General features: G+C 40.8%; 3 protein-coding genes across 4 annotated transcripts; all 3 read right to left on the bottom strand.

Annotated features, from left to right (window-relative positions):
- Positions 1 to 16,423: 16,423 nt before the first annotated feature.
- On the bottom strand, positions 16,424 to 19,503 carry LOC307268676 (cyclin-dependent kinase inhibitor 1B-like). Its single transcript, XM_080051409.1, has 3 exons — positions 18,806 to 19,503; positions 18,158 to 18,316; positions 16,424 to 17,823 (listed from the first exon to the last, which is right to left on the bottom strand). The coding sequence occupies exons 1-2, from the start codon at positions 19,236 to 19,238 to the stop codon at positions 18,171 to 18,173; spliced, it is 579 nt and encodes a 192-aa protein (XP_079907535.1). The 5' UTR covers positions 19,239 to 19,503; the 3' UTR covers positions 16,424 to 17,823; positions 18,158 to 18,170.
- Positions 19,504 to 21,114: 1,611 nt separating this feature from the next.
- Positions 21,115 to 23,249, bottom strand: cdpf1 (cysteine rich DPF motif domain containing 1). Its single transcript, XM_080051446.1, has 3 exons — positions 23,112 to 23,249; positions 22,790 to 22,901; positions 21,115 to 22,283 (listed from the first exon to the last, which is right to left on the bottom strand). Exons 1-3 carry the CDS (start codon positions 23,225 to 23,227, stop codon positions 22,155 to 22,157), a joined length of 357 nt encoding a protein of 118 aa, XP_079907572.1. The 5' UTR covers positions 23,228 to 23,249; the 3' UTR covers positions 21,115 to 22,154.
- Positions 23,250 to 23,852: 603 nt separating this feature from the next.
- Positions 23,853 to 42,332, bottom strand: pparaa (peroxisome proliferator-activated receptor alpha a). Of its 2 annotated transcripts, none has more exons than XM_080050904.1 (8): positions 42,071 to 42,332; positions 37,638 to 37,869; positions 36,293 to 36,447; positions 32,182 to 32,320; positions 28,981 to 29,180; positions 27,130 to 27,396; positions 26,327 to 26,570; positions 23,853 to 25,549 (listed from the first exon to the last, which is right to left on the bottom strand). In XM_080050904.1, the coding sequence occupies exons 2-8, from the start codon at positions 37,819 to 37,821 to the stop codon at positions 25,305 to 25,307; spliced, it is 1,434 nt and encodes a 477-aa protein (XP_079907030.1). In that variant the 5' UTR covers positions 37,822 to 37,869; positions 42,071 to 42,332; the 3' UTR covers positions 23,853 to 25,304. The 2 variants fall into 2 exon arrangements, with proteins under 2 accessions (XP_079907030.1, XP_079907029.1); XM_080050903.1 differs by having other exon boundaries at positions 27,130 to 27,399.
- Between the last annotated feature and the right edge of the window lie 29,757 nt (positions 42,333 to 72,089).

Here is a 72,089-nt window from a genome sequence, read left to right on the forward strand (position 1 = left end):
ACTGGGGGGGGCGGGGGGGGGTTAGGACACAGGTGCGGACCCAGGGGTGTCTTAAAGTTATCCCCGGAGGGATAACCACTGAATCGCTATAGCGAAGAAGGGGAAGGGGAGAAAACAGAAACACAGAGAGCTTTAAAGGGCCACACAGGCTACCTTTAAGATGAACCACTAAACCACAAACTAAACCATCACTGCCAAGCAGTTGAACGCATACACAAGTAACTACACAGTTATCTTGGGAACTCTAAACACAGAGAGCACTAAGAGAGAACCTCTCACTATCCCAGAGGGCGAGACAGTGAGCAGCACAGAGCACTGGGGTCTCAGGGCATATATAACCTCTTCACACCTGGGCTCAATTAGCCAATCAGTGCCACACACACCTGATTGTAGTGAGTGAATCAGTCGCCATTCTCACGGAGGAGAAAGATTCCGTGCCCTAACAGGGCTGAAATCCTCCGTGTCCTCACACTTTAAACCAAAGTAGACAACTGTTACCTCTCAAAGCCGGTTTGGGGTCATTTGTAGACACTTTCTGTCACATGGTTTGTTAACAGCTGACACCATGATGACTTGGCATGTTTTAGAAGATAAAGATTTTTCATTTTGAATCTAATAGAAAAGGGTCAAGAAGACGGTTAGAGCGACAGAGAAAATGGCTGAACATTGAACATATTGCATATGTCTGACTTGTATGCGAGTGCCAGCACGTCTCCATTATTAATCAGCCATATGTGGCTGCTCAGTATGGAAAATATTATGCTGTTTTTTTACGTTTTTTTTGGCAGGGAAGCACAACCAATCGCATGTCTCCCATGTGTAAAATCCACTGTATACCCCCTATCCAAAGATTGTCATGAAACTTAAAACCTTTTGTTTTCTTAAAACCATTTCATTATAACCTACAGTTTAAGTGTAGAATAGCAACTTATCTTTCACTTGTTGCCCTGAATGACTCTGAAAGTCTTTGTCACGTCACCCTAGATGACTTTTGTGTTGCACCTTTGGGAGGACCTGAAAATATGGCATGTTTCAGACAGCTTCCGGAGATCTATAAAAAAATAAAATTGTCCTCAGAGAAGCGAGCCTCAGAGCTACTGGGCGCCTGAGCAGCTGTCAAACAGCAAAGAAGAGAGGTGAGAAAAAGAAAGATCCTTGCTTCACCTTAACTTGAAGCTGGGTATTTTCCAAACCACAGTCCTGACGGAAAAAATAGCTCTGTCTCCACACATGAGGCTCCACTTGATCTATTTAAACAGGCCCAAATTAGATTAGTGGACTTTATAAGTTATTTAAAAAAAAAACGGGGGGAAGGTAGAGGGACAAATTTAAAGAGAAAATCTTAAACAATCAACCACGTCGTCACTCTTTGATTAAAATGGTCTTGCCTGGACTCCTCGTCCCCTCCAAATGGCCTTCATCACCCAACATTCTCACACACACACACACACACACACACACACACACACACACACACACACTTTTGCCCTCAGGGTTGAGTGCTGTGAGACCCTGAGCACGCGAAAAACCAGCGCCTGTCTTTCATTTTGCCTTTCCAAAAGCAAACGAGAGAGGTGGAGGCCAAGAGAGACACACGGAGAGAGAGAGAGCGAGAGAGAGAAATTACGAGAAGCGCTCCCGACATTCCTTCCAATTTAATGGCCGCTGTAGTATGTCCTGTTTTGACAAGGAATGAATTTGGGCCCCAATACTCTACGCCATTTCCTACCCGCAGATGAGTTATGGCACGGCGGTTGGAGCAATATGAGGGGTTCACCTCTTAAAATGTCAGGGTGGATGTCGGTTTGGGGGGTTGAAACATTACCTGAAGCTCATCAGTCATCTCTAGATACAGCCTTCAGTGCTCACTTTGTGGAGCAATCAACATTGGGTAAATTAGTTTCAATGACTGTGTTACCTGTTTTTATAAAAGATGATGATTAACATGGTGATGTTGAAGTGAATGTACTCACAGGGTTGGATAAACAGTCCAGTTCCTGCTTGGTTTGAATTTTAAGCTCCAAATATAGGTGACCATGAAAATCCATGTATATTCACTGTTTGTTAATGTAGTGCATGGCAGGTTCCATCTGTTGTTTTTCATTTTTCCTTGTTTGACCCGAGGATGAATATCATTGTCAGCTCAGGATGGATGCCTTGTTTGTGTTCTCATCTGCGTTTTTTGAATTTAGCTTGGCTCAAATGAGTCAAAGGGATGTTGTATAATATAAAAGTGCTGAATAAAATCTATACTTGTTACAGGGCAAACACATTAGAGGACACACAAGTTAGTGGTATAAGGTCAAGGTTACATTTATGGATTACACGGCTGGTAAACCTAAGCAGCTATAATAAACATTATTTTAATAATTACAATCAATTTGAATAATGTAAAAGTTGTTGCTTTGAGTGACGAACGGAAAGGCTGAAATTATTCCTGCAGTTCACCTTTGCTTTATAGAGATTTCTAGTGTATTTTGTTTATTCTGTTAGGGCTCAGAATCTTACTGTTTTGATTCACTTACTTACCACTCTAAATTTTTATTTTTTGTCCAAAGGGGGCAGCTGCTTATGTCGAAAAGCTCCCAAAACCCACTCAAGAACTAACTGCTCAGTAGCAAACTGCAGAAGTACAAAGTTAGCTCATAGACACAACCTATGGATCAGTGCAATAATGTGAAACCATTAGAATATGTATCTTGTCACAATGGAGGCCCACTCGTAGCTCTTTCTAGCTGGGTCAAAAACTCCACAATGAAGTTTTAATACTGTACCAGACGTCTCTCTCTCACACACACGCACACACACACACACAAACTCCTTATTTAATAGCCATGTTATCATAGCTTTCACATGGGTTACTTTTCAGTTTTGCCATACTGTCTGTGCATGGTTACTACATACACAGCCCTGTTAAGATCTCCACCATGTCTCCCTCCATCTACCTCCTCCATGGGCCACTGACTGCACTCCGGTTGGGAGGAAGATAAACAGTTTGACCGCTGACCTTGCGCTAGTCCAATACCTTTGAAGTGGACTGGCAATCCGCCCGGAGATTGACAGGCTTTTTAACAACACTGGACATTAGTGGGAGCAGTGATAAACCCACTCCCTCCTTTTATCGTTTGACCTAGATGAGAAAATGGCCTCCCTCGGGGCTAATTACATGATGAAAAGGTGGTGGAATGAGAAACGTCGCTAATGAATGACCAAACGGTTACCTTAAAGGCATTTGCGCTCCAGAATCCGGCATCATGGAATGTCCATGTTTTTGTGAACTATATTCCAAATACACCTTAGTACCCCATGGTGTTTTCTTGTGTACAAACACAGTTATTGTGTGTATCCTGGATGTCTAACAAATGCATTGAATGCATTTTTCTTTCCAACACATCTAAAACTGCTTTCTTAAAGAGGACCTATGATGCTTTTTGACTTTTATGACCGGCGGAGATGGCCGATGCACAGGCGGAGGGAGCGGAGATTGCCGAAGCAGACACACTCAAGTGTTGACAGGACGTGCTGGATCGCCAAAATAAGAGAAAGAGCTTCCCGAAAATCTACATAGCTTTTTGTGATGTGATTCGTGTCAGGTTGCTCTATAGCAGTGTAAAACAAGAAATTAAGACCAGAAAAGTAGTATAATAGGTCCTCTTTAACCTTCCAAGTTTGATTGCTTGCGGTCAATTTCTTCCCCTCCTTACATCGGCATATTAAGAAATTTCTAAGCACATCGCTGCCACCAACTGTCTTTCAGGAACGTGTTGTAAAAGGTCATAAAGTCCCTATTTTCATTTAATAGACATGCCAGTCTCTGGGCTAGTTAATTATTTACCATTACATAGGGCAGTTGACGCATAGACCTTATTGAGTAAATGTTTCCAGTTCGCAAAGATGACATCATCTTAGCTGTTCTTTGTTTTTTATGGTTTGTGTGCTGTACTTCCATTACCTGCCTCTACAGTTAGTATGAGTTAATGTGTATTGTGTCAACCAAATGCATGCATCTGTGCACATATAGGTAGAGGAAAACATACGGACAAAGCGGAGACTTGCTCACCAAAACATACCTCTGCATAACTTTAATTGAATCTTTGTATGATTGACATATGCTGTTATCTCTTACATTTTTGCTAACAGTTACCTTCTGACATCCAGCAACATTGTTTTTAGCTTTTACCTCCGTTTAGGTCTCCACCAAATCCTGATGGAAATATTTGTCTCTTTAGGCGTTTACTGTGTCATGGATATGTGTTATTAGCCAATAATCATTGCAATGCTGAGACTCAAGGCAGAAAAACATAGGGTAAAGATAGATAGTTATACATGCACACTTCAAGGCAGACAAGTTATGATTTGTTGTGACCAGTGTTTTTGGTACAAGTACAAATGCAGTGTGCGCTTTGGTGTAAGCTTGCTGTAAGTTATTGTAAGTAGGGGCATGGCCCCTGTGTAAATCTGTGTGTGTGCGGTATGGTGGAAATGATAATGGCGGCCTTATGATTTTATCAGATTCTACAGACGTGTGTAAACCTATGATTACTGCATGAGGCACAGTTATTCCAGTAGCGTAGCACGAGATAGGAGAACTGACACCGATAACGGCAAAATTAAATTCATGGTTTCCTCGAAGTGGTTTCCCCCCTCGCTGGAGCTTGTGTGTTTGATTTAGAGACTGTTACTGCCAAACACACCAGTCCCTCCTCTCTCTCTGTCTCTTTCTCTAGTGATGGCAGAAGTTGTATTTGAAAGCCAAGGAATTCCTGCAGTTGGTCGGTAGGAATTCTCTATTTATTTCACTGCCTTTTCTTTCTGTGTCTTTTTTCTCCATATATCTTCCTTTTTCTGTCAGATCAGTAAAGGTTTCAGCTATCTGCTCCCTCTCTTAGCTTTCCTCCTTTCTTCCACCCCTCCTTCCTTCTATCCATTTGTGGGCCAAAGAGAAAGCTGCCAGCTCCACTGTGTATGTGTGTGTGTGTGTGTGTTTGCATGTGTGTGTGTTTTCCCTGCAGTGTGGAACCCTTGGGATGTGACTCGGTTTGCAATCTAAGACAGCCCCTATCATAATGACTGCTCATTACCTACCATGCTCTCATATAAAGATATATTTATACACCCGAGGACATAACCTCATCGCTCATCTTCTACATAACAATTATGGCTATTTTATAGGCCTCGTCGGAGCCATTGAGAACGCTCAGAATTCACTCAGTTGCAAAAATGGCCTGGGTGACAGACATGTTGGGAAATTAACAACAGCCACCAGTCATAATCTGGGTATTTATTTATTTTTGCTGTGGCCTGTAGGTTTGTCCACCAATGGCATTGGCAGTTTGACAAACAGGTCAATCAGTGGCCCCTATTGTATTATTTCTGGTGAGCTGGTGGTAATAGTGGTAATAGTGGCAGTAAAACGTTGTGGCCTGTAGACAAAACAGTTTGCAAAAGTTCAACTTTCTAACTTTGGCAGAAAAGGTTGTGTTCATGGAATTCATCACTTCTGCCCTATACGGGTTTCTTAGCTAGCCAGCTAGCATGATAACTCAACCGAGGTCAAGAGATGCCATTCCCACAAGTTTGTAACTTTGGATGTGTCTGTGGCTCTGGGTGAAATCTTTTTTCTTCAAGCCTCATTTGTCTAGGGTTATATCATATTTGCAGGCGATGCACACCGTATGTTTACAGACAATAATTGAGATTTATGCAAGAAAACAAGTTAAACAAATCAATGAGGCACACCAGTGCACTAGAAGTCATGTTCCTACATTACCGTGAACATTGGCACTGTTGTTGATGTTCAGTCTCCAGTCACCGTCCTGCTACTGGAAATGCTCACTAACTCATATAAGCCGAAGTTGACAATTGTCCACAACCAGTGCAGTCATTTCTAAAGTTTCTTAAGTTGATCAAAACTACAGTGCCCAGTATGTTTAAGAAATGATTCACACTTTTTTTTAATTATAATTGTGTCACCATGGAAATAAAGATATTTCCAGCCTCACCCTTTAATTAAGGAAAAGTATCTGCACATTTTGTGCCCACAAAACCTTAGGTAAGTGACAGCTGTAACCCATGTGACCAGGTTGCTTATGGTAAACGAGACAGCCTTCCTCTCTGGACAAAAAACAAAGGGCACTCTGTGGACACCAACTTCAGATAAGAGAAATACATTCTTTTGAACAGTGATAGGATAAAATGTCATTCAAAGGACTGTAGAACAACATCAATGTGAAGTGGAAAGTGTTGTTTTGACTCTGACTCAGCAAGGGTATTCTTAATTAATCAATATGACCAGTGTAAGTACAGCTGAGGTTAAAATGAGTTTGCACTCACTTCTTAAGTATCAATCCAAAGCTAGCTATTTTTATGGATAAGAGAGTTTCAAGAATTTGAACTAACTTGGACAGCTGACTATCACTGCTGTTCAACAAAGGATGCAAGCCAACCTACATGGCTGCAACACTTTAAACTAGAAGTTATTTCAAGACCTGGCGTTTCTTGGTTGACAGTAGCAGTTTATAATAATAACACTAGGCTGAATAATTCCTTAAAAAGAAATAAAAGCAGAAGTTTGGAAAACTGACCAAAGACTTAAAAATCATTAAGAATTTCCATTGCTACTGGTAAGTACACACAGGCTTCTGCAGAAGGATGCTGTTTATACTGTGGCAGCTGAGAATAGAAAGAGAAACAGAGGTGTAATAAATTGTTTAAGTCAACATTGCACAGATGTGACACTGTGCTGCAGAATGTGTCAATAGTACAAGGACATTGAGGACATATTAACATGTGGAGAGTTGCACTCAAAACCTAAGCGAGAGATGGTTTTCAAAAGACAATATAACCTTACTTTACATTTTATTTGACTTTGGAGAAATGAAAAGGTGAACATTATTAGTGATAGTTTGCTGCCTTTTATAGCTGAATTTTGAACTTGCCAAAAGAAAAGAAAAGCAGGGAGTTCGATTTGTTGTCCATCGGTTAGTTTACTGTCTGCTAGCTGCCCTTCGTGTCAGTGCACTTGAACCAGCGCCAGTGTACACATTTGCTTTTGTGTGATAGTAGAGCTTAATTACAGTTAATGATCGACCAACGCAGACACATAGCAGCTTATCACGGACTAAATGCATCATCATCAGTCATAAAAAAGGTTGTGTGCCTTTGGATCGGTGCCCAAATGTGCACAGGTGTGCCTTGTTGATTTCACTATGAATTGTGGACAGATGGTTAATGACAGGCGCCTTATGCTGAGCCTGCTTATTTGTTCGCTCTGACTAGTGATATAATGTCATGCCATTCTCACTGAAAACATCACATTCTGAATCTTTCCTTTCTTCATTTAACCAAATCCAAAGTGTCTTTTGTTCACCGGGGTAAAAGCATATATGAAGTAACATAGGCAAATAAAAAAAGGTGGATTAATTATACACTAGTGAAATATATTTGTTTATTTGGGTGAAAAATAACTTGGTTCGGTGGTTTTCCTCTAAAGAGTGATGTACTGGATGTGACATTTGGCTTGTGGTTTCGCAGGAGGCAGACATGTTGTTTTCCGTTTTTGCTTTTTCTTCCTCTCTCACGCACATGTGCGCACACACACACACACACACACACACACACACACACACACACACACACACACACACACACACACACACACACACACACACACACACACACACACACACACACACACACACACACACACACACACACACACACACACACACACACACACACACACACACACAAAAGCGGTTTACCATTGCATAGCATGGGTGCAGGTTGTGCCCTTGCTTGTTTGATCCGATCGGTGCTAGAAGTCATCGGATGCCCCCTTTGCATGTGTTTCCTGGATCATAATGTTAGACTCTTACTGCAAACCAGATAAAAGAGCTGCTGAACAAATGAAAGTGTGTGGGAAGTGGTAGCTTTGGGCCATGTGTGTGTGCGTGGGCCTGGTAGATGTGTGGCCCATCAGTGAAACCACAGAAAGAAAAAAATACAGAGCCTGCAGACAACTGTCTTCTTTTTTTTCTCACACCTCTAATAAACAAACATCTGTCACTCCACCTCTCACAATGCAGCAATGCATCTCCTATTGATAGCACACAAGCAGCTGATACCCTGCATACATTATGTTGCATAATCATCATAATTGAGTCAGACTCATCATAGGTAAATATAAAAACATCAGATAATGTGTTATAAAACTTGTCACCTTGTGCTGTGGTCAATTATACATCAAGAGAAGAGCCTGCAATATCTATATTCAATTTAGCAAACCAGTCACAATGACTAATGCTCGTCTCCTCCCGCAGCAGACTTCTGATACAAATCAACAGCAGCATGGAGCTGAAGCTGCAGATATGAGGTTTTAAACATCTGTAAATCATCTCTCCGGGTAAACTGAGACAGTCAGGATAGATATGGGCAGTGGAGGTGAACGGGATGCGTTTGCCTCTAGCTGAACTGGACTCCAAACTGTGGTTGTGGTTGCACTGGGCAGGTCCCACGCCAAACTGGAAGTTGGAAAAGGTTTCTGGTCGAATTTACTTTAATAAGGGGTTACCATCAGTTTACCCTCCCCCCAAAAAAGATTCATGGTAGAGAGATCTTTCAACTGCCTGACACAATGCTGAACATCAGGCGATGGCTTATCTTTAGACATCATGGTGCACCAAAAAAAATCATCATTTCTCTTTGGATGAATTTGTCTCGGCTTTTGCGATCATCTAACTTCTCATTAGATCAAACCCTCAATTTGCAAAATGTCCACATACTTGCACAACTAATTGCTATCAGTACTTCAGTACTGTGTTTTGTGCGAATTAGAAAATGTCACCTCCACTAAACCACAGTACAGCCTCATAGAATTTGTTGACTATTAGTCTTGTTTAAAAGATCAAACTTATTTAAGGTAGTATTTGATTTGAAAATAATATAACAAAGGATTTAAGTCCTACACCAAAGACAAAAACTTGCAGTTTACATAGTTTCTAATAGTTCATGACCTTCTCCTACAAGAGCTTCAGTAGATCTGTCGGTCAGCCAGGGTCATGCCTTTTTTAACCACAGTCAAAACATACACACTGGGGTCAACTGCAATGCAAGTTGGTCCTCCTGGGAAAAGGTCAATTCGGTAGAGTAAGCAAAGGACCTAATAGTTCATGTTCAGTACAATACCCACACTGAAACTACAGCCCTACTACACCTATCCTGCCGTTTTGTTAAAACCTCAATGAGTTTGTGTGTGTGGAAAGAGAAAAGTGAGGGTATTACCCTTAAAATACAAAAGAGAAAAAGAAAAGAAACTCAGTATATAGTCCAGGGTTATGTCTCCTCTCAGCCTCTCTCTGCTCATACACGTTTTCTCAGTCACATGAGTCTTGACATTTAGCACAGGCGCTCTCTATATATCTAATATAGCTTCTACTATCACCCTTATACCACCTACGCAGAAGCTGTGATGACAGTCACATGCTGAACATCACTCTATATAATGACGATACACATGTGGCCAAGCAGGAGGGCCTATTTATTGCATCAGAACCTGCCCTCGCTGCAGGTTTCATATCATCAATATTAGCAGCATGTTCCAGGAACATGGTTAGGGTAAAGGTTACACGCAAGGCCGTGGTTGTGGTTATGGTCTGCTAAGCATATCTATTGCATGTCTGTCCGAAGAGGGATTCCTTCTCTTTTTAGGGGGAGTTGTTCCTTATCCGAATCGAGGGTCTAAGGACAGAGCGTGTTGTATGCAGTACACATTGTAAAGCCCCCTGGGGCAAATTGCTATATAAACTAAATGGACTTGACTTGACTTAGCAAAGGAGCCTGAATTCAAATGTAGTGAGGAAGCAATTAACTCAGAAATAAAATGCCTCAATGTCACTGAAAATAACATTGGATAAGATTACAAACCAAGAAGAGTATTCAGTATTTTAAGAGACAATATAGCCTTCATCTGCAAGCAGGAACTATCACCTTACAGGTGTTGTTCAAAATGCTGAAAGATCCTAGACTGGAGAATCTGAGGGTCTTCTGGAGGCAAACTGGGTCAACCAGTTCATCAATTCAGTCCAGACTGAAATATCTTTAACAATTATTTGTTGATTCACTGCTGTGCAATTTAGTATGGACATTTATTGTCCCCTGAGGGGCTGTTGTGTGGTTTTTCAGGGAGATGTCTATTAACGTTTGTGTTCCCCTCGAGATCAATTGAAATAACTTTGCTGATCCCTTAACCATGGGATTTTACTCTGTTAGCTTACTAACACACTTGACCAAAATATTGCAATGGTGTTAATGAGTTAAAAGATGAACGTACATTGTGATGGAAAACCTGTCTCAAATGTTTTAAGTTGCAGTTGTTTGATTCTCATAGTATACTGAAGTGAAACTGCCAGCTAGTAGAAAGATAGAAAAAAGTGAAATCATATGACATGCTTTGGACAATGGGTCAAAAAAGAGAGAGAAAAAAAGGTTTAAAAAGTGTTTTCTGTTTAATGCTGCTCTGGAGGATGGCTGTCATTGAACAAAAATGGCACGACAAAGATATAACCATTTTTGGTTAAGAGACACATGCTAGTCATATCATATATCCTGAAGATATATGACCACATTATTACCTCACCCGCTCCTTCGTGTAGGGATTTGCCCATTAACATTTGCTCCCCCGGAGGGTCGTGACCCAAACTCACCCAATCACAGCACCTATCTCAAACATTAGAGGAGCCTGCTTTGTCCTGGGCCTGACCTGTGTGCTGCTGATACTTCCTGTAGACACACATCTGTCCTCAGGTCAAACATTACTCACTGCCACAACAAAATAATAAGTAAAAAAGAAACAGCTCAAGGGGTCAATTGTTCAGAGATCATCCATGGCCATTTGCCTTTCACTTTTAAGTCGTTTACGCTTTCGCAAGTTGCAAACAATCGGGTTATAATGTTGTTGAGGTGACACATTGCAGTATCCACCCAAACATTGATTTAAATTGCCATGCCTTTAATACCAAGCTGATCAAAAAAATGTCTGAATAAAATATTACAATGAACAGCTGCTGATTCATATCAGTAACCAGCTTTTTCTTTCTAAAGTCAAAAGATAAGCAGCAAGTATTGCGGTCAATGAATCACGCTTTCTGCTTGCTCACACACACTAATCTACATTTGCACACACACCAGAATGCAAACACACGTGCACAATTACATAAATTATGTAGGGATTACGGGAAAATTCACCCTAAGTGCATTCCAAGGGGGGATTTGTGAAAGGCATAGGTGAGTATATTTTTTAAACTCCCATTACTGCCTCAGCACGCACACACAGTCAAGTCAAACACAAACACACTTAGGAGTAACGTTGTGACTGTCTGTCTGGCTGGGGCTCGCGTGCCATCCTGCAGCTGTCTGAACCTTGATGTATACGAGGAAGAGACATGGCCTCCGGGTTATTAGCTCCAGCGCAAGTCACCCCAGTGGTTGATTATTGCCTTATTTCAACCGGGTTATTTTTCCACCCCTCCTCTCAGACACATGTCATCAAACCCTCAAGGCCAGATGAGAGAAATCAAAGACATGTGACCCGCAAAGAGATGGAAGACAGGCTACGATGCTGTGTACATGTGATGTGTGTGTGTGCTTGTGTGTGTGTAGGTCTTAAAAAACTCCAACTCAAGAGAGCACTGAGTCGACCTTGAGGACATAAAACAGGTAGTTTCCATGAAAATATACGGTAGATTTATTCTGTTAAAAAGTCAAATCAACTGAAATTTATCTTTATATCTCTGAAATAATGCATTTAAAGTTATGATCCTAGAGATTTTCATAAAATCAAACCTAATTGTTGGTGCCATTGGGTTTTTACCATTTATTGTTTTTATTATTGATAAAGGTTAAGATTGTTTTGTTGTTTAATCAATTCTTCTTTATCTATAAAATGGTGAAAAATGACCATCATAAATTACAAAAGCCCACGTCATCAACTATCTAGTTCATAAAGGAAAATGTTTCACTTTTTTCTTTAGCGATCCAATTATTGTCCAAATCCAAATGCATCAACTTTCTAAAATTACCTCTTTACATAGTAGTTTCTACTGACATGGCAGTCTGCCATTCCAACATTGTGTTCAAATTGTGAGGTTAAATATGGTCTCCCTACACTGTATCAGAGCTGTATAACATTACTGCTAATGCATACATTCACATTTTCTACTACTGCTGCCGCTTCACATTAAAAACAATCATCCAGCAAAACCCAGGGCGGCTTTTATTGTAAAAACAATGACAAGAAACGCACATCGTCCTGCAAAACAATTCCACATTTCGTCAGTGGATCAGTTTAAAATACAAACGTAACCAAATCCATTTCACTGTGTGCTGCTGTTGTGTGGAAAACTACTACCTTAAAATCTGATTTTTGTTGCAATTATTTTGCCTGCCTTCTTTATTAAAAGAACATGGGTTTGTTTGGCTGCACTGTAAACAGATCCACAAGATTCCCGTCTCTCTCCACTTCCCTCAAAGTAGCTACTCGAGGATTGTTTGCTGTAGTGTTGAAACAGTTTTTGCTGTTACCACCGCTAACCATAAACTGAAAACTTCAAGATGACACATTTAAGTTTAGTTTGTGTGCCACCAAATTAAGTGATATGTAAACTCACTGTACTTTTAGTTTTGAAAAGGCCATTTGTATGCATCAGGAGAGGACATAGTTGGCCTGCACAGTCTTTGTGACCCCTGCTGCAAGGCAAACTAAACTGTAGCAGCGGGCCAGTCGGCATCTGAGGCCACACAGCCCTGCTGTATGAGTCACGCAGTCCACTGCAAAACCAAAATGTGTAAAAACTTCACATTGGCAGATTAGTTTGTTTACATCCTGCACTGGACGTGATTTGGCCAGGCTGCAGCGAGACACAGCCAAAAGGCTAGTCCTCCCTTTAACTCAATCTTTCTCTGCCTCCTTCCTTCTTTTCTTTCATTCCCCCCATCACTATCTCCACTTCACCTCTCCTAGTCTAACCGCTGCCAAGAGCACATGCCCATGAGGCAGAGTGAGGCGGAAAAATAGGAGCCCTACCCTTGTAAAAAAAAATTTAATGAAGAAGAAAAAAACAGAATCAGACAAATTAATAAAAACACAAAACAGATGTGGAAGCTGTATTTCCAGAACAAAACAAGACATTTGTAAAAAAGAAAAGAAAAACACTCCCACCCCCAGCCAAGTTTGCCAAGTTATGAGCTCATGCTTTGCAGGCCTTCTGCTGAATATCTATTCATAGTGTCAGCTCCAAGATGTCAGCATTTTTATGACCCATTTCTCCTCTCGTTATCTGCAGGAACAATTAGAGGCCTGCAATTTCTACACTGAAAATGTGGAAGTGTTTTCTTGATTTGGAAGCACACACATGTGGACCGGTGTGTACAGGGACTTTTTTTATTTATTTTTTTTTAATATATTTTTTTGGCCTTTTTCATGCTTTATTGATAATTTTGAAGAGACAGAGGTGAAATGGGGCGGAGAGGGGAGTGACATGCAGAGAACGGCCGCAGGCGGGAATCGAACCCGGGTCTGCTGCTAGGCCCGGCCCGGGGGGGGGACTCCCTACCAACTGAGCTAAGGGCGCCCCCATAGGGACTGTTTTTAACCCCATTCACACCTGAGGAAATGTAGAGGAGACTGATAGAGTCAAAATGAGCCTGCAGCTTTGTTAGCAACCGTGCACCTTTCTCTTTTTTCAGAGCATGGTCAATCTGGGGTAACACACAGCATCAACCCCACCCTCTTATCGGCCTTGGTTTTGAGGTCATGCCCTCAAAGTGCACTCATATCCTTCGAAATGGTGCTGTCATATTTGCATCATGGCATACTTTGAGAGCTTCTGCCTCTCTTCCCTGCACCACCCTGAGGTTTACCTCTCTCTTGTCGTGTTTAAAAAACCTTCTGTTTGTTCTCTCTGAAAGGTTTCACCACCTCCAAAACAAGAGCTGCATTCTAATGCTTTTGGTGAGACCCTTGTAACCCCTCTCAATGTCTAAGTAGCATGGGAAATACCCCCAGGTGGATGCTTAAGGATTGAACAACAGCCTTAAAACGGGCCATCAGACAAACAAGTGATGTCGCTTTTTTTTTTTAAGCTCGGCCCATCCACACAGGTGATTTGAGTTCTGGTGAATTGGACCTTTGCTCATGTTGAAGTTGAGAGGAACATGATGAAATTGCTTATCACCACTGCTAAACAGGTGAACAAAATAAAAATAATCAGGGAGATATGAATCGTGTCTGCACATACCCACACAGTCCTGAGAAGAGGCCTTATCAGGCGAAAACACCTGTGTGGATAGACACAGAGTGTGTGAACAGATAGTGAGTAGGGATTTTTTACCCACTTGAAATGAACACAGAAGCATATTCTTCTTTTCTTTCTCGATTTTTTCAACACCCAATCAACCTCACTGGGACGGATGACCAGGGAATTTTCCTTTTACGAGGACACCAAGCAGGACCGTCTAATTGTTGCCAGCTGAAAGTTCTGGGCCTCTTCCGGCCCATGCCAGATCATAAACTGAGAAGATGGACCTCAAGGTCACATCATGTTTTTTATCCTGTAGTTCAGGATCTAATACAAACATACACATACTTTTTTTTCTTAAATTGAGTTGGTGAAATCTTTCCTCTGCACTAGTTGCCTATAGTGGAGATCATTCGGAGCACTTGGCTGTTTTGACTTTGTGAAACTGCTTATGCTTCATGTTTTATTATTATGACACTGTAGCTGGAAACCTGAGAAAATGAAGAGGAAATTGGCATTTCAATAGCCAGAACTCACTGGCACTTACAACAAGAAGATTTAAATTTGACTATATATTCAAACCAAAAAAAATTGTACGGAATTGTCTCAAAGCCACTATTTTATGCAGCAAGGGCTACAGAAATGTACAGGGGACTAATCTTTGTTTTTAATCGTTATTACACTCAACAAAGGGTTAAGTTTATTTCTGTTAAATTGATATTTTTGGAAAGCCAAAAGAAAAGGAAATACTTCTTCTGCTCATCATTGATGGGGAATTTTTTTTTTAGAATTTTTCTTTTTAACAGTAAAAACTACAGTATGTTTTGATGGAAATGAGCATGGTCTATATACTAAAAGATGCTTCTTGACCTGACGTTGCCTTGAAAAAAAGATTGAGTGTGTCTACCTTCCGCAGATCTGTTATGATGCAAATGTCAAGTGCTTTTTTAAATCTTGTCTCCAGATCAGAAAAAAGTATGTTTCCACTAAATTGGATTGAAATCTGTTTAGCAGTAAACAAAACAAAGACGCAAGTTTAGACAACCCTAAACAAATGGGATAGTGGAAGTCAAATGATATAGAAATTATAGATTTGTAGAAACACACATTCTTGCTACTTTTCAACACATCATTAGGTCACTGCTGACACATTTCCATGCTGTCATTGGACTTGTCTTGTGTTCAAAAGTGTTACAATCCTCTCTAAAGGTTTACAACGAGGTCATGAGCTCACTCGTAATAACTGCAGCCACAGTCACAGCGAGTATGAGATATTGTAGGAACAGCTCCCTCTCTCTCACTCGCTCTGTATTTGACTCCTACATGCTGGTATCAACAGGAAAGAGGCAGCCAACAAAACTAATGTGTGTTTTATGAAAAGAACAGCCTGTGCTTCCCCGAGCTCCCTCCCACAGCCCTCTGACTGGCTGCCTCCTAAGTGGTCTGCTTTTCTCCTCTCTCCTGTGATTGGAGCCAGGGAAAGCCAATCACTGAAAACTTTTTTTCTCCCCCTCTTTTTTCCTCAGGACCTACCCTTGTTGTTCTCAACTTTAGAGGCAGAGCTGGGCTGAGACGATCCAGCACAGTCACAGCCTGTACTCTGGTGCTCTGACTGCCCTCAAGATGGATACTGTGTACTGGGTTTTAATCCAACCGCACACCAGATATTACTGGTACAGCAGTAACTCCATAGGAATGTATTGATACATTATGGGACTGTTATAGAAATGCTTTTGTAGTCAGATTCCTTCAGCTGAGTTTATAAGGTAATTTAAACCTCATTATAGAGCATGACATACTTTAATTTTCTTTACTCTCAGCAGACCTGATAAGGCAGGCAGAGTAACTGAACTGATCACTTCTGTCATTCCTCAACACATACAACCTTTATAGGGTAACGTGGTTGTCTCTGTGTAAGACTTTGTAAACACTATGATCGGTCAAGTCACTTTACATGGGCGGATCACTTTAAATATAAAGTGTGTTTGTTCATGGTGGAGTGTTTGTGTTCTTTGCAATCAAAATAGTGAGCGCATACATTTATGACGTCAGTGCTGGCTTTTTTTTAATCAATCAGAGTGCAGATTGAAGAGACAAAACAAAAACACAGTATATAAAATCGATTATTAGGCTCAGTTTTGCAACAGTTTATTTATCTTAAGAACAATAATGAAAATATATATATACAAAAATGTCGCTTTGGAAAGCTATACACACAAAAAGCTCGACATAAATAAGTTAGTATAATATTTTTCAGTGTTTTCCAAAAAAAAAAAGCACACAGGTACACTTCAAAGTTTTACACCAAATGAGGCAGTGTCACTTTGTTTTTCTGCCCTCAAATAAGTTGAAAAATTAACGATAGTGCAATTACATGTTCCACATGTATTCCACACCACAAAGAAAAATCTTTGATTCACATATTTGCATAATAAGTAGCCCAGGTTAACAATGTTATCTTTTGATCTGGGCTACACCACTTATTACAAGGGTGTGTGTGTGTGTGACCTCATAGCCACTAAAATATAAACTTACTTAATTTTTAAAATGACAGCTAATTCTTAGGGTTATTAGCAGACAATATTAAAATTTGGTTGGATATTGCTCAGCAGTTTTAGCCCTCTTCCCACCCCACACCCAAAAAACAAAAAGGCACAAACTTTGGCAAAATCCCCTTAAAAAAGAAAAGAAAGAAAGAAAGAAAGAAAAAAAGAAAGAAAGAAAGAAAGAAAGAAAGAAAGAAAGAAAGAAAGAAAGAAAGAAAGAAAGAAAGAAAGAAAGAAAGAAAGAAAGAAACAAAGAAAGAAAGAAAGAAAGAAAGAAAGAAAGAAAGAAAGAAAGAAAGAAAGAAAGAAAGAAAGAAAGAAAATTACAATTGGGAAATAAGGAAATATTATTTTCATGTAAACTTTATCTGTAATGGCTGTCCCCAGTTAGCTCGACCCTCAACTTACAGTGGGTCAATCTGGGCCTTAAAAAAAAGATATATAACACTGGGACAAATAAAGCCATAGAAAAGGAAAGACAAAGAAGACATATTTGTTTCCACATAACCCTGACTTTTTCAAAATCTGCATTTTTAACTTACATCAATTACCTGAATAATAATACAATATGACCACTTTTAACAAAATAATATTTCTCTGCTGGAAATTGCACTGCAACTTCCCGAGTCAAATTCACACACTTATTCAAATACATTTAACAAAAAGGTATGAAAAGCATAATATGCTTTGTTTTATGTGCTACATCTGAAACATAGGTAGTAGATAAAAAATAAAAACAAAACAAAAATGAGCAAAAGTCCATTTGCACACTGCTACATTTTCTGCTGCTTCTGAGGCAATTAAATTGAAATGAGTGCCAAAACTTGATAGTGTACATATTCAGTGCTTGTGCAACCTGTCCTCCTCCCTTCTTTAGGAAAACGGTTGCTGTTTTCTTTTTCTTTTAACAAATATTTTTTTCTCCCATCTGTCAGATGATGAAAAAGGCTACAGTATTCCACCAGCAACAGGTCTCCCCCGCTCTGTGGGACATAAAGAGGAAACGGGGTATTTAAATGGTGCAGTTAAAAAAAAAGCAGTTGCTTGTGCTTTGAACAGGGTGAACAGTGACAGCACGAAGATTAAAAAAGTAACAACAATATGCAAGGTTGAAGGGTTGATGACGTGTAAGGTGGCTGCATGCAGGAAAATAAATGTGTTTACAGCTGTTCTCTATCCGCAACTGATGCCGACGATTAACAAGCACTCAAAGCTCTAGCATCAAATATGAGAATTATAGTCCGTTACACACAACTTATGTCGTTAACAATTCACGACTCTGCATAACAGTCGAATAGTAAAATGATTATTCCTAACCTGGCACTGTTTTTCACTGGAACTCCCCGCTGTTCTCTCTCTCCTCCTCCGCGACTACTACCACTGACTGGCGTGTTGCACCGCCCGTCTGCTCCTCTTCGTCGTCGTCTTCCTCGTCGGTGAGCGACCTTTTACTCGGACACTCGCTGGAGCAGGGACCTGGCACACAGAAAGATCGCAGAAGAAAAGTCAGTCAAAGTTGTCAGGAGAGCTGCACGTCCACTGAAGTAAAAAGTACCTGACATTCTCGGCATTGCTGCTGCTACTGCTGTTACAAACCCTGGATAAATGTATGACTATAGGCTACTAGCGAGAATAGCCCTTAGTTATGAAAATATGTAGGCTAAATTACATTGTAGTAAGCGCGAGTTTGATTCGCCCCCAAGCAAGCAAGTGTGCAAACATTGCCACCCTCGCTAATAACAAGAGATCCAATGACTTTAACATGTGTCAGGAAATACCCAGTTTGCCACCCCCTCGGTGTCGTTCTCCTACGCACTTGTTTGTTTGCAAAGATCGGATGATGCACCGAGCGTAGATCGCCTACGGTTGAACCATAGGTTGAAACAACTATTGCATTAACGCGTGCACAGCGGAATAAAAAATAAATAAATGGGTGACAGCCTAATAACTCATAGGGTTAATCACCTGGAGCTCCAGATCGTCTCTTTCTCGAACCTTCTCTCTCTGGCTGGCGACCCGACAGCCTTCCGCTAGTCTCCTCCTCGGCGGCATCCTGCCTGGTGCTCTCGCCGGGCAGGTCCACCTCTCCCCGGGGCTGCTCCTCTCTCCTGTGAGGCGGTCTGGTGAAAAACTCCGGTGCGTCACTGTCCGCCTGCCACTCGTATCTGCGCGGAGTGAGCGGTCTCTCGCTGACGGGGTCGAAATTGTACGTCTCCCTGAAAGCCTGCACGCCTTCCTGAATGGACGCCGCGAAATACCTCTGCGTCTCCTCGCGATCAGGTGTGCCGAAAAGGGCTCTGCGGACCGGGGGTCGAACGTTGTCTGGATGCCGCGCATCCACCCTCTCCACCGTCGGGCTCGCGTTCGAAAGGCGAACATGTGACATTTTGTTGCACATATGACAAGGGAGGGAGAAAAAAAATAATACGCAAACAACCACCACCGAACACCTTCTTCAAACTTCTATTTCCAACTGTAATCCTTTCAAATGCAAAGTCTCGGGAACGATGCATGCATCATCCGCACGTATCATCCAAAATGCATATGCGCAAAAAAAGAAAAAAAGAAAAGAAAATTGGAAAACGCGTCTCCAAAGGGCGCAGGAGGGGGGTTTAAAAAAAAGCCACTCCTGTCAAGTCCGTAGTAAGGCAGAGGAAAACAACAAGTCAAGTCATAACAGCCAACATGGCGTTAGAGGGAGCTATGAGTGAAGAAGAAAAAGTTGACATCAAGGACTATTTAAACGGGCGAGTCATTGGTCTGCGCACTAGGACCGCCCATTGCGCTCTTAAAGTCGAACAGGGGCAGCAGCAAAAACAACACAGTGCTGGATAGGATTAACACATGAATACGGCCTAATTAAAAATTAAGTGTTTGACGAGTTAAATACAGAAAGAAACGGGCTAAAGGAGTAGGCCTACTTGATCATGCTTTTTAGCTTTCCATTAGCACCTTGGTTTATCACAGCACATATCACTTCAGACATCTAAAGGTCAAACATCATTTCATCTCACTGACTGTCATTTCTATGCTGCCTTCAAGTAGGCCTACTCGTAAGATGAACTGGATAAAATACAATACAAAGTTAATTGTTTTCAGTGTTAACACCTATAAGATAAGAAAACAACATTTAGGAGGAGTCTGATGTCTAGCCCCAGGTTGGGGATCCCATCGCAAGAATCAATCATTGAATCATCGTCTGAGTGCTGACAGATAGATAGCACTGCTTGATCCGATTTGGCCGCATATCAACGGCTTGGGCACACTTGATTCAATCAGTGTAAATCTATTAAGCTACAGCCCTCAAGGTCACCCAATGACAACAAAACACTAAAAAAATTAGATTTTATGCAGGACAAAAACAAGGAAAACGCCCACAAATGTGCCTACTGGCATCCGATGACATCAGCTCGGCAGTGGGAAGCCTTCCGTCATCGTTGGCATGGCGCCTATCGGTGTCAGACTTTGCCACTGGTGCCACAGGGCTGGTCTGTGTGCTTTGCTGGGTTGTAATTGCTTGTGTGTGCTTAGAACTTAGGACACAGAGGAAAAAGAAAGTGGTGCAGAGCAGGCCAAAGACCTTGAAATTCCTTCATTTCCCTCTGGGGAGGTTCAGTTTGCATCTTAAAAAACTTCTGACTTAATCTAACTGCTGTTCACATCCAGACTTAAGGTAATTCATTTATTTTCTGTACATCTTAAGAGCAGCGTAGGCATCCTGCAGTAATCATTTAATTCAAAGCGCTCCTTGTGCGCAGGGGTTCACTATGTCCCAACTTCAACTCTACAGCGAGTGTCGCTTTGCATTCCTCTGCAGCATTTGCCAGTAAAAAAAAAAAAAGACTGGGCCAGCTTTTAGGGCTATGCTGTTTCAATTAACCCCTGAAGAGAGTCAAACATCTCGTGATAAATACAGCGATGCAATCTGTTATATCGATGGTATCACCAGGATCACGCTTAATCCATAATATGTTTATGCTGCTGAAAACTGTGCCGAGTTTCTGCTGTACCGAGTGATGAGAACAGATTTCTATCAAACTGATTAGATGGGCCATTGAGGCCAGGGAACATTTTGTTTAGGTCACAGGTATAACCGATGCTTTACAGGGCAATACTTTGTGTTTTATTTCTTCACTGTTGCAATATTAGGACATGTTCTCCTATAGCTTTACATTAACCTGAAACCTTTGGATGAGTCTTTCAGTTTGCCAAATGTAACTTCAGTCTGAAATGAACGTTAGTTACACATTAATTATAATCCGTGAAGCGTCACAGAACAAGAGAAGTTCCACGTATGCATATTTTTATGGTTTAACATAACACAGAAACACGTTTTTCCCCCCTATAAAAAGATCAGAACACTCTTGAACCATGGACGCAGGATACTCTGATGCACTCTTTAAAAGGGATGTGTCGCAGACAGTCAACACAAACTGTAGTTACAACAAGATAATTAGTCACATACATGTAACCGTTACCATATGTTGCTGAAAATACAAAATAATGTTCAAATAAAAGTGTGCAACATGCATAATTAAATCACATAAGAGAAATTGTAGAAACGTAAATCTGTAATTTTAATCCGCCCGGCAACTGGTTTCAAGAAACACACTAGCTCATACAGCTTTTTGAGTCATACATAAAAATTGTGGTGTACAGTTTGTAAGAAGCCGAGAATAGCTGCTGAATTGGGCTGAACTAGCATGTATTTGCAACCATTTTAATACTGTTCATCAATATCTGTTTATTAATAAATATAGCAAAGGGATTTTAATGACAAATAGTGGGATCCAAATCCAATGAATAAAAACTTGAAGACTTGAGTTTCTGTGTCTCCGAAAAGAAATTCCTCCTCTGCTTTCATGCAGTACATGACATCAGATGTTCATTTGGGGGACATTTTTAATTGCCGCAAACCAGCGGGTCTGATTCTGAGCCGGCAGCCATAATCCCACAGGGGTCCTGCACCCGTTGCTCGCTTCTGTAAAACGGTCCAGAACCAAATAAACAATGAACAAATAACACCCTGGGGGCTTTCACAATAGCCTAACGTTTACTGGCCACAAGCATAAATTAGTATTTTCTGATGTGTGGTGCTTATTTTACTCCACCATTATAATAAGCCAGAGCTCTGCTAATAAACTACAGGATGTTCTGTTTTTCCGCTGTGGTGTTTTTGCAGTTTGGTCTCAGTTATGAGTTTGATAATGGAGCGCTGGTAAAAGCATCCAGACATATCCGGCGACTATTTAGTCCAAACATTCAGACAATTGTCCTCATATTGGTGAGTGAGTTGTAGACCTTTTGTCCGATGTCAAGTGACGGCGGCCTTGGAGCTGTGCTTCTTCTTGGCCAGCTCGGCCTGAATCTGACGGGGGAACTGGTCCAGGTGCTTGTTCACACACTGCATGCAGAACCTCTTGGTGTAGAAGAGACTGCAGTCCTGATCGAAGAGAAAGCAAATAGTTCCGCATCAGGGCTCCACTTTCACATGGATAAGCCCATTACGTTACATATCTATAAAATTCCTTACAATCTGTTTGGGAATCTGGATTAATGGATTTCAAGGGCATCACAAGTTTACCTAGCACATTGTATATGCCACATGATTGCAAAGTCATCTGAGGAAATCATTGGAACTACAGATGCATGTTTTATCGCCAGTGATCACAGGGGCACAGCTTGGTTTTCAAATCAACAACACATGCAGATTTAACTGCTCATCTATGTTTTCCTGATCAAAAATGTTGCAGTCAACAGAATTTAGATTTGCCTTTTGACAGAATTAGAGTGGCAGCAGTACACACACCCGCGTTCCCTTTTGAGCACGGCTGTCATCTGAGGACCACGCCGACATTTGTGCACACAGGCATTTCAGTTGATAAACTGAATTACATGATCTCATATGTATCAACAGACCGTAGCAATTACATTTAAGGGACATCTTACCGAGCCAACACAGACACACTTGCTGCACAGGCTGCACGTAGAGCCCAACACAAGAAACTTCTCCTTATCAGGATTGAAGGGGTCCCTGGTCACAAAACACTCCTCCAGCAACCTGACGGACAACAGAAAGGCACACAAAAAAACTGAAAATGTGTTTCAAGGCAGTTACTGCTATTTATGCCACGTACACGTAAGTGGAGGGTTAATTATCGATGTGTATCTAAACGGTAGACGCTCGCGCACAAGCTAACAACATTAGCTTTAGCATAGCTAGCTCCGCAGCGCTCAAAGGATTTTCCTTCTCTGTCTAATGTCCACTTACACAATGGCTCTGGTGTTTGGTGGTTTCTGGCCGTAGTAAGTGAAAGGGCTACTTAAACCACACGACTGACATGTGAATGCTTTTTGAGTGGTTTCGCTTATATCGTGCTCCATCATTCAGAGCATGGACCTATAAAGATTCAGAGCAGAGTAGCAGAAGCTAGTTCCTGGTTTTTCATATCGACTCCAGCCATTTTGTGTAGCGAAGCTTTACCGCCACCTAGTGGACTGGGGGTGAGGAAAAATGCAAAGAATATAGCATCTGAATAAAATATTTATTATTATTATTATTATTATTATTATTATTATTATTATTATTATTATTTAATTAAAAATAGTACCTACATGTCGACAGTTTTTTAATTTAACACATCTTTGTCGTCGTATTTTATATTTATTAAGATATTTATAGTCTATAATATCACATCTGAGTTTCCCAGTATGCTATTTAGGTGCCTAAAATGAATTCATTATGATTGATATTCGTATTAATTAATTAGGCTATGAAAATAAAGCGAACAAGTTCAAGTGAAAAGATCATCTGTACATTTAAAAAAAGTAAAACGATACATGTTTTATCTAAAACACAGATGTGTCTGGACACCAAAGCTACCAGTAACATTATTTAATCCACCTGTGCTTTTCCTGCTTTGGCTCAAGTATCTACATTGAAGTCTAAATCAGATAAACAGATAATACTGGCCTCATTATGCCGGTAGGCCTAAATAAGTTTTTTTTTAAACTCAGTGAAATATATTAGTTTATTTTAGGCTACAACATGACATTATTAATTTTACTGAAACAGCTAAACAATTTTTTTTACTGTTCATTGCACTGTACACGATAAAAAATATAACCATTTCATTAGCCTATGACAAGAAAATATGTCTCAGTACTACATAGGGAGATGAATTCACAGTACAGCAAATAAGACGATCAGCTCCTCTCCTTGAGGCCTGCTCTACTGTCTGCAGATACACACATCCCTTTCTCTGTGGTCACCACATTCTTGTTCTATTTACAAAATAAAACATAAACCAGCTTAACAGACTATGTTTGTGGTCAAAATATTCAATACTGGCCAATGCATTTTTGTTCTGAAAAACAACGTGTCGTAATGGCAGGATTTGGATGAAACAAGGAGGAAAAAAATAGGTTATGTGAGCTATCATGTTGCATTAGCAGTAGGATTAAAAAAAATCCATAACACATGAAATTAAAAGATATTAAAAGGTTGCTTACAGCAGAAAAAAAGGCTAATTTCAGTCCATTGCCTGCCTAAATGCACCACTGCTCATGATACACGATTTAACACAATGTAAGAACATTCGCTGGTCCAACTAAATAGTTACACATATACCCTATGGTAAAAAAAAACTAAAAAAAAACACCACTCTATAATGTATTTGTTATGTGGTGAAGTTACAGTATAAGGTGTGGCCAAAACAAAAGCCCGGGCACTGAAACATTGTGGCACTTGATGAATACTGATGCAGGTGTGTGTGTGTGTGTGTGTTTTCTTTTTTTAAACCACTCACACACGTAACAGTAAAGGGAGATCAGGCAGAAGTACAAAATAAAAGGACATGATGACAATGATATGAACCAAATCCTAATGGCTTTCAAAACAGTTTGTAATATGGCACTTTTGCACAACATAATTTCATTTTCAGTTGCCTCGTTAAAACATGTTATTGATGGTCTGCTTTTACCGTCATTCAACTAATTGTTCAAATTAGTACTTACACAGTCATGTCCGGGTTTATGTGAACACCCATTTTAATTGCTGTGCAAATTTGCATGGCCTACTCCCTATTTAGTGTTGGACGAGTAGGCTACTTGTGTCCGTTGAGTAGATCCAGGACCCAATCAAGTGCAATATGTTGTTTGAAGTTATGCACTTAAACAAATACCTTTACACATCTATGGTGTAAGACCAAACATTTGTCCCCCCTGCTGTGTCCTCTCTCCACGCCACATACAAGAGCTGCCTCAGTAAAGTTAACTCCAGTAGAAAGTCACATGGTCTCTATGCAACCCCTGCAGTTCACAGCAGCGTGCATCCATAGTAGCTGCACAATAAGCTAACCACAGTACATTGATATGCTTGATAGAAGCTCTAATCTCTTCATGTACATCCGGGTTTTGATCGGCATATATTAATCTTTTAACCACCCTGTTCATGATTATCTTCTCAGTACATGTCCCTGTATATCTCTTGCAGGAGCGGGTGCAGTGCAGCGTCCTCCGTTGTCTTGATATCCTGCACCAGCTGAGCGTGCTCTGTGACCAGCTCCCGGAGGTCGGCCAGTTTTTGCAGCAGCCTGGGGAAGAGGAAGTTGTCGTCGGGGTGGTTGGCCAGCAGGTGGAGCCGTAGGGCCTGGACGATGCTTTCCTGCAGCTTCTCCACTGGAGGAACATGCACCAGGCCAGGGCGATCTGGAGGGCAAGGGATTAACAGAAGAGGAATCTCAAGAAGGAGGACTCTCAGTTTCTGGCAAAGTTTTTTTCCTATTTTTTTGCACAACTCCTACAAGCACCTTTCAAATGTTTATGAAACAGTAAAAATATTCCTCTGATGATCACGAATGACCTGCAACAGCAAACGAGACCATCAGTGAAAACAATACTATTTTTATATAGTTATTATTAATAATGCCTCTGCTGATTTCCCAGGAACATCCTGTGTTTCCCGAAAGGTCCTAATTTAAAGATTACTTTGCTTCACCATTTTCATATTACCATTTTTAATCTTACATAGTCACATACAAATACTTTACCTCATCACAGTGCACCCCGTGGTCGCTCTATCTCTTTCACTCACTTCCTAAACAAATGCATGCACCGCCGGCACATAGCCTGATGAGATCTTGCTTGAGATTCACATTTGTTTCTCTCCCATAAATCAGTCTGGCCTTCTCTGATCTCCATGAGGAGGGGTCAGGTCAAAAGTTTGGCGGAAGAGAAACGAATATGAAGGTCGCTCCAGGTCAGGCTGGTCTCTTCAGGCTAGTATTGATAAACACTTTAGCTTTTGTCCGAAGGTGCCACGAATGTGTATTATGTATTGTAATCTTGCCCCTGTAAAGCACTTTGAATGGCCTTGTGTCTGAATTGTGCTATATAAATAAACTTGCCTTGCCTTACCAGAATCAACAAAAACAGAGAGTTCCTCTTAGCCACATTAAATAAAACGTTCCACACAAAGTGAGTTACCTCCACAGCAGATAATAGCGGCCACAAAAAGGGCCAGGTCACTGTCGTCCAGCTCCAGTGAGTTGAAGCGTGTGGCGAACTGGAATTTGGGCTCCATCATGTCACTGAATGGCCGCCGGAGGCTCTTGAGGAACTCTCGTGTTATGAAGCCTCCGCCGCGGGCCACCAGGAGGCCATCTTTGTTCATGCAGGAGGCCAGGAGGGTGAAGAGGGCTTCGTAGACACCGTACTTCAAGAGAGTCACCTAGAAGGGCAGGGTAAGAAAGCCACAGGACGAATCAGATGTGCTTGTTTTGTCTTTCTCTTTTTACTTTTTTTTACCTAAAATTTAAAAGGTAAAATATTATGCTAATGTTCAGGTTAAAAATTGTAATTTAGGTTTCTACTAGAAAATGTTTTCACGGTGAAATTTCCCAAAAAAACTCACTATATTTCTCACAGTGCCATTGCTAAATCTTCTCTTTTCAGCCCCTGTCTCTTCGAGCACCGCCTTTATAAAAGCCCAGTCTGCTCTGATTTGCCCTGCTAGCTTTTAGTTAGATTAGTTAGTTAGGTTGGTAATGAGGGGACGTGGCTTATCCACTTATGATGTCATAATGGGAGATACATCTGGTTTTTGGACACAGATTTTCAGAAAGGTGGAGGTGAAAGGAAGAGAGAGGGTGGTTTATCCTCATACGTTTGGAGTGTCTAGACACACTGGGAACACATATTAATGTTAAAAAAAAACATGAAAAAAATTCCTTTTGCACAATAGGTGACCTTTTCCACGGACTGACGGACACAGTGTCTCCTAAACCCACCTGATCATTCAAATCCAGGCTCTGGAAACCCGGCACAGCCTTGGCGAACTCGGTCAGCTCTGTGACGGTCTCCACCGAGGTGCTCTGGCAGCAGTGGAAGAGCCTGGCCTCAGCCTCCCTCTGCTGGAGGTCTCCACAGCCCACAGCCAGCACCACGTCCCCGGCTCTCAGGCCGCTCTCAGGCTCTGGGTAGTCAGCGCTCACCATGTGGACCGCTAGCGTATTCTCCGCCAGCTGGAACGTCTCCATGTCGTGAATGATGAACGGCTGCTGGTAGAAAGACAAGAGCAGAGAGGACATTAGTATGTGAGGATACAGAATAGGGTTGCTTGATTATGACAAAAATCATCATCTAGTATTTTGATTGATATTTAGATCACGATTATTTAACACAGTAGCCTAATTACGTTGACTTTGGAAACATCATGCTTTTAAGTAACTTTTTTTTCTTTTTTATTGGAAAAGCTTTCTTTTCTTTTTTTGTATAATTCTTTTTATTCTGTTTTTTTTGTAACAATAATCAAACAAACAAACAAACAACACCAGACAATACATACAAACTAAGAAAAGAGAGAAAAAAAATTAAAATAAGAAAAAGGACAAATGTGTATGTTGTTCATTATTGCATGATCACACACACACACACACACACACACACACACACACACACACACACACACACACACACACACACACACACACACACGTAACATTTAAAGACACACAAAAAGAAAAATCCATGTCCTGTGATCTCCACTGTAGTTCCCCCCTCCCTTCTCAGCAATGCTACAAGCTTTATTTCTCATAGTGCCTCCTAGATGTGTTTCCATACTTCATTAAATTGATTTGTTTTGTTGTTGTCTTCGGATAATGTATTTTCTATGGTCAGATAATATTTCATAAGTTCTTTCCAGTTCTTTAATGTAGGGGCCTCTGCATCTTTCCAGTATTTTAAAATTAGTTTCTTGTAAACAAGGGAAGAAAACATAATTTGCCATCCCATAGGGTACCTTACACCCTCGGGGTTCTGAAAAATGCACAGCTGAGCTGAGAACTGCATTTTTGTTTTACAAATGGTTGATATCCATTCTTGGATTTCATTCCAACCTTTGTTCACTTTCATACAATGCCAAAAGGCGTGTATGAGAGAGTCTTGAGAGCCACACTTCACACACTGGTCAGAGGAGTCAGCATAAAACTTATGTAATTTATCTCTAGTATAATATATTCTTGTCATCAGTTTATATTGTATTAACCTGAGATTTTCATTTGTGGTAATTTTATTTGTAAGATACAAGCATTTCTTCCATTTTATATTGGCTTCTTTGAATTGGAGATCTTTATTCCATTTTTCATAGAGCTTATGCATTGAGTAGTGTTTAGATTCTTCCTTCAAAAGAATATTATATATGCTACCAATTAACTGTTTCTTCTTTCCTTTTTTAAACATAACCTCCTCAAATGGTCCTTGAACCAAATTATAATGTAAATTAAAGTTTTCCATTATCCAGTTTTTTAACCGTAAATATCTAAACGATTCTTGGTTTGACAGTTTGAATTTATTCTGAAGTTCTGTGAATGGTTGAACCCTATTGTGCGAAATTAGATCTGACAATTGATTAATTCCCCTTGTACTCCAAGCTTGTACGGAAAAGCTTTCTTTTCAGCAGTGGATTTCCTTGAATTTAAATATAACTGAACTATAAAATAAAAACATGACCACGCTCAAAGGCTTGAACTGAATTACAAACACATGTAAAAGATTATCTTATATTTTCGAAATAGTAATTGGGATTTATATGAAATAAATTGCACAGAAGAAAACACATTTTAAAACGTCTTTCCATTTACCGGCTTGCTGGTCTTTCCGGTGAGTATGAGCCGAGCTTTGGCCTTGTTCATGTTGAAGTTCTTCATGTACGCTTCATGGATCTGCCTGACCAGAATCTTGTGGTCGGCCAGCATTGGGGTTGCCACCTCTTTCTCCACCATCTTGCTTTCTGCCTTAAGCTTTAGCTTCTCAGCCTGAGGCATCCGACCGAACCGGATGGCTAGGGCAAAGAACAAATCAGAGTTAACAACAGCTAGAAGTGTTCTTAATAAATAGTAGGGTTTTTTATTTAACAATGAAAATACAATCATATGAAAAAGTTTGGGAACCCCTCTCAGCCGGCATAATTGACTCTGCTTTCACAAAAAAAATATAAAAGTGGTATGTCTTTAATTTACCAGGAACAGCTAAGTACTGGGATGTTTTCCAAACAAAGATTTTTTGAAAAGCAGTATTTGGTTGTATGAAATAAAATAAAATGTGAAAAACTGGCTGTGCAAAAATATGGGTACCCTTGTGGTTTTGTTGATTTTAATGCCTGTAACAGTATGTAAAACTGATGAATTTAAACACAAAGTTGGTTGGATTATGTTGTTAAGCCTTGAACCTCATAGAAATGTCTGTTTAATCATGAGAAAATGTATTTTAGGTGCCTAAATGCAAGTTGCACTTCTCTTTGACTCTCTGCTGAAGTGAGACAGAATGGGATCATCACAACTGCTCCCAAAATATCTTAAAAACAAAGATTATTCATTGTCATGGTTTAGGGGAAGGCTACAAGAAGCTTTCCCAAAGGTTTCAATTGTCAATTTCTACTGTAAGGAACGTTGTCAGGGAATGGAAGGACACAGGCACAGTTGCAGTTAAACCCAGGTCTAGCAGACCAAGAAAAGTACAAGAGCGGCATATGCGGCGGATTGTGAGAATGGTTGCACACAACCCAAAGATCACCTCCAAAGACCTGCAAGAACATCTGGCTGCAGATTGTGTATCTGTACATGGTTCAACAATTCAGTGCAATTTGCACCAAAACATCTGTATGGCCGGGTGATGAGAAGGAAGCCCTTTCTGCGCCCACGCCACAGATACAGTTGCATGGAGTATGCAAAAGCTCATTTAGACAAGCCAGATTCATATTGGAAGAAAATGCTTTGGACTGATGAGACAAAAATTAAGTTATTTGGTCTTTATAAAAAGCAGATGTTTTGGTGCAAATTGCGCTGAATTGCTGCACGATGTACAGATACACAATCTGCAGCCAGATGTTCTTGCAGGTCTTTGGAGGTGATCTGTGGGTTGTGTGCAACCATTCTCACAATCCTCCACCTATGCCGCTCCTGTTTTTTTCTTGGTATGCCATGCCTGGGTTTAACTGCCACTGTGCCTGTGTCCTTCCATTTCCTGACAACGTTCCCTACAGTCGAAATTGACAATTGAAACCTTTGGGAAAGCTTCTTGTAGCCTTCCCCTAAACCATGACAATAAACAATCTTTGTTTTTCAGATCTTTTGGGAGCTGTTTTGATGATCCCATTCTGTCTCACTTCAGCAGAGAGTCAAAGAGAAGTGCAACTTGCATTTAGGCACCTAAAATACATTTTCTCATGATTAAACAGACATTTCTATGAGGTTCAAGGCTTAACAACACAATCCAACCAACTTTGTGTTTAAAGTCATCAGTTTTACATGCTGTTACAGGCATTACAATCAACAAAACCACAAGGGTACCCACATTTTTGCACAGCCAGTTTTTCACATTTTATTTTATTTCATACAACCAAATACTGCTTTTCAAAAAATCTTTGTTTGGAAAACATCCCAGTACTTAGCTGTTCCTGGTAAATTAAAGACATACCACTTTTATATTTTTTTTGTGAAAGCAGAGTCAATTATAATGCCGGCTGAGAGGGGTTCCCAAACTTTTTCATATGACTGTATGTGACATCAGACACATTAGTAACACAGTAAACATAACACACACACACACACACACACACACACACACACACACACACACACACACACACACACACACACACACACACACACACACACACACACACACACACACACACACACACACACACACACACACACACACACACACACACACACACACAGATCTAGTGTTCTATTTTCTCTCATCTGAAGACAACATGTCTTCTTCCTCTCGGGTTTCTCTGAGTGTGCTCTGTCTGCAGTGTGTGTGTGTGCAGTGGGAAGCCATCGTAACGAACCCAATGACCCCCCTCAGCAGTCAGTGCAGATGACGGGCCAGATGTGGAGCTTTATGGGCCTGTGTTTTCTCAATGTCAAGCAGGCTCCGGCAGGACACTGGTCTAAAAACCCCAGTCAATGTAAAACATGTTGAAACGGAGCCAAGAAACAGAGAGACATGTCCTGCTGTTGTTGTAAAGAACATACTATCACTTACTGTATAGTATGGTGTTGAGTGAGAGTGTTGCGAGCAGAGTTTTGTATAACTGCATGCTTACTGTTTAGTTCCGCCATTGCTATAGAGGTGAATGAACACTGGGATTTCAGTTATTGATTTGTTTTGATAATCACAGCGATCGCCAATATACACTTCAAAGCAACAATTATCTTCAACTGGCTTAAAAATGTAATGTAAAAGTGTAATTAAAAAAACACACAACCTTACCCAAATAAATACATACAAAAACATGGTTTTGCTGCTACAGCCTTACTTTGTCTGGTATGACCAGTAGGCTAATGTGTGAAGGCTTGAGTAAGAGAATGTTGTGTACTGATGTTAGCTATGGAGGACTATATCTGACATTATGATAGATAGATAAATAAATAAATAAAGTGATAGATAGATAAATACATGAAATAAAATAATGAATAAATAGATAAATGCTGAAGTGAATACAACAATAAATAAATGTTGCAATACATTTTTTTATTGTTTTTTCATTTATGTATTAATGTATTTAATGATTTATTTCCATATTTATTTTCAACATGTACTTATTTATTTATTCTATTGTTTATTTATTTCTGTATTTATTACTAAAATTATATTTTTTATTACAGTATTTTTGTATTTATTTGTATCACTGTTGTTAATTATCTATTATATAGTCACCCATACAGAGTGGCTTGTTCTACTGTTACGTTTGCCTTTACCATTATCCTCTGCTGGACAACTATGCTGGGCTGTTACTAACCCAAAGCTCGATGGGAGGTTTCAGGCCTTACCATTGTGGGACATTCCCACAGAGAGGCACTTGTGGAATCGGCAGTATTGGCACTTGTTGCGGTTCTTCTTCTGGATTTTGCAGTTGCGTTCACACTTATCATACTCCAGCTTTAGCCTGATGGTCCTCCGGAAGAAACCCTGGTTAGAGGCAGAATGACAAACACTGTAACTATCTACTTTGAGCTGTTGCAATGTCTTTATGTTCTGCTGACTCCCCTTGCCTTGCATTTGAAGAAACAAATAAAGACCTCTCACAGTGTTATGCTTGCTGGATATTGTGGTTATTATTACTATTTTTATCATTTAGGAAACACTGTCCTTGTAATAACTTTCTTTAAGTGTAATAACTTTCTTATAACTTTCTCTGTATTCCTCTACTTAGACAGGATTGAGTTTGCCAATCACCTCTGCCATGTGTGTGCCAGGCTTCACTCACCGCTTTAGCTAACAGGAAACGTTATAACTATTAATTTTACATAATTTGAACTGTAAATTATTTTATAAATGCCATTTCCCAAAGTCCAGGAAGTCCAATAATTCAAACACCCGTCCCCCACTCATGAACAACAGGCCATTTATTTATTCTTAGGACTACAGGAGGATTAAGAGTGATGATCTAGTATCTATCCATGAAATCTATCCATAACACTGTACATGCATTCAGTTCATTTTTAGCACTGGTAGGACCCTGATTAAACAAGACATCCTACAGCCCTGCAACCACACTCTTAGGCCTTTCACACCAAAATGAACCAAGAGTCAGTTCCAGGCTGGTGTTGGGGTCAGTTCAAAACTGGTTACAGCCTTATCCCAGTTATGAACCGGTTGGTTTCACATCGACCGGAGACAGCCATGGAGCCGGCAAGAGAGCAACGTCATGACGTCACTGTAAACGTGTGTGTACGTCACCCGATGCCGCTGCTCTTGTGGCTAACGCTAAAGCTACCGCTAGCTTTAAGCACAACAACAGCGGCGAATACGTCTTATTTTTACACTTGTTGGCTCTCGCTTTGCTTTCTTAAGCAAACAGGACCCATACAGCGTATTCTCGCCGGTCAATTTGATCGCTACGTTCGGTAATTATGTTATGTTTACGTCTCGTAGTAGCGGTGTTTTTAAATATGGCGGGCATGAGGTTTGAGTTGCTCTGGTTGGTCAGGATAATCCCTCCCCCAACCGTTCGCGCAAGCAGTTCTTATCAAACCCTGCTCAATCCTGTGGTATGAGTTCCCCCGGTTTTTACGGCCCGGAGCAGGCTCTCTGGCGGTGTGAAACCAAAACACTGGCTCTAACTCCGAACAAGCCCAGAACTAGCGCCGATTTTGCGGCGGTGTGAAAGGCCTATCTGAGATACAGGGCAGTGGGCCAACCCAGGCCAACAGATGTCACACATTTGCCAATACACATGATACTTTGACTTTCACTCATACACACCCTTGTGCATCACTTATGTCTCAGTCAGGAAGACATTTCTCATCCATCACCGTCGAGAAAGGGAACATTTTATTTTATTTCAATATACTGTATGTGGAGCCGTACGGTCACAAAATCTCTCGGCTATCATCTCACAGAAGGTCTCATCCGCCCTCATGTTGAAGTGTTGTTATAAGGGGTGTATGTATGACACGCAGAAAATCTAGTTTGGTGGGGGTAAGAACTAGCTGTAATCTTCATGAAACCACTGAGTGGTCCAGGCACATAGTTAAAAAGGACCTATGATACTTTTCGACTTTTATGACCTATAAACGTTGTTATAATGACTTATGGTCATGTTTAACCATACTAGAGTATCAAATAATTACGTACATGCATTTCGACGTATTCCCTGCTGACCGTCTGGGGTGGCTATGCAGAGCACTAAACACTATGGCAGCCGGTCGAGAACTAACTTGTTAAAATTTCCGGGTAGTTTCTGTCATGTTTCCATGTATGGTAATGCTGCTCAGGCAAGCTCCGGCTGCATGCCCCCACCTTCCTGAAAATCTCCCGCTGCTGGAAGGAAGGTAACCAATCACAACAGAGTGGGGTTTGCAGCAGGGGGGGAGGGGCGGAGAAGCTCAAAGCAGTGTGTAGAGAGAGACTGCTGTGCTCGCTAGGGTAAGAGGAAGAGTGTCCCGAAAATCTACATAGTTTTTTGTGATGTGATTCGTGTCAGGTTGCTCTATAGCAGTTTTTAACAAGAAATTAAAACCAGAAAAGTAGTATAATAGGATCTCTTTAAGCAACATATGATTCGTCAAGAATACTTCACAAAACAGCCCGAGCTGTACACAGCGGGAAGAAACAGATGTGTGTGTTTACAGCATTGCATGTCTTCACATGTCTGCATAGGGGTGAACAGACGCAGCCAGTGATATATAGCTGTGACAGCCGAGTGACGAAGCTAAAGACTTCAGCAGATAGATCTACTGTGTGCAGTGTGTCCTTAAGGGCAAACGCCTCTCTGGGAACGAAAATAAGCGTTTCAATAAAGGCGTCATCGCCACCGACTTAAGCCCTCGCATCACGGCACATTCCATTCACATTCTCCCTACTCAGCGGCGCTCCTCTCTCAAAGAGAGGTGTTGAAAATGATATGCAGAGACTGTCCGGCACATAAAAACGTCTACTGTGACTGTTGCATATCACAAGCCAAATTTTTTCCATCAGGGGGCAATATAGGGAACATAGTGCGTTCAAAATATACCTCTCACGTGTGCACCGTCCAACAGCTCAGTGCCATTGCATCCCTACTTTAGAACTGTGTCATCTTGTCTGGCACTGGGCCCTGACCAGATGACGAGCATTACTTCAGTTGACTCTGATGAATGAGATGTAAACCAGGCTCCTGCAGGGAGATGGCCGGTTGGAGCAGAACTAAAAAAAAAACACACAGATGTGCATTGTGCAACTGACAGGACATATTGCAAAACTTGGACAGACAACTGAGAAATGTGCAATCTTCTGCCTGCTGCCATGGTTCATTTCTTCTAATCTCCTATAGAGTGAAACTGAAGGCACAGCGGCAGTCCAGATGAGCGAGAAAAACAGATTCAGGGGGCGAAAAAGGAGCGAGCAACTGAAACAACTCTGTCTGACTTCAAAGGTCTCACACCGGCACCACAACACTCCGGATTTCTACATCATTATGTAGCTGCAGTTACACAAAGCAAACACAGTTTCCAGGTGGCACTGTGGCTGGTGGGAGAAAACTTGAAAGCAGGCAAGGTCAAACATTTAAAAGTCATGCAAAAATAGCAAACAAAGCCATAGGCATAACAAGGTATGACTACAACGGGCTCACGTGGCTTGAGAAACAATGCAACGATGATCCTTTACTTGCTTGAACACCACACACACTCTATATACATTTTTTTAAACAGTATTTGACATTTTAATACTTTTATAATGATTAGACTGTTTAAGTAATATATGCAAACCTAATTTTTCTTACTATTAGTATAAAAGCACAGCAGTGGCTCCATCTGTGTCTCTGTGTGTGTGTGTGTGTGTGTGTGTGTGTGTGTGTGTGTGTGTGCGTGCGTGCGTGCGTGTGTGCGTGTGTGTTTGTGAGGGTTGTCGTCACCCAGTTAGGCTCTTTGCCAAGCAAGGGAGAGGTGACAAGTCATTCGAGGCCACCATAACCCCCACCTCACATGATCGGTGTCTCAGAAACTTTCCACTGGCCTCCAGGTCAGGTGCCTCTGCATGCCGGGCTTTGTATGTGCTTGGGTGTGCGCCTGTGCAGTTATGTATGTGTACAAGTGTGTGTGTGTGTGTGTGTGTGTGTGTGTGTGTGTGTGTGTGTGTGTGTGTGTGTGTGTGTGTGTGTGTGTGTGTGTGTGTGTGTGTCTGTGTCTGTGTCTGTGATTGTGTGCTGTTGTTCACCTCTGATACAGTTGCACAGCTACAAGGGACACTAAAGACAAACAACATTCGGCTTTTGCAACTCACAGTATCACCGATCTGATAGGGATTGCATACATACGCCTTTGTGTTTGTATTTGAAACTTTTGCATGCCTTCTCTCGCTTTAATATGTGCAGTATGCCAGTGCATGCGTCAGTACATACATGCAGTTAGTAGCCAAAGTAGCTGCACCATGCCCGATTTAGTCCGCCGTGTGTCTCACCTTGCAGCCCTCACAGGCATGCACTCCGTAGTGGAAGCCTGAGGCCCTGTCGGAGCACACCCGGCATTCCAGGTTCAGGGGGCTGGAGTTCTCGTCCGGGCCCGGCGCTGCTCCACACCCCCCCGATGAAGGACTAGAGGCTGGGGTCAAGGTGTCTGTAATTCAAATTCAGGATTAAGAAATTCCCAACTTAAAAAAAGATATTACGATTATTCTAAAAAACAATAAATGATCAACAAGACAAGCAGGTAACACCGAGTTCTTAGTTATAGATTGACAATAGCTTGCAACGTTTTGGATGAGACGGTTGTTGCCACTCATTCAGCATGACTCAGCGTAGAGATATACGGCAAGCAGCCAGTTAGCTTATCTTACCATAGCTCAGCATTTTCACTTGTCCAGCCATTGGAATAGCCTACTTTTCATTTCAGTTGGATAGTGGGGTCTTTAAGTAATCTGGGGAAAGTCTTCAAAATGCTGACTCGGACAGGAGCGACACTTGAGTATAAGCCAAAATGTATGTCAGCTTACTGCTTGTGAGCTAACGATTTGTTTTGGATTGAACAAATTAGATTTTTGACTATGTAAAGTAGGGAGATTGAATGACTCTCTACAGGTTAGCATAATGATTTGGCTTCCTGCATTCATTTAAAATATTATATTATTACATTTTAACTTGCAACGTTGAACGTCATTCACAAGCACAAACTAAAAACAGTTTCTACACTTTATGAGAGAATATCCCTAGTATTAACAGCATGATGCCAATGAGCAGAGGGCAATGGTAGAAAAGGTACACACTAGTACAATGGGGGGAAAGCTACAGCGGCTATAAGAATACCTATATTTATTTATGTTGCAAATCACTTTAAACGAAGAAAGGGTGTTTCACATCCCACACTGAGTATTCCTATCACACATGCCTGTGTCTGCTTGAGTATATTAGGTAAGTGTCTCCTGCAGACTCAAAAAATTTCAGTTGAAATTACAGAAGGATGCGAGTCATTTGTTCAAGTGCTGCTGAGGAATTTGGAGACAAGATCATCAAGGAGACAAAGAGAGAAAGGACTTGGGCTGTAACTAATCTTTGTAACTAATCAGCCAGTCAATCAACAGTGTTTACCTTATAGACCTTTTGCTGTGCATTTACATGTGGTATCAAAAGATCACGTCAGTGTTGTAATGATTCTACATTATCTGTCAGAAGCTTAGAAAAAACTAAAATAGCAAAGGACCTCCTTGTTGTCCATTTTTTTTATATATATAAGTTATCTTTTTTGTACCTCATGTCCACCTGTGACATTTCCTCTTAACACTTCCCTTTCCTTGCCACCTGACTACTCACCGAGCGCGATGGAGCTCTCAGAACCCGAGCCGGGGCTATGGTACTCTGGGAAATCAAACCCCAGCGTGTCGTCCCCTATGGACTGGGAGATGTCACGAAGATCCTCCATCAAGTCACCGCACAGAGGACTGTCCAGCAGGGAATCCCCCAGTGGGGACGGTGGGCTAAAGAGATCCCCTGCCATGGTTGAGACGGAACCAAACCTGGGAGGAACAACCCCTCACTCACCAGACTGTGATAAGAGAGGAGATAGAAAGAGAGAGAGAGAGAATTAGGATCAGGTCAATGGGTGATACTGGACAATCCTGAAGCACACATTAGATTGGTCGTGAGATTCAAAACGCCCTGCTCCAGAGAGACCTCGGGTAAGCTTTGGATTGGGTGCAAGCTTCTGAGGGAGTTTTTTTCCTAATGTTTTTCTTGACATGTCTGTCCCCACCCTTTTCAAAACCAACTTTTGTGCTTAAATTTCTCCAGACCTCCATGAGACATCAGACAGGCCTCTCTGGGTAAAGGGTTGTTAGTTGTTGCTCATGTTTGGCAAACAAAATTCCCTTCCACTAAGCCGGCTGAAAAGTTCTTCTCACAATTCTGAACTTTAAAAACTCAGTGTTTTGAAAAACTCCTGTATGACTTATATTTTTGCATGGATTAAGGTTGGGGGACATGATGATTTATGCGGATTGATCAGCTGTCAGAGATTTTGCCTTCCATTTACATACTGCAGTAGCCGTTAACATCTCTGGCATGGGTCCAACCAATGTTGGGCTTTGTTAACATCAATGAACTTTTGATTTTGATATGATTTTTGCATCTGTCTGTCTGTTGAATGATTTTTTTTGCATATCTTTCACAATGATCATCCCTATTGAACATTCCTAGTGTGGAAAAATGAAACCCATTCTTTAGGAAAAAGGATGCTGAAGTTGTAGCTTCTGGGGGCTACTAGCGTTAACTTGGGTCATCAATCAACAGAGAAAGACTGAAGTTAGCAGGGACCTCCTGACACTGATTATTTCCCAATGATCTAATCAGGACATGCATTTTCATTCAACCCTTGGTGTTCCTTAAAAGTGTTTCAGCTCATAAGGGCTTCTTTTGCTTCCACATTTGGGACGTCCATCCCCAACAATGCATGCTTTCCACTGTAGGTTTCACATGATTTTAGATCAAATATGACATACGTGAACAAACCCCAAAAATAAGTCATGGCATGTCTGTCCGAGCCCATTTAACTGCAGACTGTTATGACGGGTATAACTCTTAATCCAGCAATGCCAGAGGTGAGGCTGCTCAGTTCAGAATGTGAAGGTGATTGTTAAATGGGTGAGCGACACACAGAGTCAACAGTAGCGCATAATTTCCAGCGCATTATTCACAGGTTAAATTCCAACCTGCCCAGCCAAAGCACACTTTGTTACAATGCTCCGACATTGATTTATTGACCCACCCTGATGCTCCTGAGACTACAGTGAGAACATAGGCCTACTCAGTGTATATGGACACGCGGCTTTAAGTCACTTTGTTTCTTCCTGTCTGTGTCCTCGCACTGTGGATCTTAAAGTATGTATACGTGGGAGGGAGTTTGGTGGAGGTCCCAGCTGCTCATAACGGGGGTTAAAGGACATCTGTTTGAGCCATCACAGCCAGCGCCACGGCCAACGCTCATGTTCTATAGAGCTCGCTCCAACTTCCAGTAATTCATGGCCGCAGATGTTACCCTTGTTGTTCCGTAGGCTGATTGGCTTGGCACTGATACTATCTGAAAATCCTCTTCTCGTTAGGAATGATTTGTTCATGTATACAACAATTGCAGGAAAGAAAAGGCAGAAAATTAGCAATTTGCCTTTAAAAAAATTATGGGATTTTTCCCTCAGTTTAAAAGGTGCAAGATGTTATTTTGGGTGTGTCAGAGAAGTGAACATTTTCTAAGGTATATTCTCATAACTGAAATAACACACTTTCCTAACAAGAACATGTAATCCCTGAAACACTTAGAGTAAAAAAGCTACCAGAAAAGTAACTCTTTCACTGTTGTTTACAGCAGAAGGGCTCACATTGTTGTTAAACAAAACATTTGGTGTCAGGCGTCTTCAATACTACGAATTGCATTTAGAGTAAATATTTTGTCTAAAATAACTCCATGTTCTGCAAATGTAAACAAACCTCACTCCCCTGAAACTGCAGTGCACCTTTAAACTTTCTTAATCTTTGCTCTTACAACATTACAATAAAATTTAATCTGCGCTATAACGCAAAAAATCAATTCAACCATCCAAGCAGGAATCCCTATCAAATATCTGATTTAATATACAGAGAGTTTTGGCTGTGGGGGCCATCTCAGAGCTCCATGGAGCTCAATGTAAAATCTCAGTTTACACAGCTGCACGCATCTGTGAAGGGGAAACATTAGCTGATGTGGAATTGTGCAACCCTTAGCTTTCGCCGTTGAGGACATTATCATGACAATAAAAAGGCAAAAAGGGTCTCTCTTTATCTGTCTGAGTAAACAATGTAATAATAAAAAAACAAAATGTGGACTCTGTCAACCCAAGAGGGCAGACGGTGAGATCGTGATTGAGCAAAGCGTGCTTGTTCTTGTTTATTTACTCATTGGGTTGTTGCAGCATGTCAAGGGACAGGTCCTGACAGAAAGCCAAAGTGATGTTGTGTCAAGAAAATGTAGGCTTGCATACTAGACATATCGTCTAGTATGCAGTCTGTGGAGACCACGATGACTGAGACTGAGACAGTTGTTGACTCAATGTTGCCTAACTGGTCTGTTGAGCTGCTTACTTTGATGCACAAGTGTGTGTGCCATCTGAGAAACTTGATGGCACTCTCGACAGAGATTTCATGTTGGGCAAATGTGTTTTTCTTTGCAACACACAGCAAATATTGTAGCATTTGAACCTCACTGCAACAAGTTGATCCCAAAACGTTAACCCCCCTTTTGCCTTGCATCTCTAGCCAAGGATGTATTTTCCCCCTTCATTTTTGCTTGCACTGTGGCTGTGTTGCATCCAAAACACCAATGATCCGATCACATTAGTTTATTCATCAGTAATACTTTTTTTCAAAGAAAATGGATTAAGTAGTTTTTCAAGTAAAAATGCCACACACTTAATAGTTCCAGGTTCTCAAATGGGGAGAATTTGCTTGAGTTTTTGTGGTTGCATTACAGTAAATTCAATATTTGGACTGTTGAGTAAAAAAAAAGAAAAGAAAAAAAGAAAGAGTAATTTGATGTCAACACCTCATGCTCTAGGATTTCGTAATGCGCATTCCCACTGTTTTCCTGATTTATATTATAGACCAACCAGTGAATGTATTACTCTAGAAATAATCAGAAGATAGGTTAAAATAAATAGCTAATAAAAATAATCATACGCATCAGCCATCTGCCACTTCTTCCTCTGTTTCCCCTACAGTGTTGTGAAGATTTAACTGTGTGAATCAGCTGCCAGTCACCTGGTGTGTAACTTGTGCCCATCTCTTTCATACAATATAACCGTCCTGGGTCTCTTTTTTGTTTGTTATTAACAAAACCTCGACAAATAACTCCCAACTGGGTTGACGCGACTATTATTTCCCATTTCATAGACAACCGGCAGAGGCCCAGCTCATGTTTCCTCATTACCCTAAATGACATTGTGTTTTAAATCCCACAGGAACTATAATAATCCCAGACAGAGAGGGCTCTATCTTTAGGTCACAGGGGAAGAGGAAACAGGAGCTGCTCTAAAGGGGCAAGTCAGCTGCACTCAGCAGAGCATGTTAGCAGATTACAGCAGGGATATACAACAGAGGAGATCAAAAGATGAGAAAATCAAAAAATTATGCATTGGCATTTTGGTGCAGCTGCAGGATATATCTTTGCTGTTTACTATACGAGATCTCAGCTTGTTGTCACCTGTCAGTGCACATTTGCAAGTGGATTTGTCACTCCCCCTCTGCTCAATCAGTGTATGTTCTCTGCTGACAAGGTCAATTATGTATCACACGATCCAAATAAATCCCCCAAAACCTACTTTTGCACTAAAAGTAAATGTAGGCCTACAGACGTCATTGTTTAGGTATCTGTCTTGGTGGTACTTCTGCACTGTAAAGTGAAGCCGAGAGACTGGCTAACAAGTAAACATGGTCCACTCTTTAGAATGAAACAGTTCCTTGACACCATGTGTTTGTTAAGCAGGTGAAGACTTCACTATTCAGGAAATTCAGGTGAGGCTCAGTCGCATCACACAATAAGAAACTGAGAACATGGATTCTTTTTCTTTATAGACAGCTACAATAGGCAATAGGCTGTTCACTTGTGCTTCTTTAAGATCAATTGACATTAGGCTACTTTGTATTCATGTAGCCTACAATTGAAAAGACATGTTAATTAGACCTTCATAACAGCACAGATCTTAAATAAAGGTATTAAATACCTCAGAAGCTGCTATCCGAAGCATATCTAGGCGCTGCTGCCGGGACGGACGGCTGTCTGTAACCAGGGGGAGGGAGGTGATAGGTCCCAGGACGCTCAGACACACTGATCCACTGATCGGCTCTGCAAATAGAGATAGAGAGAGAGGGAAAAACTTGTGTCGTCGATCGCCTCCCTCCGTGCTGTCAAAACTCCGTTCACCCTCCGCAGCAGGAAGTAACTTTGCGACGTAACGGCGACACAGCGCGCACACACACCCCTGACACACCTATGCTTTCCACCAATGGACATGGCGGGGACGCGTTCACTTCACGGTGTCTCGAGACGTCACGGCTCGGTCGGTGATGGAGCTGGACCGGGGGTTGGTGTGCAACGTGCTCTGATGCCCGCTGTCTCCGTAACTACACGAGTCAAGTCAGTGAACACAACCCTCCTGCCTGATTGGCTATGATGGAACAAAATAAAAGTCAGCTGATCGTCTCTGACATTATTTACAATGGAGCCACTGTACATCCCTTATAGAAATTAAAATGTCCACAGATTACATAGGCCCATAGGCTAGTGCTTCTCAAATGGTGGGGCGCGCTCCCCTGGGGAGGAGCCGTGAGTTGTCAGGGGGGGCGCGGGCTGCCTTGATTTCCAACTGACCAAAATATATGACCATATGTGTATGGTCATATCCGCGCGAAAGGCCGCGATTTGCAGTAAATGATTGTCCACATGTGTCTCCAAGTGTCTCTTTAGGCTATTTTAAAAGAAATCAAGCAAGTAGACTAATAATAACATTAATGAATTATTGGTTATCGCATCACAGAAGGCCTATTGGCCTATAATAATAATAAAAAACACCACCTTGACTATGTTTACAGTTTAAACATGTGTTGAATGAAATGCAAACCTCAGTGAATCATTTGCTCTTGTTTCTCTGTCCTGAGATTCACACAGACTGAGCAGTCTTGTTTAAATGTTACAAATTGAGCTAATAAATTGAACTTTGATTTTTTTTTGCTGCAGAAGTTATCTCAGCTAATTTAACACAGTGGTTTTGTACAGATAAATAAATAAATATTAGCAGGTTCTCAATAGTATTTCAATTTAGGGGGGGCGCGAAAAAAATTCTGTCCCCTAGGGGGGGCATGACAGAAAATAATTGAGAACCACTGGCTACACAATGTTGCTATGCTCAATAAGACGATGGTATTTCACAATAAAATGCCAAACCACTTGAAGACCTGCTATGCAGCCTGCGTAATGTTATGTAACCTAGGCTATATGATAGGCTATTTAATAGCAAACTAATTATGAAGTAGCATCACATTCATAGGCACCATTTCTCTGGTCGGTTTAGCCTAGCTACTTCATGTAGGTGTCATTTTCAATGAACATGAAAGGATATATTTTTTATACAGCAGTATTGCCACTACTCTTACTTAAGTCAGTGATCACTTCCTCCCCGCTGCATATAGGCCTACTACACTGTATGTCATACAGTAGGCCTATGTCATAAAGTAGCCTACAAATAACAATAAATCTGCTAGGCTATATTCCTGTACAAACATATTCTATTAGGCCTATATTACTCTCCCAGATGTTTAAATAAACATGCATGTTATACTATCGGTGAGTTAAGCCTAATACATTATTGTAGGCTATTGGGTGAGGTGTGTTCCTAGCCATTGCCCACAACTCCTAATTTGATGTAAACAAGAAAAATATTACCTGCACATTATAAGGGTCATGCTCTGCATGTATACAACGAAGGTAGGCTACTAGGTGCATATTTAACGCAGGCTTATTCAGTCCACATTTTAAAAACACTTCTTATAGGTGCCTGCTTCTCTTACTTAAAATCAATATGATACAACTGCATTTATCTGTATTTTATTTATTAAATGAGCATCTAATTAAAACATAAATATATAAAATAACAAGTGACAATATACATTTGCCACTAGTTGTGGAAGTGTTATTTATTAACTGGAACCAGTATGTCCAGGGAATATCTACTACAGCAAAATTATGTTTTGAGCAGCACCATACAGGTTTGTCCATAGTTTTCCTAAAAAAAATCTAAAATATTTTGTACAAACTTCCATTCCTGTTGATTTGTCTTTATTCCATAGTCTTCATAACTTCAAAGCCTTCTATTCAATTCATTTAGCTAATGTGCCTGGAAGTTAAAGTTATGCACATATAACATCTGGCGCCATCTACTGTGTGTGGGCGCAAAGCAAAGTGTCAATTTGTCTCCATCTTGAGGTTCATCTGTGTACAGTGTATCAGTCTAAACTGAGTTAGTTGGCTACTGTGTGAGTCAGATATCAGCTTTGATGAAGTTTGGTATGCAACTTGAATGTGCTCAAATTAATGTGACTTCTCTCTGAAGTGCATTACAAAATGCTGAATATTTGTCGGACACCATTTAATTCAAATATTTTTTTAATGTTTCCTTTGATCTTAATAATTTTCAACATCTTGCATGACAAATCCCAAATTATTGCCTTTATAAAATAAAGACAAACTGAAGAGCATTCTTCTAAATTGACAGTACATGCCTACATGTGGAACGCTAGGCTATAGAGGCTTTTAGGATTCACATGTTGAAATATACTGAGCTGCTTACAAGGATTATAGAAGAAACTATTCAAAGTAAGTCTTTACCATTTAACTTCAGTACTCAGTAGACATTGAAAGGATCAGACTTCAGCCATTGCTTATTACAACATTTTCCCAGTCTTTATTTATTCATGAAACAGTATAAAGTTAAAACATTGATTTGGCACCACTCACCCATTCAATGAAAGCTTTGGAATCAAGAGCCTTTCGTTAGTCGTGTTTAGCTAACTAGTTATTGGTAGAAAGGTGACAGAGCTTGTGTGCTCCTGTGATGAATTGTTGCCCTCCAGGGAAGGCAGTAGGTTGTATAGTTAGCTCCTGATGGGGTAAAATCACAACCCTGAAACCACACAACCTACTACCTCAGCCTGTACGAACACCATTAAGTCACCAAGGTAGGTAGAAGGAGAATCTGGATCCAGCGGTCACATGCAGTCACTTCACACGTCAGATAAAGGAGGCATGTTGTTAAAGCATTTGCCATATTGATTCTGAAACTCTGAAACTTTATTAGCCAAAAGAGGTTACAAAAAAAGTTCAGGTTAAAAAAAAAAAAAAAAATTACATTTAAGAAAAATATTGGATGTTGGTCAATTATAAAGTGAAAAACTAAAATAAAAAAGCTTTGTAGAGGTGAAGTTGTCCCTTCCTTTGTGAGGATGACGATGATGCTGCCATGACAGTCGCTTCAGGAAAGACAGTAAGTTGTATAGTCATCTGACAGCTTGGGAATGACCCTAAAACTATACAACCTACTACCTCACCCCAAAGGACAGTTTGTCTCAAACACGACGTCTCTATGTTCGCACGCTTGATGGTTGACCTGTGGGGACACAAACTCAGATAACAACACATGAAACAGAACTATAGATTAACGACAAAGTGTATGTTTGTACTGAGTTTGTTTATAATCCATTTTAAGACAAGTTATTATCATTCAAAAATGATGAGGACTCATATATGAAATATATTCTCTGGTGAAGACTTTGAGTTGAAAGCTATGTGAGCAATTGAGTCAGGTTTTGAGATATAATATTCAATTGGAAGACACATGGATAATTTTCTGAATAACATAGGTTTGGTTTTATGGTTCATTGTTTGTTGTTTCTGAGATGGATGATGGAATTTTTCTTCTTTTTCTTCTAGATATCTTGGGGTGATTTTTTCATTATGTCTACATTTACAAGAAATCCACTTTGATGTGATTTAAATAGCCGTGTATCATAAACTGATTTTTTTTAAAGTGCTTTAATTGAAAGACTGTGGAAATACTGTACTTTCCTGTTGTCACTGACACTTCCCAGGTCACCTCCTCTGTGCAGCGATGGCTTCAGGTCTGTGCGCTCTGTCAGTTCGGCCCCCTCTCAGGTTCTCTCTGCCTGACGGAGACAAACGAAAGGAGAGAGTGAGCTGCTGCTGCACGGTGTCAAAAGGTCAGACTTTCACATCTTGTCTTACACATAACCACAGCGCTGCACTCGGCACGTCAACCCTGCACAGTCACACGTGTATGGCACCGCAAACAGAGAAAGCAGTATTCGTAGCTGTTTAGTGTGCGCGGATTTACAGGTGCTTGCTTGCATGATTAACAACAGAGAGCCAGAGAGAGTGTCTTCTGTCCGTATTATTTGCAAAGGATCTTGTTTGGCATTCTGCAGGGAAACCGTGTGGTTAGATAGGCGCTTTGGTTCCAGCTCTAAAGTGAACAGACACAAAGTCGATGGAATTTTAACATAACTTACAAATAGTCAGTTAAAGACGATCATGCTCCATCTGTGCAAATGAGAATATGTGTGTGTGTGTGTGTGTGTGTGTGTGTGTGTGTGTGTGTGTGTGTGTGTGTGTGTGTGTGTGTGTGTGTGTGTGTGTGTGTGTGAGTGTGTGTGTGTGTTTGGCTGAAAAGGTCATACAGGTTGTGGTTGTCTCAGGGAGTTTCCCGTGTGAGACAGGAGAGGCTGCGGCTCTGCTGTGGTTTCCCCTTGAGCTAGGGAGCGACATGGGGAGACGTGAGGAAGCGACGTGGGGTCCAATTTATAAAAGTGAGTCACTGCCTTGACTCCTCACACGCAGGCACCAGTTTGCGGTTGTTTTACTGCAGGTTCGTTATCCCATAAATGCCACACAAATCTCTACGCTAGCTACTTAATGTCCAAGCATGTAAGGTATGCAGCAGACTGCTCTTCACTTACACTGCTGCTAATGTGTGTACAGCAAGGTATCATGTTTGCATGGGGCAAGCACTTTCACTTGAAGGGTCGATTCACAAGAATTACACAAGATAATATGGGTCTCTGAGATATCAACACCCATCCTAATACAATGGAGGAGAATTTAATTTAATTTTTTGTTGCATACAGTATTTTAAAATGTTGTGGTCTCGATAATCCACAGACTTCACTGTGAACTATTGACAACTCTTTATGTGGATAATCCAGAGCAACAGGGACAGATGTTGCTGTTGCACATTTGTCAGTGCTATCTGAACTACAAACTATATTCCATACTCCCACATGATATTCGGGTGGAGGCCAAACTATCTCTACGTCTGTAGAAAGCGTAATGGTATTATACTTTTATATTATATTAATGGGACCCACCATCAAAGCAGTGACCTTATCTCTATCTAACGTGCCTTGGAATGACATCTTACTCTATTGTGCTCAAAACTAAACAATTTGAGCACCACTCTCGCCTTGTGAAGGTGTCCGGTCACTCTGCCTGCAGTTGACCAAAGCCACCAACAGGTGTCGCATCTCCCCAAGTACGCAAGGAGAGTGTGTGTGCAGGGCCGAGGGCTCCCGTGACAATGAGGCCTTTGTGCAGTTCCGGGTGCCAGCCGGTGTGCCCTCGTGTACTGTTTCTCTCTAATCTTCATTTGACCTTTAGGCTGACGGCTTTGCTTTCCCCTTTTTCCCCAACTAATTTCCTTTGTGGAGATTATCTTTGAGCCGCACCACAGACTTTACTGATTCAGATGACATGACACACACAACGTGCCGGAGCTGCTTTTTGATGGGACGCATCACTCTTGTGCTGGGAACAATGTGAGCCGGATTGAGTTCAATAAACTAACGACAAACTGTGTTCATTTTGTTGCGTGCCTAAAGGCTGCTGGAAGAGGAAACCAGAGGATGCAAAACTGACAAAAGTTATTTTGACATTGAGAATCGTGCGCGCGCACACACACACACACACACACACACACACACACACACACACACACACACACTAAGTGGGAAGTTAATATAAAATCAAAAAAACATTTGAAAATATAGAAAGTAGAAATAACATTGACAATGCGTTCTGACTAGATTCAGAAAGTAATCCCCAAATAATTAGCCTGCATATGAAAGAGAAAAACAGACCCCTAAGTATAGTTATAACCACACATGCATGTCCACACACACACGCATGTATACACACACACACACTCAAAATACTGCAGATATATTAGAAACACACACACACACACACACACACACACACACACACACACACACACACACACACACACACACACACACACACACACACACACACACACACACACACACACACACACACACACACACACACACACAAACAAAGGTGTCCATGTAGCCCTCAGGTCATAAAACTGCCAAGCAGCTTCTTGAGTATATCATTAGGGCTGATGTAACATATGTTATAATGATCATGGCTCAGTATGCTGGGGCTGAATTTAGACTGGATAACTACATGGATATTACCATATACTGGCCAGTGGTAAAGAAGCTTAAGATTCATCTATCAAGAAAAAGCACCAGTGGGAATAACATTAGTGTGTATTTAAAATGACAAATTCAGCTGTGGCTTTTTGGTCAATGTTTAATTTTGATTAACTGCAATAATACTGTTTCTTCTTTAAAGTGGTCCAATTTAAGTTACACAACATAAAAATAAAACTGAAATTGCTTAACATATTTAAAACCATAAAAAGCAACAATGGAGTAATAAGAAACATAAATGCATCAAAATAATTTACAAAGAAAAATCCACAATTTTCGACTAAAATTATTTTTAATAGTAACAAATATTATTAAAATAATATGCCATTTTACAAATTTTATAAATTAATATTACATTTGATCAATAAATATTACAGCTTACCACACTCACAAACACACACACACACACACACACACACACACACACACACACACACACACACACACACACACACACACACACACACACACACACACACACACACACACACACACACACACACACACACCATCCAAATTCATAGCAAAATACATTTTAGAAATTGTATTTCAAGTATTATAATTAAATATATAAAATATTGAGTGTATTATAATTATGAACTATGCATGTATGCAAAAATAAATATAAAAATATATATATATATTTTTAAGTTGACAATTAGACTTTAGAGATTGAAAGCAAGCTCCATAAATATTTTCATGGGAAAACCACACACCCAGGACTTTGTTTTGCTGAACCCTTTGAAAATGAAATGTTAAGATTTTCCCACAAACTTTTGTTTCTGCTTCATTTAAATTCTCTCTGCAAACCAAACCTTATTAACTGACACAGATGTTGACACTCACATGTCACATGCACATACACATGCAGCAGCGCGAATGCACACACACACACACACACACACACACACACACACACACACACACACACACACATAAGTAAATCATCCCAAATACGTATCTTACCTCATTTACCTTCCTGTTTGCTGCTTAACAAATAATTAGGAGCTTTTTATAGTGAATTGCTGAAGTACAAGCAATAAAGACAGCTGCATCTTTAAACTGCTCATCACAGCTGTAAGTGGCCCGAAAAATAATACAATGTTTAAGTATGTCTGTTTATGACTTTAAAATGTGTAATTCTCATTGCAAGTGTGTGTTTGCGCACTTCTGTGTTGTACTCAAATGCATCTGTGTGTTTTTGAGGAAGACTGTGTGGCCATCTGCAGTGTGTGCATTGTGTGTTTTGTGTGTGTGTGTGTGTGTGTGTGTGTGTGTGTGTGTGTGAATGCTCAGAGGAGGAGGCTGTGCCCTGCACTCCTTGGGAGAGGCGTGGGAACCCCATTCATCTTAGGAGCCAGGGTTCATTGTGGGGTACATAGCATCAAATGTGTCTGGGTGTTTGCCTGTGTGTGTGTGTGTGTGTGTGTGTGTGTGTGTGTGTGTGTGTGTGTGTGTGTGTGTGTGTGTGTGTGTGTGTGTGTGTGTGTGTGTGTCTGTGTGTGTGTGTCTGTGTCTGTGTGTCTGTGTCTGTGAGTTTGTGCGTGCATGCTTCTGTGTCTGGCTCGAGATGTGATGTTCATTGTTTTACGTAGCTTTCATATTTCCTTAATTTTTGCATTTTTCTAAAGTTCTGTAAAACATCTTATCTTATGACTTTATAAATAAATCAGGATAGTAGATGTAGATTCAATTCAGAGGAAGAATCCCTACTTTCGGCATCACTTTTTTCATTTAAAAATACACTGCAGGGCTACTCTTTAGTGAAGTCAGGAAATCAGTGGGTAGATAAAATCTCACAAAAACACTTACTGCCAGTTTTGCATGAAAGAAAAATAATATTCATGATTTCTTATATCTGACCAGCTCATCTTTTGAGATTAAATGTTCCTTCTAAGGCTGCCAATATTTTGAGGAAATATACTGTGTGATTTTCCTGTTATTCATTACATAAAAAGCATAGAACAATTTGAAACATCAAGTAAAACGCTCTAAAACATTTTCCTGTTAATGAAACAATCAGCTGCTTCCCAGTACGAAATGTGTATTTTCTCCTCGTTTCCACAAAGGACTGCGAAGAAGAGCACGATTTTTCAAAAATATTACCTGACATTTTTAGATGGAAGTATGACGGAAAGAAACATAAAATAAAAAATAATCACAGCGTTCGTTTGACTCTACTGCGCATTGTGAGCCGATTGTTGTTCAGCACTGACGTCTTCCTTCTCCAAATGCTGACGTGTTAACTCGGGCTGAAGGGGTCTCCGAAGAGGGGCTCGGACCTACAGTCTACGTTTCGGACACATCTTATGCGAGGAGCAGCGTTAGGGTTTTCGTGTTGGGGTGATCGTGACGGCGAGGCCCTGTAGTGCGCAACGTAGGACATAGGTGGGATGACTATCTGTGATGATTCATACTGCCTCTACGCCTACCTATTGGTAAACTCTGATGTGCTGAGTTATTCAACATGAAGCAAGAATGACAATTGGCAATTTGAGTTTTCAATGTGCGCCCATCTAAAAAACTGATTTGTGGTTGATAACTAAAAGATGCCATACTGAAAGGCATCATTGGGCGGTTTGGCACATTGATTTTTTTAATTATGTTGTTAAAAAATTATTTAATGCAGACAAAATTAGAGCTGATATTCTTCCTTAGTCATGACGCAGGTGTGATACTAATTTGATAGACAATGTTAAATGTATTTATTTTTTATAAAGCACACCGCGACTATGTACATTCAAATACACACCCCAAATACTGTGTATTTAGGTTTGCAACAGTGTAATCAAACTAAAGAAGATACATTGCCAAAGCTTAATGGTTTAAAGCATTTTTTGTTGTTTACGCATGTAAAGGAACATTTGAATAGTGAAACAATTACTTTATTTGAATCATATTAGTAACAAAGCGCGATCAACGGTATGTGTCCAATAGGTCTGTTTGAGCTATATCAACGCTACGTGTGGCCACGTGTCAGCAATGACCCATTTTCTAATGTTTAACCTTCTAATACAAACCAAAAAAAAACTCACAAATATGCACTAAGATAAGGAAATGCAATAAGAGAATGGCGGGTAATAGTTTTCTGATAGCAGACCGGAGAGAAAAGGGGAGAGAGACATAGAGAGAGAGAGAGAGAGAGAGAGAGAGAGAGAGCGAGAGCGTTGTGGTGGGGCTCGGGCTAGTGCAGCAGGCCTTGTCTGGCCCCCGGCCCAACATTACAGCACTAGTCCCTCTCTGCTCCCTCCAAAACGGTCTCTCTCTCATGCACACAAAAGGCCGACCTGGAGTGAAAAACTGCAGGTAAGAACGCACCATACAAGAGATCAGCTCAATTTGGCCTAAAATTTAAAGCCATGTGCCATTTTTTCCCCCTGGTTTGCCCATATTCAGTTATGCCTCCTCTCTCTCTGGATAGTCATGGCGCCCAGAAGGAAGCAACACCCAGACACGAACATGGAGATCGAGTCCAACGAAGCCGCACTGTGGAGCCAGTTTCATCTTTACATTTCATCGTATTGTCAGAAAACATTTGCATGTGTGCATGCTTCATGCACACACATACACAGGCGTACATGCATATACACAGACTTACCTCCAACCCCCCCCACACACACACACACACACACACACTCCATGACTTACCCACTGAGACTTTGAGGCAACTGGCACACACACCACAGTCGTTAGCCATCCGGGGGTAAGGCGCCGAAATCCCCACCGTTCATTGTGCTGGATCCTTTCCGTAGCTGTTCATGGTATGTCCGCATATCTTCTCTGTAGAGAAGGGCAGAGAAGGAGCTAGGATTCAGTCACACAGCTCTGCACTCCCTGCAAGGAGTAGGCGGGCATGCCAAACGAGAGACCCATGGAGTCCCAGAAAGTGCCAGCCTCCCCTGTCTGCCTCAAAGCCTTGTCGATATGTCTGTCTGCCCATCTGTCTGGGGTTTTACTCTGTCAATCTGGCCACCTTACCCCAGACCCATCTCTAAGCCTTGGGTAACCTGCCTAACCTCAGCTAACTGCTCTCTTAATATTTACAGAGCGGCTCCCCTCGCTCTCCGCTGTCTGCCACCTCCTAGTCTGAGACTGTCAGGGCCCGCCACAATAAGGAGGCCATGTGGGTTTCCCATGGAGTCGCGTGTTCCTCCCGTCTGGCAGTTAACAGGGCTTTGAATGAGGAATGTTAGCAAACAGAGCCGCCGAATGTCGGGTGAATGCTAAGCCAGGCAGCCAGTCAGATCGCAGCACTGGGCCCGGGCATATGAATAATGCAGAAGACTCCGACAGGGAGGAGAGGGAGGCAAAGGCTCCGCCTCTCACTGCCCCTTCCTAAACTCCACCCGCCCCTCCTTCTTTTCCCCGCTCGAAACTCAAATGCCTTCACGGGAGCAAGAGAGCAGAGAGAGGGGGGGGAGAGAGAGAGGATTCAAGATCTCTGTTGCTACTCATAAAAAAAGTCCTGCAAGAGGAGAACTGTTACACATGCACACACGTTATAACTACAAATCAGTTCTTGAAACATACCACTTCCCCCTCCCCCCCCCCTGTCGTTGGGAACTATCTCACTCTTTTTTTGGCTTTTTGTGTCTTTTGTTTGGAATTGGCACCTGTCCCAGAAAAAGCCCTGTCGCCGCTCCGCCCTCCTGCTCCCCTTTCACTGGAGACTGCCCATGAGAGAGAGAGAGAGAGAGAGAGAGAGAGAGAGAGAGAGAGAGAGAGAGAGGAAAAGAGAGCGTGAGGAAGAGAGGGTGGGGCCGAAAACCAGAAAGAGGGACAGGTTTAGAGATGGAAAGGGTGAGGAAAGAGGAGGTCAAGGAGATAAGAGCACAGTACATGAGAAATTGTTCTGTTGAAATCAAGATAAATGCACAGGTAACATGAATTCAAGCAGCGGTCCAAACAATACGCTAGAACAAACTGCAACGGCACATCCTCGGCTTCAGGGAGGGACACACGAGAAAAAAAGGTAGCATGGCGCACTATCGAGAAGCACGTGCTCAAAAGCCTTGGCCTCACAGTACGGTACAGCACAAACCAAAACCACTGATTCCATCCAGGCCAGCTTTAACTCAACAAGCCTAAGAGCAGCAAAAAACTGACCTAAAGGCGTGCGAATGGTGCCCCGCCAAGTGAAGAAAACAAGGGGTCCCCGCTGTCTTTGCATGGCGCGGCGATTGTCTAAGTAAGAGTAAAAGCAAAGCCACTTGTTGCAGGATATTGAGGAGAAGAATATTGCACATAGAAAAGCGAGAGCAGGCAGAGGGTTAAAATCCTGGGACTGGGAGTAGTAAAAAATCCCTCCCTCTTTTGGCACAGGCTAGCCAAAGGGGAGGGCCCGCCTGTAGAAATAGCAGCAGAGCGTTTTTCCCCTCTTTTTTCTCTCTCTCAGAGCTGCAGCAGCGTCCTAGTCTACCCTCTCGCATGTGGCCGGGACCCAGGGAGAGAGGAGGAGGAGAGCGATGGATAGAAAAAGAAGTGTGAGCCCGAGAGAGGGAGGGGGCGAGAGAGGGAGGGGAAGAGTGCTCTGAGTGGAGGAGAAAGGGCTCAGATTATGATGAAACAGGGACGTGTGGGAGTGCGTGTGTAACTACGCGTTTTCATCACCGGCGACGTGCGCGTGCACAAGGGTGGGGTGGGAGCTGGCGGGATGGAGGTTAAAGGGGGGCGACACTGCACTTCTCATGAGGTATGGAGTTACAGCAAACACAGAAGGAGCAGAAATTATTAAAGGACTCTGGGACAATTAGCAAGACCTAACCAAAAAAAAAAAAGATTAACGATTAATATTTTCATTTCAGAGCTGGTGCTGTTGTAAGTTTAATATCAGACATTTGAATTTGACCTACTTTGTCCTCTATCACACAACTTCCAGGCAGGGGGTAAAGAAAGAAATGGAAGCAACGGTGTTACCCTAATAAAAGCCAAACAAGAAAGTCTGGCATGATCACGGATGAATTTTCGTCTTCGTTGCTAGTTTCCCTTTTCTCGATAACAAAGTTTATCAGTTGAAAAAGCTGCATTGACTGTTTTGGCAGAAAATCTAAGTCTGATAAGCACCTGGGTGTGACTGCCCGTCATGATTGCAACAGTGAACCATGCAGTAAAATCCTGTAATATTTACCGCAGTGTGCCCGCCGTGTGCCATTACTAGGCCACCTTCACCTTGCTGCGATATGCAGCAGCGGTCCTGCATGCGGATAAGGAGAAGGAGAAATGTCGGGCAGTAACCGAACGATAAAATGGACTCTTGCTGATGACTATGCTTGTGTCCTGCACCCTCCTTCCCCCTACACCTCCCCTTCAGTTGTCCAGCCTATTCTGTCTCCCACCCTTTCTTGTCCTTTCAGTAGCACTGTTCGAGCTTACAGTAATAAACAGCACTGCTCTGAACAGCTAGTGTTAATTTAAGCCTGCATGAGGAGGATCTTTTTTTGTTGTTTTTGTGCCAGATACCACCCCTACTGTCTCTTTCTCTCCCCCTGTATCATGCACACCTACCAACCTCTGCATCAGCCTTCTAAAGGTTATTTGCAGCCGTCCCTTTTCCACCAAAGTGACCAAAGTGCTGTAATGCCCCTTAAGCCGTTTTCTAACAGATTCTCTTATGGCATAAACACAACTTCCTCTCTTTTGGACGCCATTCCCCTCCCCTACACTCTTCTCCTTCCCCAAAAAAACCAAGAACTCCACACAAGCAAATTTTTCCCCCTCCACTCTCCCCAGAGTAGCAGCCGCACAAAAGAGAAGGGGAAAAAGGGAAAAGTGTCCAAAGAAACGACAGATCTCACATCATGGAGCACGGCTAGCTGGTCTCGATTTCAATCTTTTATATTTTTGCACACGCAATGAGCAATTGCACACATTCAAACAAATCCTTATGTAGACCTAACAGTTTTCTCATATGTGTGATTTTCACTGTGGAGAAATAGACGAAGAGCGAGGCGATTGAACAGCAAACTAATATGGCCGCTTGGTTATTTGCAGTCTCTCCTACCTCCTCACTCTCAGTCCTGGAAGGCTGAAAGAAAAGGCGTTCCGCTGCTGTGTGTGTGTGTGTGTGTGTGTGTTTCTACCTCAGAGGACGGACCAAAAGAGTAGGAGAGAGAGAGAGAGGGAGAGACCGAGAGTGAGTGCACTTGTCTCTGCCTAACTTGACTCAGTTTTCCACAGTCTCAAATGAAACTCAGATTCCCTGTGTGCTGTGTACAGCTGCACCATCAGCATTCCAAAAAACACACAATGAACGCGCACGAAAAACTTACAGTTGTGAAAAATAGAGCAGGATTGAGGGAGAAATCCAGTTGCTATGGGGGTTTGAGGCATTTTTCAAGATATAAATTCCCATATAGTGTCCCTTTATGAGAAAAACGGATCAGGCACCAAACAGTCATCCGATTGAACCCTGTGACGTCACATCTCGCCATGTCTTTGAACCAATTGCAATCGCTTTCGAGCATAAAACGCTACTACAACTGCATGCATGAATACAAATCACACAATTGTGTAAACAAATGCATGTTTCATCAGCAATCTGTAGAGTCCCCAAGCCCTGGACATGGTTTCTGCTAGTCAGTTGTTTATCAGCTAGCATGTGGCAGGAATTCAAAAAACTTGGCAGAGCCTGTTGCACCGTACGTCGTGGAGAGTTCACTTGAGGATACGACTCTGGTTTTGGCTCAGCTGCCAACTTCTGACACTGTAGCCCTCTGCGCGGCCTCGCCCCTGCAAGAGCGGCCTGCGTAATGCTGCCATTGATGAAACTCCAATATTAACAACCTCATTTATGACACCTCCAAGAGTCCACAACCACAATCTTTTTCATGAAGTCCCATCATCTCCAGGTTAAATCAAAGCTGTGCTCGGCCATAACACAGATTCATTGTCACTGAGAAAAAGCAGATTACAGTAGCTGTAGTTATAATTTTTACTGTGTCACTAGATCTTTCAAGTCTGCAAAAATCAAATAGGTGCAATGACTATGATGTCGCACAGTGGCAACATGGAAGTGAATTTCTCACAGTTAAAAATGAGTAATTATCCACTCATGAGCTTAAACAATGGAGTTGTTGATTTAGTGGCCTTATCAGACCCCCAGCACCTTCACATCCTTATGAATCATTCCACTAACCCACTACAACAAGCACGACCAATCAACATTTACAGCTCACACTCACACACACTGCTCGCTGCTGTACTGCCCCAGGACAAGCAGCACATGCAGTATTTGAAAATAATATCAGCAACCATATTTCTTTATATTCAGTGGCACAGTACAGTGTGAATGTAGAAAAATCACAAAATTAATTGTAATTGAATACGAAAATATAAGTTTGGATAGGAATTAATAAGGATTGGCTGACAAACAGCTTTTTCTTTCAGAAAATTCATCATTACACACTGCAAAAAAAATATATAAAAAAAATAATCAATACATTTAAAATGCATAATCCATTTCTGTACCAAAAATGCTATTTCCTCAAAGTATTATTTGTGGCTTTTAGGCAGCAGTTAATAAAATGCAGTTAAGTAAGTAGAACCAGCTGGGAGTAGCAGTAAAAACGGCGTGACTGTCTCTGAAGTAGTTACTTCTGTGAATACATGACTAATTGCATATAAAATGCCAAAGTTCAGGTCTTATTTATAAGCTTAAGTCTTGTCCTGAATGTTAATAACTTACACATATATCCCCTGTGGTATTTTCACCCTATAAGTTACAGCCATCTATACGTCCACACTCCAGCTTAATCACACACACTTCCTCCTCTCTTCGGTGACCAGTGCGGCGCGCCGGCTCTCTCTACGAGGTGGTCTGCTGAGGGGCCCCTCGACAGCACGCGCCTTGACAACTTCTCTATTACATCTGTGACCCCTAAGGTCAGTCACTGAAGGGTTCTGAACAAAGGCCACGACCTTGGGGTCAGAAGTGTAACGCCGGGGGCAGGCCGGGGCCCCACAGCAAAGAGAGCGTGCTGTTTGCTTTGAAAGGTAAGGATCACTAACACAGAGGCCTAATAAGGATTAAGGGGCCATCTCCTTTGGGATGTCACTCTGGGGCCTCATACATCAGTCTCTATTAACCTTTGTGACCCCCGGCGGCCATTATGGGGCTACGGGTCACAGTCGCTCAAGCTGCAGAGCTATAAAACTTAACGTCGCATACAACATCTAACACGGGTGGTGCTGATTACATGAACAAATTGTTCCAAGAGGTAAACGCCTTGTCAAATAGGACACAGCCCTCCTCTTTAGGAGTTCTGCCTGTTTAGGCAGCTTTCATCATGTGGCAGTAGTTGGCAGGTTTGATTTATTTTAGGAAGGAACTTCAATTTATCAGCCATCAAGTTAGCTCTCTCAGTAATAAAAGAAAAGCTTGAAAAATATGTAATGTACATCTGAAAATCATGTGAAAGTAACATAATTTCTATTTATTGTTTACATCGATAAAGAGCCAGCTAGAGTTTGGTAAAACTTTGATAAAAGCAGCTGAGCCGGACCGAGACAGAATCACAAAATGGAGGACAGTAGTAGACAACATGGCGGCCTGAGAGATGCAGTCACTCACATACAGCTCATTACTTGCCAAATCACAAATATTGTACGTTGTGCATCATAAATATATATGTATAGCAAAGTTTTTATTTTTAAACAGTGACTTGACAGTAAGAAATTAACATATGAATTCCTTTAGTCACTTTGGGACCAAACAGATACAGACATTAACCCTCAGTCAGACAAGGACTGGTGTGCAGATACACTGTATGCTGTTTGATAAGTAGATATCATATTAAATGATTTCTTCTTTTTGATCAAAAGGTGTTTGGGACAAAGCATTTAGAATTTTAGAATGAGCAAGAAATGTAATTATTTCAGAAAGAAAAAACAAAGAGTAGAGTAGAACTATTTTACCTCTCTTTTGATTGATAAGATTGATATGCAGTGAATACAAGCTAATACACTCATAAATACTGGTCTTGATATATATTAATGTATAGTAAACAGAGTAAAAATAAAAGATACCTTGTTAATAAATTGTAATGTAATGTGAGCCGATATGACAAGCATACAGTGTAGTACAAAAGCAGGCTAATTCAGTCAGGGGTAAAACAAATAAATAATGTTCTTTCTGATCCAGATTAATATTAAACAAAAACAAGAATGAATATAGGAATTTAGGAATTCATTGACAGAATATAGGATTTTTTTTCAAAGAAAAGGCTGTAATTCAATGCAAACTTTTGATGGAACCTAAGTAAATGCAAGTTCTATTTTGTTCTCACAAAAGAGACCTTTACTAAGGGGCAAACTTTTATTCAGAACATATTCTGTACATTTCAATAACAAAATGATGATAATGAATTTTTTCTTGCATTCTGTTTGACACAATTTCATAATTAAATTAACTTTGACCTCTTTAAAAGTTGATCTCTTGAAAGTTATGTGGCAGAGTTATTTTCTTCAAAGCTTTACCACGATAAGAATGTATTAAAAAATACATTGTAATTAATGTTTACAAATAAGGATTTGGCCATTTTATTAACTACTCAAGCCTAATTTTTGGTTTGAAATAGCTATCTCAGCTTATTCAATTAAAATGTATTAATAAAGCTGTCTCTCCAGGATATTACAATACATTCTCATGAAACTTGAAATCACTTTAGAAAGGTGGAAGTCTAAAAATACATAGTAATTGTCAAGAAATTATCTGGCTATCTGGTATACAAAATATTTTGAGTTTCAGCCCTTTTCAGACATTTCAAATGTATAATTAAAAATCAACCTTTTCAAATGCAGCTATCATTAATGCATTAGATTTTGTAGTTTATTTCACATTTGAACTTGAAGTATTAAATGCATTTGAAGATTTTATTTACACTACAATTGTTTTAATCTTTTATATTACAAATGTAAAGGAAAATAAGGCAGCTCACTGAAACTCTAAATAAACAAAGTCGTATGAACCTGAAAGCTCTACAAAAACCCTCTCAAATGTATTCTGAACACAGTTCACACATATCAAGGGCACAAACTGAGCACTTTGATTCAAATGCGTTTCTTTGACAATAATTAAGCCACTCATATCTGAAAGCCGAGCTTCTCCGTGCAGAGGCAGCCCAGCCCATTCGGCAGCAGAGCAGAGCAGAGCAAAGGTTGGAAAAGGGGAGATAGACAAAATAGACTTGTTCTTGCAACAGACAAGTTTCCTAAACAGCTTTTAAAAACAGTCAAGCAGACACTAAATCACAAACAAGCAACAATATGACAGCTTCGCAACCTGTCGTTTTTTTTGCAGCTCTTCTCTCATTAAAGTAAAGACAGTGCTTTTGGAAAAACATTGTCCTACTTTCAGTTAACCAAGACACTCGCTCTCTCTCTAGGTCATTTTGTATTTGCCAGGTTCATTAAAAAAGTTTGGTTTCTAATTTAGCTAAAAATAAAACACTGTCCATCTCGGGAACATTAAAAAATTGTAATTACAGCTAATTATTATTCAGGGAACAAAGAGACGCCACTCTGCTCCTATTTCTTATATAATTTGTAATAACAGTGTAGGGCATGGCAAATTTCATTCCCATTTAACTGAATACTGGAGTATCTTGGTGTTATTCAAGCAGACATTAATTAGATTTTCATGATCAAACTAAATGCTCTGAATGTGAAGTCAAGTGCTATCGAAATGTAAAAAATTTTACTCTGCTATGACTCCTTAAATTGTACACAACAAAAGGGAAATTACAAACTAAAGATAGACCTAATAGAAAGATAAATCATTAACATTTTCAGATGCATTTTTTATTTTTTAAATATATAATATGAAACTTACCCTTTTCCCACCCTCCTCCAAACACACACACACACACACACACACACACACACACACACACACACCCTTCTTCTAATTCTTAGCTACTTGCTTCTTAACTTTTGGGGTCCATCCTCCATTAATAAGTCATTCTTTTTGCAGCTCTTATCAAGCATCAGCTCACATGCAGGTCTCTGGCATAGTCAGGGAGTGGTACCTCCTCTTAAAGGGTTTCGGACCTGCTGTTGGTTCTAGAGTTATGCCACGTCACAGAGCCACTGCAGCCTGGATGGGCCTGCGTGACCTAACTCGGCCCAGATAGGAGCCCTTCGCATCCCAGCCCCCATCAGGACCATACACCCACATTTCAGACAAGGAAGGTGGTGGCTGGGAGGTACATGGGTGACGTGAAGCCTATTACTTTTAAATTCAGCACACAACCTCCCTGTGACTCCCCCTCTGTTCTCTTCATGTTTCCATAAATCAAGACACTTGGATGAGCAAGTGACAGCACGCTTGTTTCAGTCGCCTGTGTCCAAAGGGTTCAGGATGTTCCAAAGAGAGCATTTGTTTGATTTCTTATGGAGCACAGGCCTGCACACACATAACCCCAGCTTCACACAAGCTCACAGACGTCCGGAGTTGTCTGGGTTACAGAAGGCCCACAAGGCCATCTATATTAAAAACCAACGGTACCTATTTATGTGAGCAGGATATCTAAAAGAAAAGGTTCTGATTTTAAAGGATAATTTGTTTCATTTTTTTATTGCTGTTCTACTCTGGTTTAATGAGGAAAACGTTCCCAGACCAAGAAAGAGAGAAAGAGTGTGTGTGTGTGTGTGTGACGTAATGATCTACTCAAGGACATCCACCTAGAATACTAAAATTTAAAAATAATGAGTGCTAATAGGTTAGAGCATCTCCTTCGAGTCACCGTTGAGTCTTGATGCTACTGATTTATCGTTAATTGGATTTTACAGAGGGGTCTCCCAGCGGGAGTCTGCTGTCTCATTTCTGAACTGTCCCTACAACTCTATTCAAAATATACAGACAAATACGCAAAGTTGGCCTGGTAGTAAACAGAAAATGCCATTAAGGCTAAGATGTAAAAACTAAAATGTTGTATCTAAACCTGCCTCTACATATTTTTTACATATATTAACGGTAAAACACTGAACACTTTTTTTGTTTTGTTCTTTGGTATTTTCCAATTAATGGTTGACTTTGTTATTAACCCGAAATGCTTGTTAAAAATGAAGACCCGATCAAATTATTTAAAAATGTATAGTATTTCTTCTTGCTTTAACAAGGCTTTGCCTGAATATTAACTGTCACAGAATTAATAAGTCACACAATTATAGTATGAGTCAACAAAAGTTATAGTAAAAGTATAGTCTGGTATTTACATTATACTTTTATGTTTTCACAGAGCAAAATGTCCACAGGAATACCACACATGTGAATCCCAAATGGACCGATAGCTCTTATTTTAAATCAAGTGTTGTTTTTTCCTATAAATATTAACTCACTGTGGTATCTGCCGAAGTCGAGTGAGAGGGGAAAGGCTGGCTCTCAGGGGTTAAGATGCTAGCAGTCATGTGCCTGTCGGCTGCAACAAAAGCCTGCCTATGTAGGGTGCATACAGATGGAGCAAGCTCCTTTGTGTGCAGCATTTCACACGTCGCAGCCTCAGAGCTGCCAGGTCTGGCTCTCTGGGCCTGGCTACAGGCCTAGCTAGCAGCTTGTTGCACCTGACGATTGGGTCTCTCTCACTTTGCTTCTCTTTGCTTGGGACCCAACTGCAGTAAGTTTTCAAATATAATGGAATAGAGGTCCAAATAGAGGGTCACACATTTCAACACAAACAATGCCAACAAAATAGAGCACAGTACTGTAGACAGACAGTCTCAAGCAACATTTGTAAGCATACCTCCCACTCAGGTCTGCCACAAAATATTTGATTTTCTTTTCTCTGCTGTCCGTCAAATACCCCTGTAAAGCACTCTTTAATACTACTTGTAATGTGCTGATCTAAATACAACCAGTGCATGTTTTAATCATGAGTACAGTTCTGCATGATTTGCACATAGTTTTGTATCCTACTATATACACTGTGTCTGTGTGTGTCTGTATATTCTGCTTTATTTATGCTACGTGCGCCAAGACTCTAAGGCTGGTTCGTTATAGTGCACATGTTAGTGTATACAGTGATTAAACTAGCTAATGTCTGGAACAAGCTTTAACATGGGCTACAGAGCTTCACAAGCAAGACTCTGGTGGGTTTGCAAATTTCAAGGTGGTAACTACCAGTTGTGTGTCACTGTTTTTTTGAAGGTTATTACATTTTGATAAACATTGTACTGTTAATATAAAAAGTGAAAAAGGGCCTGAGGTTGATTTTGTGTTCTCCTCTCAATCATAAAAACTGACATGCAAGAAGCAGCTGTCAACAGTGAGTGTGTTAAGTCTGACACTACCATTTTTCAGTGTATTTACTCATGACGTACTCAGTTGGAAGCTCTTACCCAGAGTGAGTGAGTAGGTGGGGGGGGGGGGCGGGAGGGGGTGTGCTGTCCTGCCTGAGGACCCTTCAGAAGCGTACCTGCCTGTAACGAGGACGCTGCGTTTGACATTTTAAATCCAGGACAATCTCTCTAAGCACTAGGACACCCTGCTGCCGTGACTGCACTAACAACCCACATGAAGTGGGTGGAAGTGTGGTGGTGGACCAAAATGATTCTATTATTTCAAGTACATAGGGTTTGCAATAAGTTAATGTTTTCAGAAAATTACATTACATTACATACTGTATATAAGCATTTAGTTGGTACAAAATTACTTGTTAACTGTGCTGTTGGTTTTGGATTGTGAAAACCCCAAGCAGCCATGTGAGCGACAGAGGAAAATAGAGCCATAAAAAGTGAATTCTGCTCTCCTTCCAAAAATCACAATAAATCTTTAATGAGACGATATTGTGTTCTCCCTACATATTCTCCTCAAATAGGCCTGCTGGCACAAAAACAACTGTTTTACAATGTTAGGACAGATTCTTGGTGTTATACTTTAGCTAAATGCTTTTCCTCACAAATGAAATAATTTTAACATGACCATTTGTAAGTTTGTATATGGCTCATTACATTAGAAATAGAACGTTAAGATGTTTCTATGTTGGAAGTCACTGCGTTAAAAAATTGCATAATAGCAAAGTTATCACTCCCTTTTAAGAATATCAGTACTGCTAGCTTGCGGCAATTTAAGCAAACAATAGTTTTTTAGTGTTTTGTTTGCTTCTGAATACGAAAGAGGACTTTCTAAATTGTCTTCAAGTTCCTAGAGAACAGAAAAATGAAGCAAAGAGTTATTTTTATCTCATTATCTTCATAATTGGCTAAATGGATATTTATCCTACCATATCCAACCTGGTGAAGTGCAATTAGCTCCTACATATTTTCACGTATTGTTCCACTCAATGTTACAAATTGTGTTAACAGGGTAAATACCTAGGATTAGGATATGAAAATCTGCAGGCCTGAAGACATTGGCATATATAGAAGGAAGTCTCTGTTCTCTTTCATGCACACACACAAGCACACACACACACACACACACACACAAAACAAACCCTCTCCGTCACTCAAACAATCTGCTGCTATGTGAATTAAACATTTGTCAGTAGAGCCTGAATCTTCTATTTTCCGAGCCTGCACCTTGCTTTCACCAATCATGTCCTAAAACACACTCACACACATGTATACACACCACATGCTTGAGGTGCCTGACCACCACAGCGATGAAGTAGACGTGAGTGAGGGAGAAAAAAAAGGTACCCTAGCGTGTTAGTTTTCTGCCAGGGAGTCCCTATTGACCTGTTAAACCTTTGTGACTGGAACAAATGCAAATGGCGCTGACTTGTTCACACAAAATACTATAGGCCCATTCAAATGAGGCCCCGGGCCACAATGCAGCAGTGGCTGAACACTCTGTGGAGGCTGGACAGCCCCCTGTCTGAGCGAGGGAGACAGAGACTATTTTAGTCATTACACAGTTCATTCTGGTTGTCTGGTGGAGAGACACCATTCATTCTTATTACTGCTCCTTCATGAACACAGACACGCATACAAGATAAAGTTACCTTACATCTCTGTATCTACCCTAACTAAACCACAAACACTGTTACACTGCCATGAACTTTACCCCATAATTACCGTTATGCAATACTTTGTAATTGGACGCCAGTGGACCTGAACTTTTCCTCTTCCAATTATATACAGACTATGGTTGTGACATTTCACTGGTCAAGCGTGCTACTAAGTCTGTCGCGGAAGCTAATATCCTGTCCTATATTTGTAATTCTTCCCAGGGGTATAGAACAGAAAATGAAGAGGGACCAAGCAAGAAAGAGAAAGGAAAATGGGAGAAATTGGCAGAGAAATACATTGATATAATCTTCAATAGAGTGACAGAATAACAGAAAAATACAGATATAAAAAGAACAGCTTCTCTCTCAGAATAATCAATTACATAATATATAAAAACAGTAATGAATGATTAGTAATCTAATAATACTGTAGGTATCATGTAAAAAGACTAAAATGTAAGGTGTTTACATACCACAGAAATGGAAGACAGCTAGACAGCTGACTGAGGCTTTTCCATAATAAAGAGAAGGACCAATTCAAACTGATTTGTATGAGTCAAGCCACTTCTGGGTTAACTGGGTTACGAAAACATGTTCATGTTAATGTACTCACTGATGCTAGAGATTGATGTAATCAAGGTATGGTCGGAGGCATTAGAATAAAACATATTTAAAAATCATACACAAATCACTTGTAAATTAAATATGACATTGCATGTTCAGGACAGTGACTCAGTTCAGTGTGTCTGAAGTGACACAATGTTGCAGTTCTGTAAAAGACAGTATACAATACATAAGGCCCTTGGAAGTCATGGAGGGCTTATTGTCCTATTGCTTTTCTCCAACTGAGAGATTAGTAGGAGCCTGAGGATGGCTCTCACTAGCACATCTGGACACTGATCCATCTGAGGCACGCCTACTGGACTTCCACTAAACTAGTCCTATCAAATTTGGGGTTTCATTCATGCAGTATTAAATCTCCTGTAATTTTAGATCCTGTTACTCCCATCTTTCCCGCAGTAACCGCTGTGTTTTGGCCATTTTCCATCACCTCCTAACATCATGGGGCTACCTGCACACTAGGGCTGAAACATTTGGGGAAATCACAATTTTTCTGACAGATTTTGTGATTGTAATTTGATTTGCAATTTAATTGTGTGTCTCAAGCTTCAGTTAAAAATTCACTATGTCATGGTGTTAACAGAAATGTCTAACTATGTAGTGTTTTGTTGCTTTACTTTCCGCATGGTGTCTTTGTGTGCCTCTTTCATACAGAGCGACAGTTTAAAATGACACTGGAATAGTGCTGTTTTTATTAGACTGGCCAACACATCACTACTTTCACTTGACTTGCAGCCATATACTTGTCATAGGACTGCCTGTGCTGCTTTTCATGTGCTGATATAAGCTAGTGGTTTTGCCTCTTGATGTGAAGACTGTCCCACGACAGGCCTTCCACAATACCTTATTTTGTTGCAGATCTGGCGTCGCAAAGACAAAATACTCCCCTTAATTGTCCAACTTTGCTTCAAGCTACTTTTTATGCACCACATACGGTATTGTAATGTTTGCCGTACGTTCCATGTATTTTTTACTGGTGGGGCATATCTTCAGTTGCCTTGGGCCACTTCTAATTGTTGAGCATGGTGAAACTAGGGGATGACATGAATTTTTAAATCATTTACCTGTCAGTTTAAGCCCTGGATCAGACTACATAATGTACATCCTAAACCACAGCCTTTGCAATTTTCTCATCCATTATTTCAAATTGCAACTTGATTTTGAAATAGATTAATTGATCAGCTCTACTGCACACCTGTTCCCACTTCTCCATCAGGCCCATTTCCATAATGTCCAACCAGATCCTCGATTGCGCTACTCATTCTAGCCATTTTTCTCTGTCTGCCTTGGTTTTGCCTATTATGCCTGCCTTTTGGACTTTGCTCCCCAACCTTTATCTCGATGCAGAGCCAGGGATCGGGGTACTGCCAAGTAGAAGAGACAGTTGTCAACATGCTCATCTGTGAATTTGTTCACCACCAAGCTAAAGGTTTTTGACCACCAGAGAGGATGCATAGGTTCTGTAAAATCTAAGCCAATGAGTAGAAGAAAGTAAAAAAAAGTATGGGAATTCTCCTTCTCTATATGATATAAATTAGAATTAACTGTCCTCCAGCTATAGCAACAGAAGTTGCCACTGTCACACTGTGTGACTGCATATGAGTTTGTCAGTTTGTCACACACTCAACATCAAGGTCCAAGTGGTTGTCCTGCTCATCTGCATATCTTCCTGGACTATCAGTCTGTCTTCCTCTAATGGTTAAATAGTCATTTTTGTCAGTTGTAGAATGTTATCTGAGAAGAGCTCACCCCCAGTCCAACGGGCAGACGGAGTGTATGAACCAGGAAATGGAGACAGCATTGCAGATCATCTTCTTTCAGAACCTTTGTAAGTTGCTGTCAGCGCACCTGGATGAAATCCCAGTCCATACTCCAGCTGCTCAGTGCGTACCAGGACAGAGGTCTGGCTGGCAACATGGGACCTACTTTTCAGGATGGAGTCCATAAGGCCGAATTCCACCGGCTGCCTCTCCGTCCGGTCCTTCTCCGCTCCAGCACGGCAGCGGAGCTGTCATTTTTTACTTTATTCAGTGGGTGAGTTTCCACCACGTCCACCGTCTCTCTGCTCCAGCTGTCCGGTGAAATACGCACTGCTTCTATTTTTGCTGGATGCCAGAGCTCACCGCATCAATTTAGCACAGAACACATCGAGATAGACAGGAACACAGACGCCGACAAAACAATAAAACCTCCAGTTAATTTTCAAAATAAGACACTCTGTGTTCACTGCAGGTAACAATCTCAAAACAGAGACACATACAAGCATGTCCACTGTTCTTTTACTCGTTCGGATGGGAACAATAACCTTCTGTGCGTTGTTGTGTAAATACCATATAGGAGAATCATATAATCAAGAGCGATCGCCCGTCACTTTTATTACCGCGGGAACTCCTCGGTCTCGTGAATCCAGCTGTTCAGCGGAGCTGGCTGTGCCTGCTTTGAAAACGGAGCCGGTGGGTGTTGACGGACGTGGGCGCACGGAGCAAAACCGTTGGACAACTCACTTCCAATCATTCCCCACCAGATCGTCCAGTTTGCTTCTGCCTTCAGGATCCAAGATTTTCTCTACCTGCCTTGGGTTTCTAGTTCTGCCTGCTTTTTGGACCCTGCCTTTTGCCTGATTCCCTTTTGGAACAGTTTGACATATCCCCTACATGCCTGGTTTTTATTGTTGCCTGTTTTAAACCTCAAGTAAACTCAGTTCAGATATTTTATCAACCATGCCTTTGGTTGGAGCAGTTTAAGACAATTACAAGACGATTTTTTTTCTACTTATATATTCATTTGACATTTCTACTTTATTTGCTATCAGTGTTAGGTAGAAAAATAAAAAGAAGTATATTTAGTTTTTCAGTACAACTAATGATGCAAATACTTGCAGTAAACGCCTGGGCCAGAGTCACCCTGCAACAAGGACTTAGCCTTAATGGTATGCAACTATGGTGCCCCCACCGATTGCAAATTTGTCAGCCGATACCGATAAGTAGAATTTAATTTCCGCCAAAGTCGTTACTGATGTTAGTTTTTTTCTTTTGCGCCAGGTAAACAGATAAATCTTTTAATTAAAAAATATTCAACCGTCTACATCACTCTAACTTGTATTAACCCATTGATGCCGGCTGCTGCGCGACGCAACATTGTATCTCCTGCCGGCTGCTGCGTAGCGCAGCATTGTTGTTATATCTAATTTTCATGGCGCGCGCAGCATAGAATGCACTGTCATTGGTTCAAATACACATGAGGTGGGTTTTGTTGATTTTTTAAGACCATGTGACCACCCAAATGTTGTGTGGTTTGCCGAAAATCACGTTGATTAAAAAATATATATAATAAAAAATTAAAATCAAAAAATAAGCCGACTGTGTCGCGATAGTGTATTACAGAACAGTTAGTGGCGTTCGGAGCACAGAATCTAGGTCTACATAAGGCTACTGACGAAAATCACAAAACACATTCCATTTATTTATTAACAATATTTATGAATTTAGGCTATATTTTGCTGCTCCAACTCAAATTAAGCCCAGCCAGGCGATAGTTAAGTTTCAGTTTTGTTTTCATCTCCGTGGTATACAGCTGTTTGGACCAGCTGATCGGCTCCCGACAGCGGGAGTCATTCTGCGTTCCAGTTGTACTGGGAAGTCGAATTTATGGTACCAGTGATAACTGAACTAAATTATAAAGTAAAGCTATCTCTTCCTTCCTCTATCTGTCTATCTTTATTTCTCCAATGCACAGTCAGTCACTACTATCCCTAGTCATTAAGTCTAGGGGCATCCAGATCAGCTACAACACATGTGTCAAACTCATGGCCCGCGGGCGACACGTTTTGATCTGCCAATCTATGTGGCTAAATAGCATGCTAATATTGATGATTGATTGTGTCAAGTGTCTAAGGATTAATGCCAAAATTATCTGGTTTCTAACTTTTGCTTTAAGTTACAATATAACCAACTAGCTAACGTTAGCTAGCTGCTGATAGCCCACCCCTTTCGTTCCCAATGGTGGCTTGGCATTTCATTTCCAATGTAAAGTGTCATAAATAGCTAACACTGGTGCTGCGTAATGATTCCTTAAAAAACAAAACATGTGATGTGTTTTGAATGTGCAGAAAGTTTTGAAAAATCCAGGAGAATAAATATTGTGGCTCAATCCAGAATGTCTGAGAGCCTTACTGCATTATAGTCCTTTATAATTGTTTCACCAGGAACCTGAATGTTGTCTTTTCCTTTACAAAAATTAAGACATTTCCACCATAAATTGATGCCGAAAAGGCACAGATCGGTGGATAAAAATCCACCAGAATGCAGGAAATTAAGTATTTGACATTCAAAAATGTTGGGGGGAGCACTCCCATACCCCCCACCTATAATTTGTCCCCCGAAAATGTTGAAGCGAAAACTAGCCATTGTACGCAGTTTATATACTTACTAAAATATGTTCTTTTTATTTTTCGATTAAAAGAAGGTATGTCTGTCTGGCCCTTAGTGTGATTATCACATCGTAGAGTGGCCCTTTGTGAAAATGAGTTTGACACCCCTGAGCTACAACATTAAAACTCTACTTTAAAACTCTACTATATTCAAATATTTACTAGTGCTGTGAAACTATTAAAATATTTAATCGTGATTAATCGCAATAATGTCATCATAGAATCTATTCTAAATGTCCCTTGATTTCTATTTGTCCCATTATTTTTTCTCATTTTAATGCTCTTATAACACACATTCTCTCTACACTCTAGTAATTCTGTGTATTTTACTAAAATATCATAATTTCCAATTCAGTGCAGATAGCCCACAATGTAGATCCCCACCACCTCTAGAACAGCATACACAAACATGATTCGAACTTATTTTTTTATTTGAAAACCAAACTATAAAACAACATAGGCTAATAAAACAAATTAGTATTAGGTATTAAGGGTAAATTAAACTAGTTGCTGCCTAAATGTTTTGGGAGGCGTTCATCCACGGCTGATTTCAGACTTTGTGGACTCACACACGCGCCTGTGTCCACTCAGGTGGTTGCTATGGCGCTGCTGCAGCTGAGGCTTCAGCCGCCCTTCGTAGAGAAAGTGAAAATGAATGACTGGCGGCTGCCACTAATGTTCATTAAGCTTTTGGTGTGAGTGCAGTGTTACAAGTAGGCCTATTGCAAATGATAGGCTTTCTTTTCTGTTCTTTCACTGCGTAGTCCCAGAGTCACACACGGAAGATGCTACCAGTGACGGAAAAGCAGTGGGGCTTGGAAGCGCTAGGTTCCGGTTTCTGCTTCAAAATAAAAGTCAAAATTTACTTGACGTTTGACAGTTATGCAAGTTAAATGATTTTAATGTGAAGTTACACTGTAGGAAATGTTCAGTTTGAATTAACAGTAACTTAACTGTGAGCTACAGGTTATTTTGTGGTGTTCGTTTTTGTAACGTTACTAGTTGTTGCAACAGCATTTGAAAAAAAAAACTAAAAAGTTTGTTAGGCAAAAAAGAACGTTAATCTCACGATACAATAATTAACACGGTTAAAATGGGTTTGCGTTAACGCCGTTAATAACGCGTTTAACTGACAGCTCTACTATTTACAAATTTAAGATTTTGCATGCAGGATTTAAACATTTAAATATCTTTAACACCTTTTAATCTAGACATGATAGAAGGGCTAAAGTTCAGGGATGATCAAGAGTGAAATTTCACCTGCGAACATAACAGGAAAACAACACAAGTCTAGGCTGGCTGAGCCACCACAAAATTATAAGAATGCACTGATTAAACCACATAACTTTATTTCACATTGCAGTGAAGCTCCTAATGTATCTAATTATAATAAATATGTCATTCTGAGTTATGGGCAAATGGTTTGAATTTATGCAAGAACTATCCAAAAGATTAAGATTAAAAGGAACATCAAGTTTCTCACAGTTTAAGGGAACTTGGACCCTGATGGTACACTACTGAAATTATGCTGCACAAGTAAACTCTTTCCATCTGTTATAGTCAATGCGAGTAGAAACAAACAGGAAACTACATGTAACCAAGATTTCACTTTAGTCAGGGACAGATATTAGAGTTACTTCTTTGTCTTTCTTTCTTTCTTTTTTTACCAATAATGCCATTAAAATCTGTGATTTACAGAGTCAATGCACATTCATTTCTCTCTAAACAGCATGTCAAGAATCTTTGTTTTAACTTTGAATTCCAGAATATTCAAACCTAAGGAACCAAAGTTGTCTTTGAGCCATTTGCAGGGCAATTTTTTCAATACCACATTTTAAAATAGCATTGCCACTACAACATAAAGTTCTGACTAAAAAGTCATACAATATGACATGTTGTTAGGATAAACTCCATAAGAAAAAATAATAGCTCATCAAACAACCATTTCACTTCTACCCAGAATATCTCCTCACATGAAATTCATTTATCAAATCTCCCTAACCTCTTCTACATAATTACGACCTTCCAGAACTTAAGTCATGCATCTTTCTTCTTCACTGGGAAAGTCAGAGCACTGACATTGTTGCTGAACAAACTGCGCCTGGTTGCTCAAATCCGGTTCTGCTTATTATGGTCTGTTAAAAATATACCCGGCGGTACTGAAACTTTAGACACAGTCTGTCAGTTTGTGCGTTAATCATCTTATTTTATTTCATGTAATCACTAAGTTTCACAAGGGCTAAGGAAGGTTACTGCATGAGATTTTGAGTGCATTGTTTTTTGAGAAATGCTGATATTCTAGCTCAAGTTTCAATTTCCATTTTATTCTTCACATCTTTATACAACTAGGTTATTTTCAAAGAGATGCTTTACAAAGAAAGACTCATGCACCAAATGGGGTAAATGTATGCACTATAGATACCAAACAGTATGTGTTGTATCAAATAAAGAAAAAAACCTAAATGTGCCAATTTGCAATATTGTAGCCTACATTGTGCTGTAGCTCTGACCCTTTTGCCTTTAGGCATGAGTCCTAAAATATATGTTTATTTAAAATCAAACTTTAACCTACACAGTATTTTGTGTAAATGTGCCGATATGTTTTTCTACACAGGCCTAGAGGACGTATGTGTGTGTTAGCATGACCATGTGCTCACCTGCACC

Source organism: Ammodytes marinus (genome assembly GCF_949987685.1).
Source record: "Ammodytes marinus genome assembly, chromosome: 22".
Classification (NCBI taxonomy): domain Eukaryota; kingdom Metazoa; phylum Chordata; class Actinopteri; order Uranoscopiformes; family Ammodytidae; genus Ammodytes; species Ammodytes marinus.

Excerpts from the sequence above, each read along its gene's own strand:
- pparaa (XM_080050903.1), bottom strand. The coding sequence starts at position 37,821 with ATGGCAGGGGATCTCTTTAGCCCACCGTCCCCACTGGGGGATTCCCTG. Across the intron at positions 26,571-27,129 it reads GCCTGGATTTGAATGATCAG|GTGACTCTCTTGAAGTACGG; the intron begins GTGGGTTTAGGA and ends CTGCCCTTCTAG. Across the intron at positions 25,550-26,326 it reads CGCTATTATCTGCTGTGGAG|ATCGCCCTGGCCTGGTGCAT; the intron begins GTAACTCACTTT and ends CTTGCCCTCCAG.
- cdpf1 (XM_080051446.1), bottom strand. The coding sequence starts at position 23,227 with ATGATGGAGCACGATATAAGCGAAACCACTCAAAAAGCATTCACATGT. Across the intron at positions 22,902-23,111 it reads CCAAACACCAGAGCCATTGT|GTTGCTGGAGGAGTGTTTTG; the intron begins GTAAGTGGACAT and ends GTTGTCCGTCAG. Across the intron at positions 22,284-22,789 it reads AGTGTGTCTGTGTTGGCTCG|GACTGCAGTCTCTTCTACAC; the intron begins GTAAGATGTCCC and ends CTCTTCGATCAG.
- LOC307268676 (XM_080051409.1), bottom strand. The coding sequence starts at position 19,238 with ATGTGCAACAAAATGTCACATGTTCGCCTTTCGAACGCGAGCCCGACG. Across the intron at positions 18,317-18,805 it reads GAGACGATCTGGAGCTCCAG|GTCCCTGCTCCAGCGAGTGT; the intron begins GTGATTAACCCT and ends TCTGTGTGCCAG.